The following is a 69,591-nucleotide window of genomic DNA, read 5'->3' as shown; positions in this document are numbered from 1 at the left end:
CCTGGTGGCATTGGCAGACACGCGGCAGCTGCAGCTCCTGCACTTCTGCCTCTTGCTGGGCATCTCCCTGGCTGCCCTCCTGGGCAACGGCCTCATCATCAGCGCCGTAGCCTGCGGCCACCACCTGCACACGCCCATGTTCTTCTTCCTGCTCAACCTGGCCCTCAGCGACCTGGGCATGATCTGCACCACTGTCCCCAAAGCCATGCACAATTCCCTCTGGGACACCAGCACCATCTCCTACTCAGCATGTGCTGCTCAGGTTTTCTTCTTTGCCTTTTTCATGTCACCAGAATTTGCACTTCTCACAGTCATGTGCTACGACCGCTACGTGTCCATCTGCAAACCCCTGCACTACAGGACCCTCCTGGGCAGCAGAGCTTGTGCCCACATGGCAGCAGCTGCCTGGGCCAGTGCCTTTCTCAATGCTCTGCTGCACACAGCCAATACATTTTCCCTGCCCCTGTGCCATGGCAATGCCCTGGGCCAGTTCTTCTGTGAAATCCCACACATCCTCAAGCTCTCCTGCTCACACTCCAAACTCAGGCAAGTTTGGCTCATTGTGCTAAGTGCTCTCCTATATTTTAGTTGTTTTGTGTTCATGGTTTTCTCCTATGTGCAGATCTTCAGGGCTGTGCTGAGGATCCCCTCTGAGCAGGGACGGCATAATGCCTTTTCCACCTGCCTCCCTCACCTGGCTGTGGTCTCTCTGTTTCTCAGCACTGGCTTTTTTGCCTACCTGAAGCCCCCCTCCATCTCCTCCCCATCCCTGGATATGTCACTGTCTGCTCTGTACTCAGTGGTGCCTCCAGCCCTGAACCCCCTCATCTACAGCCTGAGGAACCAGGAGCTCAAGGATGCCTTGGGAAAACTGGTGACTGCATCTTCAGAAGCAATAAATTCTCTTTTCTGCTACATAGCCTTCAGAATATAACTCTTTACAATCTCAGCCTTTTTCCCCCTATTTGTCTATTTTTTACTATGGTAACTTTTCCTATTGTTCTAGTATTTCCTACATAATACTGTAGGATTTCTCTTTGCATTTCTACATGAATATCTACCTTTCTTTTGAAACACAAAGGCTTGCAAGAGGCTTGTTTCCTTGGCATTTAAATAAAAAGAAGTGCCTGCCCTGACTTGTCTGTCCAAGCCATTTCCTCAGCCCTTCTCTGTCCCTGCAGGGGCAGTGCCTGTGAGCAGAGGTGGAGGGAAGAGACTCCCAGCACAGCAGCACAGCCAGGGACAATGGCCCTGGCTCTTCCCCCTCTGCTCTGCCCAGCTCCACCCTGTCCTTGCCAGCCCTGCTGTGGCTGTAAGGCCGGAGTGCTCTGGCAGCTTGGTCCCTGTCCTGCTGCGTGTCCCTGCTGTGGCCACAGGCAGGGCCAGGCCATGGGCACTGCTGGGACACAGCTGGGCTCCAGCACAGCAGCTCCATCAGCAAAGGGCATCTCCTGAGGGCAGGGCAGGGAGGCTTTGCTCTCCTCCAGAGCTGCTGTCAGCAATGTGCTCCAGGAATGCCCTGGCCCAGCAAAGCCCAGGGCCTGGGGCAGGGGGGAGTGTGCAGGGGGGGCTCACAGCAGTGTCCTGGCCCAGCCAGAGCTCCTGGCATGGACCTGAGGCAGCAGCAGAGCAGGGCCTGGGCTGTGTCTTTGTCCTGGGACAGCCTGGGAAGGTGCCCCAGGGCAATTGTCCCACAGCAGCCCCTGCAGCCACCATTGCCAGCACTGGCCTCTCCCCACCTGCAGGAGGTTGTTTGTCCCTGCATGGAGGGACACCAAGGGACCAGGCCAGCAGGCCATGTTTGCTCTGTGCTGAGGAGATCTCAGCAGTGCATGGTGTGTGTGTGGGGAGATGAACCCCAGTGAGCACAAACACCATCAGCAGCACCCGGGGGTGGCACAATTCCAGTGGCACAAACAGTGCCTTGAGGCCACTTCACTCTGAGAGTAACATCCTCTGGGAAAACACCTGAATTCTTTGCTGGGTTGTGGTTAGGACGGCATGGAGAGAAATATCCCAGGCAGGGAGGCTCCAGGAAAAATGCTCAGGGCAGCCATGGACTGCAGAGAGAGACATTGGATAGAGTGAGGGTCTGTGGGGAGAAATCACAGCTGCCTCCCTTCTGAACCACCCCGAGGACCTGGACAGGGCTGTGCTATGTTCTGGGCACTGACCTGGAACTGAGGGATGTGGAAAAGGCCTTTGGTGTCAGGGCTGTTGAGAAGGCTGGGCAGTGTCACTGTGGGACCTCTCTCAAACCCCTTGGAAAGGCCAGAGCCATCCCAGAGGGTCCTGGGCACTTGGGAAGGGCAGACATGGAACCAGTCTGCAAACAGGGCAGGAGGGGGACTGGGAGAGTCCCAGCCTGGTCAGGCTCAGCAGGGAAGGGGATGTGGCAAATCCTCCTGCAGCCATTCCAGGCACTGGCAGGACAGGGCAGGCACTGCAGAACTCACGTGGGAGGGAAAAGAAGGGGATGTTGTGTGCCCAGACTCCAGCCAGGCCTGGGACAGGGTCTGCTGTGGTCTCCTCAGAGCCAGACTGGAGAGAGCTGGGCTGAAGGAGTGGAACATGGGCTGGGTGGGAATTTGGCTGAACAATGAGGGTCAGATGTCATCCATGGTACAGAGTCCTCTTGGCAGCCACGCCCTGGTGACATCCCTCAGTGACCAGCCCTTGACCACCACTGTGGAATATTTCTATTGTCTCTAAAATGGCATGAAATGTACTTTCAATTCCTTTATGGATGCTGCGAAATTGCAGGGAGTCTGTGACTGAACTCATCTAGTTAATGCTGACTGCAATACATAATTGGGCAAGATGACAGAGTTGGGTAAATTTGTCTTGCCATCAGGTGCCAAGCAAGCCACAAGAAAGGACAAGAAAACCTATGCATCAGAAAAAAAGCAGTTCAATACAGAAAAACCCAAACCAAACAAAAAAAAACCCAAACCAAATTAAAAAAAAAAAAAAAAAGGCACGACAGACCCACAACAACACAAAAACCCCGCAAACAAACCAACCACAGAAAGAAAAGGGTACAAACGGAAGAAAAGCAAATCCTCAGGAAATCTCCCATCAGCAGAAAATGTTTTACTAACCTGTGGCAGGAGAGGATTCTGTATGTGTTGGTGCTGTTTTGAAAGAACCATGTCTTAGAAAAGAAATTAATCCCCTACCCCCCCTTGCCCCCCACTTCTCTCAGGTGATTGCTGATCATGGTGTGACATGGAGTGGAACATCCCTTGGGTCAGTCCAGCCCAGCTGTCCCATCCCTGTTCCCCAGGAACACTTGCCCACCCCAGACCCATCGGTTGGGGGGGTTGCAGACGCCTCATGCGGGGCAAGCACTGAGACAAGGACAGGAGAACAAAACAACATTTACTCTTGTCAAGGACAGTAGAACAGAACAGCACAGCCTTGGAGAAACTGATTGAGGATGTGCCTCTGGTAAACAGAAGCCACACAAAATGCAAGCAGGATGCCAGCTCAGCTCTGCAAGGCTGACAAAGCAGAAGTTATGCAGAACAATAATATTGCCCTTACTCAAAAGTGGGGGTCAAGAAACAGCCACCTAAAAAGGACACTGGATGTTGAAGACAGACCCCAAAGAACCATGTAAGGACTTGTGATAAGGGGTGCAACTATGTCAAATAAACTCAAAGGAAGTAGGGTTAGCTAAAGGATACATAATGAGTGTGTGTGATAAAAACCCTGTTCATTCAATGCTCAGTGCACTTGAATGGAGGAAGGATGGCCCAAGTGACCACCATGCTGTAATAAAGAATACCTACTTTCAAATACTCAAAACTGTTCAGGATTTTCTATCCAGTTGATTTCAGTATCAGTGGCGTCCTTGGCTCCATTATGCCCCACAGTTTCACAATGGCCCCTTGGTTCCATGAGGCCCTGCTGTAGAACAATGGACCCTTGGTTCCATTGGGTTCCGTACTGTCAAAATGGCCTCCTTGGTTCTGCACTGCCACAATGCTCTCCTTGGCTCCACGAGGCCTTGGTGTGTCACAACAGCCCCTTGGTTCCATCAACTGCCACAGTGTCACCCTGGTCTCTTGGATCTGCAGGGTCACAATGGACAATTGGTCCCAAGCAGCCCCGCTGTGTCACCATGAATATTTGGTTCCAGGGGGCCCCAGAGTGTCACAATGGCCCCTTGGTTCCATGAGGTTCCACAGCATCACCATGGTCTCCTTGGATCTGCAGTATCTCCATGGACCCTTGGTTCCATGTGTCCCTGCTATGTCACAGTGGTTCCTTGGTTCCATGAAGCCCCACTGCGTAATAATGGAATCTTGGTCCCATGAGGTTCTGTACTGTCACAATGGTCTCCTTGGTTCTGGACTGTAACAATGGACCCTTGGTTCCACAAGGTTCCATGATGTCACAATGGTCTCCTTGGCTCCATGAGGTTCCATGATGTCACAATGGTCTCCTTGGTTCCATGAGGCCTTGCTGTGTCACAATGGATCCATGGCTCCATGTGTCCCTGCTATGTCACAGTGGTTCCTTGGTTCCATGAAGCCCCACTGCGTAATAATGGAATCTTGGTCCCATGAGGTTCTGTACTGTCACAATGGTCTCCTTGGTTCTGGACTGTAACAATGGACCCTTGGTTCCACAAGGTTCCATGATGTCACAATGGTCTCCTTGGCTCCATGAGGTTCCATGATGTCACAATGGTCTCCTTGGTTCCATGAGGCCTTGCTGTGTCACAATGGATCCATGGCTCCATGAGCTTCCATGGTGTCACCATGGTCTCCTCAGATCCTCATTGTCACAATGGACAATTGGCTCCTTGGGCCCTGCTGTGTCACGATAAACCCTCAGTGCCATGAGGTTCTGTGGTGTCACAATGGTCTGCCTGGTTCAACGAGGCCCTGGAGTGTCACAATGGCTGCTTGGTTCCCTGAGCTTCCACAGCATCTACAATGGTCTCCTTGTTTCTGCAGTGTCATAATGGACCCTTGTTCCATGAGGTCCCTAAATGTCACTGGTCTCCTGGGTTCCATGTGGCCCTGCTGTGTCACCACGGCCCCTTGGTTCCATGAGTTTCTGTACTGTCAGCAATGGTTCCTTTGTTCCAATGAGGCCCTGCTGTGTCCCAATGGACCCTGGGTTCCATGAAGTTCTTCAGTGTCACAATGGCCCCTTGGATCCATGAGGTCCCACAGTGTCACCATGGTGTCCTTGGATCCACACTGCCATGATGGACCATTGTTGCAGCTGGAATAGCTGCTAATAAAGCCCAGGGTAGGGAAGCACAAAGGGCCTTTGCATGGGATCCACAGATGTTTGATTCAGCCATGCAGTGAGATGTTCAGGGTCACAAGGCAGGACTCCTGGGGGGAGTCCAGGTTTCTGTATCTCCAGAGGAAGGGGCTGATCAGGGCCATGGGGGCAGTACAAAGATGGGGGCCAATGGGGGAATGGGGAGGGAGTGGCTGAGGGACACAGAAGAAGGGGAAGGAGCCAATGGGGTCAAACAGCTTTTGAGGGAAGCTTCTTGTGTCTCCCTAACCCAGGGAATGCCTCTCAGGGTCTCCACAGCTGCAGAGTGTCACAATGGCCCCTTGGTTCTTTTGGGCTCCTCAGGATCCCAGTGGCCCCTTGGCTCCATGAGGCCCAGCTGTGTCACACTGGCCCCTTACTTCCACTGGGACCCACAGCGTCACAATTGTCCCCCCTTAGTTCCATGAGGCCCCACAATGTCACAATGGACCTTTGGTTCCATGAGTCCCACATTTTTCCATGAATCCTTAGTTCCATGGGGCCCTGTAGGGTCACAATGGTCCCTTGGATCTGTGGTGCCACACAGGGCCACAATTGCCCTTTGGCCCAACAGGGACTCATAGTGTCACAATGGACTCCTTGGTTCCATGGGGACACAAAGTGCCACAATGGCCCTTTGGTTTCACCAGGCCTCAAAGTGTGAAAATGGCCTCCATGGTTCCATGAGACCCTCCTGTGTCAAAATGGATTTTGGTTCCATGATGCCCCAGAGTGTCACAGTGGTCTCCTTGGTCCTGCACTTTAAGAATCCCCCCTTGGTCCCTCAGAGCCCCACAGTGTCACTATTGTGCCCTTGGTTCAATGAGGCCTTGCTGTGTCACAATGGCCCCCTTGGTTCCATGATGTCCCATAGCAGAGCAATGGTCTCCTCAGTTCCACAGTGTCAGAATGGCCCCTTTGTCCCATGGAGCCCCACAGTGTCACTGTGGTCCCCTTGATTCCACGAGGCCCTGCAGTGTCACAATGGCCCCTTGGTTCCAATGGGTTCTGAAGGGTCAGAATGTTCTCCATGGTTCCATGAGGCCCTGCAATCTCCCAATGGACCCTTAATTCCAAGGGCCCTGCAGTGTCACAAGGCTGCCTTAGTTCCACAAGGCCCTGCAGTGTCATGGTGGCCCCTTGGCTCCATGAGGCAAAGCAGAATCAGAATGGCCCCTTGGTTCCATGGAGCACCATGGTGTCACCATGGTCTCATTGGTTCCACAGTGTAACAATGGACCTTTGGTTCCATGAGGTTCCTCAGTATCTCAGTGGCCCCTTGGCTCCGTGTGGCCCTGCTGTGTCACAGTGCCAGGTGGTTCCATGAGGCCCCACAGTGTCCAAATGGTCTCCTTGGTTCTGGGAAGCCCCAGAGAGCCACAAGGGACCCTTGGTTCCAGGAGGCCTTGCTGTGTCACAATGGACTTTGGTTCCAGGAGCTTTCACACTGTCAACAATGGTCTGAGCACTGCAGTGTCACCATGGATCCTTTGTTCCATGAGGTTCCAGAGCAGAACATGATCCCCTTGATTCCAGAAGGTTCTGCAGTGTCACAATGGACCATTGGTTCCATGCAGCCCCACACTGTCACAATGACTCCATGGCTCCAGGAGCTTCCACACTGTCAGCAATGCTCTCCTTGGTTCCGTGAGGTCTTGCTCTGATACAATGGACTTTTGGTTGCATGGGGTTCCACTGCATCACAATGGACTCTTTGTTCCATGGGGTTCCAGAGTGTCACAGCTGACTCCTTGGTTCTGTCAGCCTCTGCTGTAACCAAATGTCCAAAATATCAGAATAGGACTCCATAACACTAATTTGGTGTTTGAGAAGGTATCATTTATTCAGGCCTAAGGTCCAACATGGGATAATTCCTTACCTTACAGGGACATGTAATTCTACCAGTGTGTTGCTTATATACAGTCACTAAATGCCAATTACAAATTACCCATTTCCATAAAACCCACCCCATGTTCCCAGATTCGCTCCTTGTTTTCTCTACCCCTGCACCCTTGAGCCAGATGTCTTCTTCTTCTCTTCCAAGCGTCCTTCTGGGAAAGCAGCCCCTGCATGCCTTGTTCCTGTGCTGAAAGTTCCCAGGCAGGGTAAAAATGGAATGAACCCTTTTGGTATCAGCCCCAGGCTTTGTGTGGGCAGGCAGAGGCAGGCAGCAGGCAGAGCTGTCAGCAAAGGAAGGGCCCAGCCAGGTGGGGCAGCCGGGGGATGCCGACAGCCTGCAGGGACAGAGGCGCAGGGCAGGGACACCGTAGGACAGCCTGGGCTGCACAGGGCACAGGCATGGGCAGCAGCTGCAAGACAGCCCTGCCAGAGCCAACTTGGGCAGCACTTTGGCCATGGCTGCTGGGCCTGGGCCTGAGGCAGGAGCAGGAGACAAGTGACCCTTGCAGGCCTGGGGCCTCATGGCCTCCTTGTCCCTGCTCAGCAGCCTGGCAGGGGCCGCCCCATGCTCCTGCCCTTGGCATTGCACATCCCCACATGCCAGTGCCCATCCCGGCAAGAGCCTTGAGCAAGGAGGGAGGGACAGGATCTGCCTGGCCAGGCCCTGGGGCTCAGGCCTTGGCCCTTGGCATTCCTCAAACACATCCAGCTTTGCTCAGCACCAGAGACACCTTGGCCTTGTTTGTCCCCAGCTGTCATCACTGCCTGCAGTGTTCTGTTCTAACTGGAACCTGGGGACACTTTCCCAGTCCTGTACCTCTGTGGGACCCATTAAAACTTTAAAAAACTTCAGAATTTCAATTTAAGTTTGAGTTCTTGAGATGTTTTTTGAAGACACTCTCAGGGACTGAGTCTGATGTAAACAACATCAATGCCCTGAGAGGGTCATTAAAGTTTTCCTATTCCAGTCATGGAGAAAGATTTCAAAGAACTTGTAAGAAATACACATTTCAAATTTCAAACGGTATATTTTATTTTATTTCTCTATAGAGCAGAGGTGATTGCAGCATTCTGTGATTGAGATTGACCCAGGGTCTCTCCTCAGCAGCTCTGGCCTGCTCACAGAAGCTGTGCCTGGAGCTCTGACCCAGTGTGGACAACCTTGCTCCACAGTGCCTAGCCCCGTCCTGTCTGTCCTCACTCCCCTGGCACCTGCTGTGCTTGGAGAGCTGGCTGCACCCAGCCTAAGAGGGGTTTTCACTTTTTGGGGTTTTTTTGATGCAATCTGAAACTCCTGAGTTTCCCCACTGAAAACAGACACACTGCTCAGGTGTGTGCCAGCCCCAGGTGCCACCAAAGCCACTGCAGAGCTGCCCTGGGCCAGCTGTGAGGGTGGATCATCAGCCCAAGCTGCACTGGGCCACTGCAAGGGGCTGTGGCCATGGGCACTGCCCTGACCCCACTGCTGGGTTTGGCTGCCATGGCCACCGTGTGAAATTAAACTGTCCTTGGAAACACTGGGGAGGACTGGGACATACTGGGGAACACTGGGAACGCTGTGGGAGACACTGGGACATACTGGGAGTGACACTGGTGAGGACTGGGACAACCTGGGGACACGAGGAATACTAAAGGGAGAATCTGGGTGGGCTGGGAGGGACTGTGGGGGTGCACTGAGACAGTCTGGGACATACTGGGAGATACTGGGACAAACAGGGGACAATGGGGCATCCTGTGGATGACATTGGGGGGAACTGGAAGGGACTGGGAATGAACTCAGGTGTATTGGGAGGGACTGGGCTGTAATGGGAGGGACTGGAGGGGCACTGGGGTTGTACTGATTTCAACTTAGGATGAAAGGGGCTTTACTGGGGTTATACTGGTCTGTACTGGGAGAGACTGAAAGAGGGTGAATGGGCCGGTCCCTCCTCCACCGCATGCCATTTGCTATGGCTCCTGCCAATCACCACCAGCAGCCAATCAGCACCAGGGATCTGGGCCTGAGGGCGGTGCTTAGGTGGACGCCATCTTTTCTTTTTGCCTACAACTCCCGTCATGCCCCACGGCCGAAAAAAGCCCAATTGCAGCCGGGACTACAACTCCCGTCATGCCCCGCGCTGCACTGAACCCCGGGATCTCCCCCCATCTGTCCCATAAGTGTCCCCCAGACCCTCCAGGATCCCTCAGTGCCCCCTCAGCACCCATTCAGGACCCCCCAAAAGCGTCCCCGGCCCCCCTCAGTGCTCCCAACCCCACAGATGCCCGGTACAGCCACTTCTGGGAATTCATCTCCCCTCATCCCCCGCGGCACCAGAGCCCCTCAGAACACAGTCCCGCGCCTAAAACTCCTGCCGTGCCCCGCGCCCTAAAGAGCCCGGTTAGAGCTCCCCGAGCTCCCCTCAAGGGCTCCGGAACCGTTTACGTTCCCACCGAGGACTTCAAGTCGCGGCTCAGATGCAAAAGTGTCCCCCAAGAGCCTTCCCGGACCCCCAAACATCGTGTTCCAACCACTTCCGGGACTACAGCTCCCATCATGCTCCGCGGCGGACGTCCAGCGCTATTCCAGCCGGGACTTCATCTCCCGTCATGCCCCGCGCCCCTCCGAGATCCATTGCAGCTGCGCCCAGAACTCCCGTGATGCTCCGCGGCCCTGGTGAACCGTATTAGACCCGCGCCTACAACTCCCATCACCCCCCGCGGCCCAGAGAGCCCTGTCAGAGCCCCCCCAAGGGCCTGCCCAGACCCTGAAGGGCCCCAAATTCCCCTCCCTGACCTCCAAGGGCCCCCCTGGACCCCCAAGTGCTGCCCCGGACCCCGAACTGTCCCTCAGAATCCCTGAGTGCCCCTCCAAGTGCCCACCCGGCTTCCCCAAGTGTCCTCCAGACCCTCAAGTTCTCTCTGAATTCCCTCCCCAGACCCAAAACTGCCCCAAATGTGCCCCAGAAATGTCTCCAGGGATCCCAAAGTGGCCCCCCTTTGACCCCATCAGAGGAAAAGATGATAAAAATTATGCCAAAAGTACTACAAATATTACTATTTACTATAAAGCAGAAGAAATACATAGCCAATAGAGATTAATTAATTGATGAAGAGAATTGTGTTCCTTAGAACCAATGCCCAATAATTTTCTTGGTTGCTAAAAATGTATCAATTTTTTAATATAAATATTAAAATTAGGCAACAAAAATATTGTCTAATACTATCATATATTAGAATAATATTATTATAATTTATTATTAATACAATTTTATTTATAAGGAAAAATGCTTAAATTTGTTTTTTCTATGTTTGGATGCCAGTCCCAGGTGGGCGTTCTCAGACATGCTGAGGCTGGGGGTGAGGAGCAGGTTGTCCAAACAGGCTCAGCCTGCAAGGGGCTCATTCTTCTCCCTGCCCAGACCTCCTGAGGAGACATTCAGCATCAAGATCTCCTGGGGAATGGTTCTGTCACCTCTTCTCTTAATTGAAAAGTAAAAAAATATTTCCTTGACTAAACCAAAAGCCATGATGTGCACTTTGGAATCTCCCTCCTGAAGAGAACTCCAAACTGACTCCAATCACTGCACAAGGCCTGGAGACTGGAAAACAATGGAAAGGAGAGAAAGAACTCCTGAGGGCTTTCTGTATTTTAATCAGCCCCATGGTGGATTCAGGGCTGAGTCCAGGAGCCTCAGGCATGGAGAGAAGGATGAAGAAGCTGCTCAAGGAGTCAGCAGCAAAACTCCAAGTGCCTTGGAGCATGGCTGGGCCCCAGTGAGGGCAGGGAGGGCCAAAGGCTGCCCAGGGCCTGATGAGAGCAGATCCTTGAGGCCAGGATTGCAGGGAGCCCAAGGCTCTGAGCAGGGAACTGCAATGCTGAGCAAGGCCTGGCTTGGCTGCAGGAAGCAGAAAGGCCAAGGCCTGAGCCCAGCCTGGGCCAGCAGGGCCTGTCCCTCACGGCTGCCTCGGGGCTCTTGGTGGGCCAGGGGGATGTGAGGGGCAGCAAGGACAAATGGCATCAACCTGCAGCCCCTGCCAGCCTCCCCAGGGAGGCCGAGGGAGAAGCAAAGTGCAGCCCCTGCCAGGAAAGTTCCTCCTGTGGGGCCTCCAGAGGCGCTGCCCGAGCCCAGGGGACAAAGGCCTTGCTGCCTGTGGCCCTGCCAGCCCTGCCCAGCCCTTGGCCATCTGTCCTGCAGGCTGTGGCCCCTGGGCGTGCTGCTCCTCTGCCCTGGCCGGCTGCACTCGCCCATCTCGCTGTCCCCCAGCATTTCTCACCCAGCATTTCTGTGCCCTCCCTGGGCTCCCTGCACCCAGCGCTGCCGGCTCCTGGCACACAGAGCCCGGCCATGGCCCAGCCTCACGCTGCCACACCTCCAGCACCAACATTCTGCCCTGCGAGGGACTTTGCTTTCTCCTCGGCTCCAGCCTGAACCTTCCAAGCTGCACCTTGGGGAGGTTTCCTGCAATTTCCACTGCCAAGGAAAGCTCTGTCTCCTGCTGGTCACAAACTGAGAAGGGCTGGTGGGAGATGTGGTGGTCAGAGGCTGTTTGGGGCATAGTGACCATGAAATTATTGACTTTTTAAACATTCTGTGAAAAAAGAGGCATCAACAAATCTTCTACACTGGAGTTACAGAGATCAGACTTTGTCCTGTTCAGGATTGATTTGGGGAGTACCAAATCAGGTACTGATTTTTTAAAGGGAAAAAGCCATTAAAAACAAAGGATTCCAGGATGGATGGACACCCTTCAAGAAAGAAATTTTGAAGGAGCAGGAACAGCCTGTCCCTCTGTGCCCAAAAGTGAGCTAGCAGGGAAAATGCCTGGCCTGGCCGGGCAGGGAGCATTTTCCAGAAACTCAAGGTTAAAATTAGGGTGCATGACCTCTGGATAGAGGAGCAGGAAACTCAGAACGTTTTTAAGGATGTTGTTAGATCATGCAGAAAGAAAATTAGAGAGGTGAAGCTCAATTCGGGCTGAACCTGGCCACTTCTGTGAAGGATAATAAAAATTATTTAGTAGATATATTAATGGCAAAAGGAGGGCTAAGGAGAACCTCCATCCCTTATTGGAGACATATGGTTACCAAAGATGAGGAAAAAGCTGAGCTGCTTAACAGCTTGTGTATCTCAATTTTCAACAATCAGACAGCTTGTCCTCAGGGCAAGTGTTCTCCTGAGCTGTAGATGAGCACAGGGAGCAGAACAGCCCCCCTGTAATCCAGGAGGAAGCAGCTGGGGACCTGCTGAGCCACTCAGATGCTCACAGGTGTCTCTGGGAGCAGATGGGATCCATCCCAGGGGGATGGGGGAGCTGTGGATGAGCTCCCCAAGCTGCTCTCCATCATTTACCATCAGCCCTGGCTCAGCAGGGAGGTCCCAGAGCACTGGAGGTGCCAATGTGAGCCCATCCCCAGGAAGGGCTGGAAGGAGGAGCTGGGGAACTCCAGGCCTGTCAGCCTGACCTGGGTGCCCGGCAAGGTTATGGAACAGATCACCCTGAGTGCCATCACAGGGCACCCACAGGATGGCCGAGGGATCAGAGCCAGCCAGCGTGGATTTCAATATCTGCACTGCTGATCTGCATGAGGGGACTGAGTCCAGCATCAGCCAATCTGCAGATGACACCAAGCTGGGTGTGAGTGTGGATCTGCTGGAGGGTAGGAGGGCTCTGCAGAGGGACCTGGACAGGCTGGATCCAGGGTCCAAATCCAACAAGGTGTGGTTGAACAAGACCAAGTGCTGGGTCCTTCACTTGGGCCACAACAACCCCTGCAGCGCTACAGGCTGGGGACAGAGTGGCTGGAGAGCGGCCAGGCAGAAAGGGACCTGGGGCACTGATGGACAGCAGGCTGGACATGAGGCAGCAGTGTGCCCAGGTGGGCAAGAAGGCCAATGGCTCCAGGCCTGCATCAGGAATGGTGTGGCCAGCAGGAGCAGGGCAGGGATTCTTGCCTGCACTCGGCACTGGTGAGGCCACACCTCGAGTGCTGTGTGCAGTTCTATGCCCCCAATTTAGGAAGGCCATGGAGGGGCTGGAGCATGTCCAGAGAAGGGCAACAAGGCTGGTGAGGGGTCTGGTGAGGAACACAAGTCCTGTGAGGAGCGGCTGAGGGAGCTGGGGTTGTTTATCCTGGAGAAGAGGAGGCTCAGGGAGACAAGGTGGTGTCAGGGCTCAGGTTGGACTTGATGATCTCCAAGGTTTTTTCCAACCTTGCTGATTCTGTGATTCTCTGGAACCACCCTTGGAGCAGTTGCAGGAGGAGCCCTGGGCCTCCTCTTCAGAAGCTCCAGCAGCCCAGGTCCCTCAGCTTCTCCTGGCAGCCCCAAAGCCCATCCTGTCAGTCCTGCAGAGCCTCTGCAGCCCCTCCTCACTGCCCAGAACAGGGAGCCCCAGAGGCAGAGACAGCAGCCCAGATGTGCCCCCCTGGCCTGGGGTGCCTGTGGCAGGGGAGCAGCAGCAGGCACTGCAGGAGCCTGCAGACAATTCCTGCAGCACTTGTAGGATGATCCTGCTGCCCAAGGGACGTTCCCATGGGGCCAAGTCAGGAACTGCAATGGGGAGTGGGGCCAGAGAGGAAAGGGCAAACAGGGATGGGCTGTTTGCAGGGGAGGGGACAGTGATGGGCAATAGGGAGAAATCTGGATCTGGGAAGAGGAAAAAAAGCAAAGGTGAAGCCAAGGAAATGCTCAGGGCAGTTTGGGGGTGGCTGCCAGGCAGCCCTGGCTCAGAGCAACAGCGTCTGCAGTGGCACAGGAAACTCCCAGCTGATGGGAACAAACTTTCTGGCTGAGTGCAGAGGCCAGGACAAAGCTGAGTGGTTTCCCTGGTGTCGCCCAGCCCTTGCTGGCCCCAGGGGCTGATGGCATTTGTGCTCCCTCAGGTTCATGTCCCCACAGCAACAGCATGGGGGTGCTGCCCCTGCTGTGTGCAATGCAAACAGGGGCTGCTGAGGCAGTGCTGCCGTGTCTGTGCCTGCAAGGATGGGGCACCTGTGTGAGCTGGGGGAGAGGCCAGGGCTGCAGAGGGGGGATGTTGTTGGCAGCTGCATGAGGACGCTCTGGGACGCTGCCCTGGGCTGTGCAGTGCACTGGGCATGGATCAGCCCCTGCTCTGCTGCTCCTTCCCGTCTGCCCCAGGGCCCTTGCAGAGCCCCAGCCATGCTGTTTGCCCCCAGCCTGCCCACGGCCAGCCTGGGGCTGCTCACGGGGCTTTCCTGTGCTGAGCATTGGCCTGGCCGTGTTCTTGAGAGAGCCTGGGCAAGGAGCCTGGAGCCCCCAGGCCCTGGGCTGAGGCGTCAGCGCTGCCCCAGCAGTGCCCATGGCCTGTCCCTGCTGCAGCCCCGGCACTGCCACCCCCAGGGCTGTGCCCGGCCCCGAGAGCACTCAGGCCCTGCAGTAACACCAGGGCCACCAGGGCAGCGGGGCAGGGCCACGGCAGCAGCACTGGCAACACCAAGTGCTGCTGCTGCTGCTGCTGCTGGGCACAGCTGCTGGGCCAGCACTGATCTGACCCCAGCTCTGCACACAGACATTGCTGCTGCAGCTCCAGAGAAGGCAACAAAGGGCATCTCTGGTGAAAGATCTCTGATGAGAGGATCTCTGCTAGGAGATCCTTTAGTTAATTTGAAGCCACCAAGGGCACAGCTCCTCATTGACACAGTCTGGGGCCACAGCAAATGTGGAAAGAAACAAAATGAGATATGGCACAAACAATTGCATTTCTTGTGAACAATATTAAAAAGAATGTTAAAGGAATGAAAAGAATTAATGAACCACCAATCCCAACAAGAACTATCAAAGTTGACTTTTATTACATTTGGCTTGCAGAAACTGGCCAGCAGTTTAATGATTCTGAAACCATCCACTCATCAGTCTCCAGACTGCAGCCTTGAGTTCCTGGTTCCTCAGGCTGTAGATGAGGGGGTTCAGGGCTGGAGGCACCACTGAGTACAGAATTGACACTGCCAGATCCAGGGATGGGGAGGAGATGGAGGGGGGCTTCAGTTGAGTAAATGTGCCAGTGCTGACAAACAGGGAAACCACAGCCAGGTGAGGGAGGCAGGTGGAAAAGGCTTTGTGCCGTCCCTGCTCAGAGGGGATCCTCAGCACGGCCCTCAAGATCTGCACATAGGAGAAAACAATGAACACAAAGCAGCTAAATACTAGACAGACGGAAAACACAAGAAGTCCAAGTTCCCTGAGTTTGGAGTGTGAGCAGGAGAGCTTGAGGATGTGTGGGATTTCACAGAAGAACTGGCGCAGGACATTTCCATGGCACAGGGGCAGGGAAAATGTATTGGCCGTGTGCAGCAGAGCATGGAGAAAGGCACTGGCCCAGGCAGCTGCTGCCATGTGGGCACAAGCTCTGCTGCCCAGGAGGGTCCCGTAGTGCAGGGGTTTGCAGATGGACACGTAGCGGTCGTAGCACATGACGGTCAGGAGGAAAAACTCTGCTGAAATGAAAAAGGCAAACAGAAATACCTGTGCAGCACATCCTGAGTAGGAGATGTTCCTGGTGTCCCAGAGGGAATTGTGCATGGCTTTGGGGACAGTGGTGCAGATCATGCCCAGGTCGCTGAGGGCCAGGTTGAGCAGGAAGAAGAACATGGGCGTGTGCAGGTGGTGGCCGCAGGCTACGGCGCTGATGATGAGGCCGTTGCCCAGGAGGGCAGCCAGGGAGATGCCCAGCAAGAGGCAGAAGTGCAGGAGCTGCAGCTGCCGCGTGTCTGCCAATGCCACCAGGAGGAAGTGCCTGATGGAGCTGCTGTTGGACATTCCTTCACTCTGGACATTTTGAGCTGTACAAAGACAACACGGACAATTTGGACAAAGTACCTTGAGTCAATCCTATGCTATTTTCTTACACAAGCAATTAAAATTGCTTCTCTTTCTTTGCGGAAATTTCATTTACCGTACTTTTTTTTTTTTTTTTTTTGAGTGTAAGTTTGGTTTGCTAAGTAACTTGTGCTTTTGAGAAGGGACAGACGTCCTCTTCTTAGCATTCTCTCAGCCTGAACACTGGGGAGCCCAGAGGGAAAACAGGGCTGCCGGTGCCCCACTGCAGTCAGGCCTGCTGGTCCCACACAGGTGCCCTATGCTCATTTTACCTCCCTCTAGTACAGGATGAAGAAATTTAAAACTGCATTTAAAAATAATGTGGCCTTTTGGAAGACTCCAGTTTCAAAATCAATCTCTCCAACTCTTCTCTTTCCCTGTGCAGCTGGACAAGGAGGGATGCCAAGGGTTGGTCTGGCTCTCTGCTGCCTGCAGTTGTTCCTGCTGGGAGCTGTTTCTCTCTATCCAAGCCTTGTCCCTGCCAGTGCTGCCAGAGCCCAGCCCAGCCCTGGGGGCTCAGCTCTGCCCTGCAGATCCCTCCCAGCACAGGGCACTGCCCAGGGGCATCTCCCTGGCAGCAGGGCCTTAAGGGCAGGCCAGACAAACAGAGATGCTGCAAGCCAAGGTGCTGCTGCTGCTGTCTATAGGGAGAGGAGGCTGAGGAGGCACTTTCTGAGGGAGATCTGAGGCCCATCTGCTGATGCCCAGGCTGACAGTGCAGGAGGCTCAGGGACACAGCCAAAGCTGGCAGCCCATTTCCCTTCCCTTTAGGAGAAAGCTGAGAGCAGCCCTGGCCATGCAGCACCATCTCCAGAGCAGGAGGAATCTGCCCTGATGGGGGTGGCTCCTTGCACCTGGAACTTCTCCCCTGCAGCGTCCATGGGGAGCTGCCAGGCAGGCTGAGAGCTGCCCCTGGCAGGTGGCACCTGCCCTGGGCTGGCCAAGAGCCCTGAGGGCTGCAGGAGCTGCTCTGCAGGACAGCCCTGGGCAGCCCTGGCTGCAGCCCCAGCTTCAGCCCCTGCAGCCGTCCCTGGCAGCAGGAGCCGTCCTGCCCTGTCCCTCTGACGGTGCCCAGGGCAGCCCCGCTCTGCACCACATCCTCCTCCTCCTCCTCCTCCTGCTCCTCCTGTGCCACAGAGAAACTGGGAGAGTCCTCCTGACACATCCCCAAGGCTCTGGGGTGTGCTGGCTTCAGGAGATCCCTCCAGGAGCACAGGGGACATTGCCCTGCACCCACACACTCACCATGCACAGGGCTGTGAAGATCTTTCCCCAGGTGAAGTCTCAGCTCAATGTCTTCCCAATCCTGATTGCCTTCAGCCTGTCTCTGCCTGGCTCCTGTCCCCTCAGTGCCTGCAGGCAGAGCCCTCAGCCCTGCTGGGCTGGGAGAGGAGCTGGCCCTGGGAAGAGCTGTTCCTTTAAAGCTCAGCAGCACAGACACAGCACAAGGACTTTAATGAGCCTCTTGGGGATTTGGTGTTGTTTACATCAGACTCAGTCCCTGAGAGAGTCTTCAAAAAACTTCTCAGGAACTCAAAGTTAAATTTAGACTCCAAATTTGCTGAAGTTTTAATGGGTCCCACTGAGGAACATGCCTGTAAAGTGTCCCCAGGTTCCAGTTAGAGCAAGAACACTGGAGGCAGTGATGTGATGTATTAAAAATATATGGATATTGATCTAGTACTGATAACCAACTGTGACAGACAAAGATTCTCTAACAGTTTAAAGTTAGAAAGTCTATGTTTATTGCTATGATGGGCAGCGTGCGGGATAGCAGGGAAAAGGAGGCCATGAGGCCCCAGGCCTGCAAGGGTCACTTGTCTCCTGCTCCTGCCTCAGGCCCAGGCCCAGCAGCCATGGCCAAAGTGCTGCCCAAGTTGGCTCTGGCAGGGCTGTCTTGCAGCTGCTGCCCATGCCTGTGCCCTGTGCAGCCCAGGCTGTCCTACGGTGTCCCTGCCCTGCGCCTCTGTCCCTGCAGGCTGTCGGCATCCCCCGACTGCCCCACCTGGCTGGGCCCTTCCTTTGCTGACAGCTCTGCCTGCTGCCTGCCTCTGCCTGCCCACACAAAGCCTGGGGATGACCCAGACTCCTTCTGGGGGATGTGTTGCACCACAGCCCTGCCCTGTGAGGGAAATTCCTTTCTCTTTTTTCCTCATCTTGTCTTCCCCAGGTTCCCATAGCTTTGATTTTTTTCTTTCTTGGGCTGTTCTCTAGCAGGTTAAAATGATCCACCCTTCAGTCCCTCCCAGGGCTCTCCTCTGCTGTCCTCAGTCTCCACCCCACTGGGTACAGAGCTCCTCTGTCCCTGTACAGTGCTCATGTGCTTGAGGCCATGGGTGCCTGGACAAGGAGGACGGTTCTTTTCTACAGGAAGGAAACCACAGAGCCCCAGGGTTTTGAAGGCAGATCAGAGGCAGTCACCTGAGGCCAAGGCAAGCCAGACCTGTCTGTCCTTGCAGCTTTTGTCTGGGAGAAGTTCTTGGGTAGAAGGAATTTGGGAGGCCAAATCCCAGTTTTGTCCATGGGCACCTAGATGAGAAGGACAGTTCTTTTCCATAGGAAGGAAAGTACAGAGCCCCAGTGTTTCACAAGCAGATGAGAGCTGGCCCTCAGGAAGCCAAGGGAACCTAGACAGTCCTGGCAACTTTTGTCTGAGAGCTGTCCTTGGATATAGGGAATTTTGGAGGCAGATTCCCAATTTTGGCTATGGACACCTAAAAGATGTTTTTTCCATGGAAAGAAAAGCTTGGCCCTCCAGTGTTTTGAAGACAGATGAGAGGTTGCTTTCAAGATGCCAAGGCCACCCAGAGCTGTCTGTTCTGGCAGGTTTCATATGGGACAATCTTTGGATTTAATCAAATATGGAGGTAGAATCCCAATTTTAGCCATGAAACCCTGGAGGAGGAGATTTCTTTCCCACAGGAAGGAAAGCACAGAACTCCAGGGCTTCAGGGGCAGATGAGAAGCAACCCTCAACATGCCAAGGTCAGCTGGACCAGTCAGGCCAAGCCACCAGAACTTTTCCATGTTCTTGGATCCCTGGAGCCCTGCAGTATCACAATTGTCCTTTGGTTCCATGAGGCCCTGTAGTATCACAACAGATTTTTGTTTCCATAAGGCCCAGCAATACCACAATGGTCTCCTTGGCTCTGCAGTGGTACAATGGCCCCTTGCTTCTGTTGCGCTCCCCAGCATCACAATGGACCCATGGTTCCGCAAGGCCTGGCTTTGTCACACTGGCCCCTTGGTGCCATGGGGACTCAGGGTGCCAGAATGTTCTCACTGCTTTCACAAGTCCCTGCAGTGTCACAAAGAGCTCCTTGGTTCCACAAGGCCCTGTAGAGCCCCTTGACTCAACAAGGCCTCAAAGTTCCATAATGGTCTCCAGGATTCCAGGAGGCCCTCCAGTGTCACAAGGCCACCTTGGCTCCATGAAGCCCTGAAGTACGGAGTTGGCTCTTGATCCCACTGGGCTCCTCACTGTCACATCAGTTCTTAGTTCCACCAAGCCCTGTAGTGTCACAATAGTCTCCTTGGTTCCACAGAGTCAGAATGTCCCCGTTGTCTCATGGAGCCCCACTATGATCCCCTTGATTCCATGAGGCCCTGCCATGCTACAATGAGCCCTTGGTTAAACGAGGCCTTGCAGTGTCACAATGGCCCCTTGGTTCCAGTGGGTCCTGAAGTGTCTGTTCCAGATTGCAAGGCGAGATGTATTCCATTACCATCTGTAGGGCAGATTACCTTTGTCAAGTGGGCAGTTTTCCTTATTCCTCTCTCTGAGTGACCACAGTCACTCCTCCCTTGAGAGGGGACATCTGTTGATACTGGGCTATTGAATGTCACTGCATGACTGATAAGAACTATAACATCCCATTGTGAGATGCTCCGCCCAGAGGGAGGAGCCAAGCATTCCTACCCGGATATAATCCGGAGATTCGGAAACACCAGCACAGCTTCTCCACTGGATTTCCCAGAGGAACAGCTGCCTCTTCCACTGGATCTACAGAGGAAGAATTCACTCTTTTCTACAGGACCCCCTGCTCCAACAGAACCACACCTGACACTCCAGGAGGGCTGCAGCCACAATTCCAATTGGACTGCTACATACATCCTGACCCACAGGGTGTCAGGTTGAGTTCTGACTCTGTCAGTGTTGTTTTAGTGCACTGCATTGTTTATTTTATCCTTTTATTTTTTCTTCCCTATTAAAGAACTGTTATTTCCTGCTCCCATATTTTTCTGCCTGAGATCTCCTTAATTTAAAATTTATAGCAGTTCAGAGGGGTGGGGAGGGTTTACATTCTCCATTTCAGGGGAGGCTCCTGCCTTCCTTAGCAGACTCCAGTCTTTCCGAACCAAGACAGGGGTGCTACGTGGACATGAGACAGCCGGTCCTGTCCCACTGGGTCCCAGCAGTGCCCCACAGCAGCCCTGCATCCACGTCAGGATGCTGGCCAAGAGGTCCTGGTAGCTGAGGCAGCTGATTTTAAGCTTATGCAGGTGCCTACAGGTCAAGGCCAAGGGTGTTCCCCCAGGATATAGCAGTCCTGAGGGCTCTCCCTCATTCAAAGAAATTGGCAGACAAATGCATTGTCTGCCAAAAGCCCTTTTATTGACTTGGCAGGAGGACAGGTGTCTGCACCCCACTAAAATCTTTCTCCACCATATATAAATTTCATTGGGTTGATGTAGGAATTGTATCAAAAATACCATCCATTTTTACACTGCTGAGGTGATTCAAAAGGCAGGGGATTAGAAATACATTGGGTCAGATTCCAAGACTTGAAGATGATGTCTGGGTGCTGGCCAGGAGCGCTCTCGATGCCCTAAAGCAGCACAGTCTTCCTCTTCCCTGCACTGGGCTGATTCCCTACTTGCCTTTAGTTCTTCTGGCAGACTATGTCTAAAGCTTTTGTCAAGTCACTCTCTTGTCAAGTTAGGCCAGCCAGGTTTTTCTTATGCTAACTGGTGCTAAGGACTTATGTCTGTCTGTGCTAAGCACTTGGTTACGAATGTGAATTGCTTGTGCTTACTTATGTCAAACCAAGGCCTTGTTCCATTGCCAAAGGTGCCTGAGGCCCCCTGCTCCTTGTGGCACCAGTTGCTTTCCTGTGGGATGTTCTGCCTCCCCGGAGAGCAAAGAGGGAGCTGGAGAAAGAGCTGGCCAGGCTGCTCTGGATCCTTTCCCAGCAGCCCTGGCTGAGTGGAGCAGTCCGAGCTGAGCGCAGAGGTGCCCATGGAACAGCCGTGCCCAGGAAGGCTCGGTGGGAAGGGTGATCCAGGAACCACAGGCCTGGCAGCCTGAGCTGCCACCGGGGAAGGCCTTGGAGCAGATCCTCCTGAGTGCCAGCCCACGGCACGTGCAGGGAGCCAGGGCGTCTGCTGGAGGCTGGGAAAGCTCTGCGGAGGGACAGGGACAGCTGGGGGTCCTGGTGGGGTGTTGAGGGCTTCTGTGTGGGAGTTTGGGGGTTGGTGTTGGTGGGTGTTGGAGAAGGCGTTGTCTGGAAGGTGAGAGGTCTAGGCTGGAATTTGAGTCAGTTTGAAGGCAGCATCTGTGCTTTGGCATAGCTTTGGTTACAGAGGGCAGAAAGAATATCTGTGACTCTTCCTGTTCATGGTCCTGATTCTCCTGCAGGGAACAAGAGGGGAGAGCTGTACTTTACTGGCCACTTAGATATCTGTACCAGGGGGAGGATTAGCCCTTTTGCCATCTACTCATTTGCTTGGGCTACTTTTGTAACACTGAGTGGACTTGGATTTCTTGAGAGCTTTTATTCCTTAAGAGAATTAGGATATCATCATCCCTTCATAAGAAACTGTTTGCAAACCAAAGAATGGCCTTTTTTTGCCTCTGTGTAGTGTTATGTTCTGTCAAGTGACTCTCAGTGGATGATTTTAAGGCAAATGATTTGCTGCTTTGAGATGGGAAGCAAAATTCCAACTCTTCACCTTCTCAGGCCATCCCAATGAATTTGGGAAGTTTGCAACTTTTTGGAACTACTTGAGTTGAGCAATGGGAAGTAAAACTTTCCTGAACTGAGGATTCTTAAATGCCAGGTTCTTCTGTGCCTTCGCCACTAAGGTGTTTTTGTGCCTAAGGAAATGACTTCAATGTGAAAATAATTTCAGCAATGGAAAATAATTTCAGCATTTCTGTCTCATAAGAGTCCAAGTGTTGCCAGGAGTTGCTCCAGGTGCTGCTGCCAACAGCCCCTGCAGGAAGGAGCACAGCCCCCAATGCACGTGGGCTTTGGCTCCCTGTGGCACAGAAGCCCCCCGGGGGCACAGGTCTCTGGGGCAGGAGATGGGCACCAGCGCTGCCAGGCCTCGGGGGGTGGCAGCTCTGCTTGGGCAGGGACTCTGCCACAGCTGCTGATGTCAGCGCTGCCCGGGCCCCAGGGCTCAGAGCAGCATTCGTGCCCTGGCCCACACGTTCCCTGTCCATGTCACAGCTGTGGGTTTAGGATGGCCACCAGCTGGGACGTGTCCCAAGGAGGCCATGCCAGCTTCTGTGGAAGGTACGGTGCCCTTCCCAGCGCGGCTGCATCGGCAGCCCTGGGGCTCCTTCTGCTACCCTGAGCCTGCGGAGCCGGGCAGCGTTTGCTGATGGTCTGAGCTGTTCCTAAAGACCCCGTTGGGCTGTCTTAGACACCTGGGGCCAGGGATTTCTTCCAACCTGAGCCACTTTGGGTGGGCTGGGGGTGGCCCCAGGACAGCGGGCAGAGCGTGCAGGGGCCCTTTGTGACACGGTTCAGCATGCTCACTGTGGCATGGAACGGGTGTCCAAGAGCCCTTTGTGACACATGGTGACACAGGAGCTGGCGATGAGAAGAGCACGCCACAGTGCTTGGAGCACACAACGGGACAGGAAGGGACAGAGTGGTGCCATGAGGAGCCCCCGCACAGCGCACTCGTTCCTGTCTGACCCGGAGCCTTTCCGAGGCGTTATTCCTGCAGCTGAGCTCGAGGGCAGAGCGTGGCACTTGGTGCCCCAGAGGCATCTCCCATCCCTGCCACCAGTGCCCTCGAGGCCCCACCACAATCCTTGACAGGAGTCTCCTGTCCTTGTGGCAGGAGCCCTGGAGACCAGAGTGCAGGACTTGCTGTCCTGTAGCCTTCCCCAGGCTTCTGTCTTGAAGGTGCCTTCCAGGCACAACTGCAGGACTTGCTGACTCGGAGCTTTTCCTAGGCATCTCTCCTGCAAGTAGCCACAAATCCAGCCACTAACATGGAGCAGAGACCCCTGAGAGCGCCCAAGGTGGCCTGGGGGGAAGACAAGGAAGAAGGCCCTGGAGCTGCCCCGGCACAGGAAACCAAAGAGGTGGTGCCGTTTGAGCTGCCGCAGGAGGGTGAGTGCCAGAGCTGGGCCACAGGCTTGGTGCCTGCAGCCAGCTTAGTGCCATCCCAGCCCATCCCATCCCATCCCATCCCATCCCATCCCATCCCATCCCATCCCATCCCATCCCATCCCATCGCCTGGGCCATGCCCATGGACAGGACGGAAGAGGGGCCGGGCAGACACCCCGCAAGGGCCGTGCTCCATCCCCTGGGGCATCCCGGGGCTCTCCCTGCAGGGCTGGGCCGTGTTCTCCGGCCTCTCCCGCAGCCCCTCAGCTCTGGCTGCGCTCGCTCTTTGCCAGGTGCAGCCCTGGAGCGCACACAAGAGCAGGAGCCCGCCCGTGGCCTCTTCCGCAGAACAGCGCAGGTACCTGCAGCCATCCCCACCTGGGCTGGGCCTGCTGGCACCGCGCTTGCAGCATTCCCTGCAACATCCCTGGCTTCTTGCCCTTCTCCTACAGCCGGTTTGCAAATTCATGAGGAGAATTCGGGAGGAAGAGACCAGCCCAAGGGGCCCTGGGCTCAGAGCCTATTCGCACATCTTCAAAACCAAGACCAGTGCTGCTCTGCTGGATATGCTGGTAGAGGAGGGCTTTTCCAACCCAAAGCAAGTAAGCAGCCTGTGGCCAGGCTTTGATCCTGCCAGGAATTGCTTGGCCTCCCAAGCCATGCCTGCTGGTCCCTGTAACTCTTGGAGGCCAAGGCAGCGTGGTAGCAAGGGAAGCACTTGTCTGGAGAAGCTGGGCACATTCCTCCCTCTGGCAGCTTTCCAAGTGTCCCCGTGCCTTCTCCAGGTGCCCGCCCTGGTCAGGTACATCCACCAGTGGCTCCTGGCCAATCAGTTTGCTGAGCACAGGCTGAACAGGAGCCTGCTGGATCTGACTGAAGCACAGCCCGCTGACGTAGTCGTGACGCTCCTGCGTGTGGCCCCGTCCTGTGACAGGTATGGGGCCCACCTGCCCAGAGGGCTCAGGGCTCCCCAGCCCATCAGCCTGTACAGCCTGGCCCAGGTGTCCGAGCAACAGAGAGTTCCAGGGCCCTCTGGCTGCTCCCTTTGCCAGCCCCTGCACGTCAGGCCTCGAGCCTGCTGCCATGCTCCCTCGCTGCCCCTCAGGGGCCTGTCCCCACAGGCCTGGGCTGCCTGGGTGCTGCTGGCCAGTGGCAGTGGGCAGAGGCAGAGCTGGCAGCCAGCTCAGGTCCCCACTGCTGCCCAGGCCCCGCTGCTGTGTCTGAGACCCCCCCCTGAGACAGAGTTCTAACCCCACAGAGCTGCTTTCACCATGTGGAAGAGCATCATGTGCTCGCCCAGGACTGCAGAGCCGGCGCTGCTGATCCTCCTGCATGTGCTGGGCAGCTGGCCCAAGCACAGCACGTGCACCTCCGACGGGGACAAAACGGGTGTCTTTGTCCTGGCTGTGAGTTTCTCTAACTGGCCTTTGCTGGCCCCAAGGCCGCCTCTCCAGCAGCTCTCCATCCTCCTTCCCCCACTGCATCTCCCTGCTGCAGGCGCTGGGCTGAAACCTGGCCCAGGGGCAGCTCCAGGCCCAGCAGGCCCCGTGCTCCCCTGCGTCTCTCCAGGCCTCTCCCTGCCAAGCTCGGGCCCTGCCACACGGACACCTGGGCACTGAGCGCTGTCTCGGGGGGGTTTGTCCTTTGCAGGCAACCGTGGTGATGTGGAAGATCCTCCAGGTGCCCTGTGTCCCACATATGGTGACGGTCTATTTCCCTCGCTTCTTCATACATCTGCTCTTCCAAGTGTTCCTCAGCACTCTGGATATGACAGAGGAGGTCGATGCCTTCTGGAAGGGATGCCAGGAGGAATACGGCCTTGCCACCAGCCCCAACAGGTGCTCCATCCCACTCCTCCTGTCCCTGCCATGTACCTGGCCAGGAGCCAGTACTCCCAGCGTCACCCGGCCTTTGCTGTGCACGCAGGTTTGCAGTGCGGACCCTGAAGTCCCTGCTCTGCCGAATGCAGCACGAGGATGTGGTGGTGGCAATTGAACGCAAACATGGCTGGGACACGCTGTTGTGTGCTGACACCCACCACTATGCCGTGGCTCTGCTGGCCAGGTGAGAGCCCCTTCTCCCCACAGCCTCTGACATTTGTGCTCCGGGCCCAGTGGTTGTGGGTCAGAGGGCCTTGTCACCGAGGGATGGCCAAGCAGACTGGAAAAGGCTGGCAGAGGAGGGTGCCCAGCAGGAGCTGCCTCCCAAATAGCCCAGGGCCCCTTGCAGGATGCTGGCGAAAGAGCAGAGCTCTGGCTGTCAGTCCTGGCAGAGCTTTGTCCCCCTGGCCCTCAGGCTTGGCTCCTTTTTCTCCTGCCAGGGAGATGTGCTGTGTCTCCATCCCCTTGTGCTCCCGCATCGCTCGCTACCTGCTGCGGCTGCTCAGCACACAGGAGCCACGCTGGGAGCTGCCCGGCCTGGCCTTCCTTGTGGAGGTGAGCCTGATGGCCAGCGCTGCCTGGCTCAGCTGCCTCCCAGCTCTCTGCCCTCTCACAGCCGCAGCTGCCTGGGACGGTGCCCACGCCCTGTGCTGCTGCCCGGGCCCAGGCCTGTGTGGCTCCGGGCTGCTGCTGGCCAGCTCCCCTGTCACTGCCCTGTGCCTTTCAGGTCCTCGAGTTCCTGGACTTGAGTCAACGTGGTGCTAACAGAGTCCTGCAAATCTTGTCGAGGCAGCTGCAGAGCGAGTGCAGAGAGAGGCGTCGCCTGGCACTCAGGGCCCTTCTCGAGCTCATTGAGGAGCCCTTCATGGTGAGAAAGGGGCAGCGGCTGAGGCTGAGCTGGGGAATGCAGTCGCTTGGGCTTGGCAGGGCTTTGGGCACTGGGGCAGCTGCTCCCAGCTCTCCTGCCTCCCAGTTCAGCTGCCCCAGTGCTTGGGGACAGGCCTTTGGCCTCTGGGCCCTGCGGCAGCAGGATGGCATTTCACAAACTTGTGTTCCGCACAGACCAAAAAAATGTGGAGCCTGACTGAAAGTCTTGTGCAGTTCCTGTGGGATGCAGATGGAGAGATAGTTTTCATGACAGTCTTGCTACTCAGCTTTATCATCTTGGACAACGACACGCTGATGCCCGGCCCCATCACACTGCAGCTGCTTGAGGCGCTCCTGCCCCTCTTTGACCACGTAAGGCTCACTGCCCCCAGCCACGGCCACTGGCTGCTGCCCGCACACTGTGTCCTGTGCATTTGCAGGCCTGCGCCAAGCTGAGCCCCGTGCAGCCGCAATGCTGAGCTCTTGTCTTCTTGCTTCCATACAGAACAATTGGCAGGTTCAGCTGATCTCCATCCTGCTCTTCCAAACGTTGGTGACTCTTCCACTGGAAAGGGAAAAAAAGGCCCTGAAGACACCCCTGCACCAGAGCCTGCTGCCCCTCTTCCTCCACTGCCATGATGGCAATCGGCTTGTGGCACAGGTGAGGACTCGTGGGCTGCTGCTCTCCCCCTGGCAGGGGGCTCGGCTGCCTCCTGGCCTGGTGCCTGCGGGGCTGCAGCCTCCTGCAGGCCTTGGCCCAGGGACCCGGGTCCTGCGCCCTGGGCTGTGGGGCCATCTCCGCGTCTCTGCTGCTCTCCAGGCTTCTGGGAAAACGCTGCTTTGTGTGGCCAAGTTCCTGAAGAGGAAGGATCTTGAAAGACTGGTGAAGAGCCAGATTCTGTGGAAGTTCAGCAAGTGCCTGGTAAGGAGGGCCTGGAAGCTGCAGGCTCAGCCCAGAGAAGCCCCCTGAGGGCGGTGCAGGCAGCGCCCGGCCCAGGGGCTGAGCCCGCGCCAAGCCTTCCCTCCTGCCGCTCTCTCCAGCTGGCAGAGGACAGCAGCAGAGCGGCCGAGCACCTGCACCGGGCCCTGCCCTACCTGCAGAGCCCACAGGAGTCCCTGCGAGCAGCAGCCATCAGGTTCATGGGTGAGCCATGAGCCCGGGCTCCCTCCCTGGCCCGGCCCGCCGCAGCTCGGCCCCAGCCCCGCCTGCTGCCCCGGCAGCGCCAGCCGGGCCCGGCGCCGTGGAGCCCTGGCTGGCCTGGGCATTGCTGCTGCCGCCCTCTGGCAGCCGTGCCCTGGGGCGGCAGCGTGCGCCAAGGGCCGGGCTGAGCCCTGCCGGGCCAGCAGCCCGTGTGGCCACAGCGCCGGCAGCGCCGCTGGCAGGGAGCTGTGCCGCTGGCGCTGTCACAGGCTCTGTGTTCACAGGGATGGCCGTGCGGCACCTGAGGGGGAAGAAGGAAGAGCTCCAGCTCATCTGCAATGGTGAGTGAGGCCAGCGGGGGCTGCTGGGGGAGCTGCAAGCCCTGCCCCGGCTGCCGAGGGCTCTGCTCCCTGTGCGCACCAGGGCCGGCGTGGGCAGAGCACACGGAGATTTCAGGGCCACCCGGGGCATTTGTGGCCAGCAGCTTTGGCCTCGTCCCATTGGTCCCTGCTCCCTCCTGGCCATGGCTAGAGACGGCTGCCATGGCCCTGCCAGGGGGCTCTCCTCGGCTCCCCGCAGATGCGGCATCTGACCATGGCTCTGTCCCCCTCTCTTTCAGCCCTTCAACACCTGACAGAGGACACCAGCAGTGCCGTGTCAGACGTGGCATTTGAAACATTGGATGTCCTCCAGGCACTGCAGAGTGAGCCATATTACGTCTTCCAGAGGCTGCAAGATCAGCTCCGCAGGGCATGGAGGACTCGGTCTTGTCTCTCGGCGCTCGGCTGGCTGTGCTGCTGCAGCTCTGCAGAGAGCTGATGCCAGAGGCTCTGTCTGCGGGGACCACCTGAGGCAGCGGGAATTTTCCATTTCTTTCAGATTGTTCTGCTCTTCTTTTTGGTTTTTCTTTAGTATATGAATATAGAGTTTGTTACAATACACAGACTCCCAGGAGCTTTCTTTTGCTACCCAGGCTCTGCAGGGCTTAGGGGAAGAGGGGGACAAGGGTGCCTGGGCTCGGCCAGCTGCCCAGGCATGCAGTGTTGCAGGGAAAATGGCCAGAAACCCCTTGGCCTTTGGTGGTTCTGCGGAAGCCTTTGTGCTGGTGACAGAGCGGCTGGGCAGGGGCCAGAGCTGCGGGGATCCCTGTGAGAGCGGTGCCTGGAGATGGCCACAAGCCCCGTGCCAGGCAGGAAGTGCCCTCTGTGTCCTCCTGCCCGTGTGCTGCTGGCTGGATTGCTGAGGGCTCCCGGGTGCCTCTGGATGGGGCTCCTCTGGAGCTGCTGTGGGGCTGCGGCGCTGCTGCCGGGCAGCTTGGCCGGGCTGGGGCAGCCCCTGAGGGGCTGGGGCCATGAACGGATGAGGGGCCGGGAAGCTCTCAAAGGTTTCAGCAGTGGGAAGGCATGAGGTGGATGTGTGAGGGAGTGGGTGGCTGTAATGTTGGCTGGTGGGGAATTGGGTTGGGGACAGAGAGAGTACTCACCCCGATGTTCATGTGGCAAACAGAGAGCATTTATTCTCAATCCCTTCCTTCTAAAGGGCCTTTTAAAAACCCAGTCTGGAGTCCCTGCGAGCAGCGGCCATCAGGTTCATGGGTGAGCCATGAGCCCAGGCTCGTGGCTCACCCCCAGTCAATTTCATTGCTCTGATCTCTATGCCTTGTTAGATTCTGGACAGTGAAATGCTGCAGCCCTGGGAGAGATGTGACTGGGCAAGGCCCCTGGCAGTCAAACCCGGGCTGGTACATTCACACAGCACGAGCCAGCCTGCCCTGTGACACACGGCAACAGAGTGCAAGGCACAGCTCCGAGTGCTCCCCAGGAACCTCAGCTCTGGGAGCACTGTGTGCCCCAAGCTCCAGGGGCTGCAGTGGGAGCCTGGCTGGGCTCTGCCCTGGGGCCATCCGGCAGGGACAGCTGGACACAGGGAGCATTCCCTTGCCACAAACAGCCAAGCCAGGGCTGCAGGGCAGCTGCTGCAGCCCGGACTGCACTGTTGTGTGCTGTGCTCTGGGGCTGGGGCTCCCTGCACAGGGCACTGGGCTGGTGTGCCACAGGAGACACAGAAGCTTCAGCTTCAGCCCAGGCTGTGCTGGATGTGCTCAGAGCTGGGTCCAAGCTTTCCTATCAATTCCCTGTTTTGGAGGAGAGCAGGAGAGCAGGACATGTGCCACCTCCTCAGCAGCTGCCAGAGCGGGATGCCCATGAGCCCGCTGCTGTCTCCCAGCACTGGGATTCCCCCCGTGGCCAGAGATGAGGATCCACCTTGAGAGAGCCCTTGTGGCATTGAGAGCTGATGGTCCCAGCTGATGTTCTGGCCCCTCCTGAAAGGGTGCTCCCCGCAGACCATCTGGTGCAGCAGGATGCCCAAGGACCAGATGGTAGCTGGCTTGCCATAGTACCAGCCAAAGTGGCTCCATTCTGGGGGGCTGTATGACCGTGTTCCTATGGAATACAGATGGAGTTCAGCAGGGGGATGCTGCTGCTCCCAGAGCCTGGCCCCAGCATCCCTGGGTGTGCGGGGGCTGCCCCAGTGGCACACGGGGTGACCACTGCCCTCTCACCAGCACCTGGGACTTGTGTACAGACTTGGGGTTGGGAAAGAAGCCACTGGTGCTGGAAGAGGGCAGTAGAAACCCTGGTAAGGCCTGACCGTAGCAAGGAAGAACCCACTCAGTGCTGGTGAAAAACCATGCTGTTATGAATTCGAACGAGGCCAGATTTTGAGAAGGAAATAGGCTCTCGTTTATCAAAACAAACTACAGAGGACAGGGAGTTTGAGATAAGCCCAAACTCCCACCCAACAACCCAAAGATAACAACATATCCCAAACACACTGGGTTCCCCCCCATACAGTACATCCCTCAGAAGGAGAAGAACCCCAACCCATCCAAACCCTCATTTTATAACCCCTCTCGGGTCCAGGATTGGTGGAGTTTGGATCCACACGTTGATTGGTCATTTTCCGGTGTTCTCATTGGTCCTTATCAATATTCATTCTGGACCAATCATTTTCTCAGGGCATCGAATGATTGGTAAAGTCCCCTGTCCAATCACCTCCAACCCCCCTTTGACTATCGCCCCCACAAAACCCTGGACCTTCCCTCCCCAGGACCCACAACAAACACCCATCAACTCACCCCAAAACAACAATTCCCAACCCAGCCCCAATGCAACACAAATTGAGCACCATTTAGAACAATGCCCTCATCCTCCCTGCCTTCATTGCCCCAAAAACATTATGAACCCAAAGCAAACCAGGTGAGTGGAGCAGTCCAAGCCCTTTCTCACCTGCACACCAAACTGGCTGGGGCTCAGGTTCTACCCCCCGTCTCTGCTACCCCACCCACGGGTGTTTTTGTTGGGCTGCCCCAGCCCCAGCCCCAGTCCTGGGCAAAGTCGTGGGCAAAAGCTGCCAGCAGGGCTGGAAGCTGGCTCCCCACTCAGCCGGGCTCAAAAGCAACTCAGCTGAAGACTCAGTGCCATGAAGGTCAGCAAAAGAGAGAATCCCTGCTGCCACACCCAGCTTGGGCTGTGAGATCTTGGGCCATGAGATTCCGGGACCAGGAGCACACCCCTGCATGGGCTCACCTGCAAAGTGAGTGTAGGCTGTCTCTTGCAGGCAGGTGCCACAGCCAAAGTCAATCAATTTGGCCTGCCCGGTGTGCAGGTCAAGCAGGATGTTCTCTGGTTTGATGTCCCTGTGCAGGACCCTGCAGCTGGTGCAGTGCTGCACAGGCTCCAGCACCTGGCAGAACAGCTCCCGCGCCACCTCCTCGGGCAGGAACCCCCGTGCCCCAATGAAACGCTGCAGGTCCTGACACCGCTCCGGGCGCTCCAGCACCATCAAGATGTTGTTGGGGAGCTCAAGCCACTCCAGCGGCTGGACCACACCAGGGAAGCCAGTGGACACCTTGGCCAGCAGCACGATCTCCAGGGGTGCGCTGGTGCCGTCGGGCTGCGGGAGGAGCACGATGCCCTCAGTGGGGCCGATGCCGTGCCGGGGCTCGGGGAGCCCTCAGCCAGCCCGGGATGCTCTGTGCCCTGTGCTGGACCCACGCCCGCTCTCCCTCGGGGCGTCCTGGCGGCTTCCACCCTTCCGGGGCTCGGCTCATCCCCGCCCAGCATGGCCCGGCTGCTGCCGCTGGCCCCGCTCACTCACCAGCTCGCCCCAGTGCCGGACGCGCTTCTGTGGCACCCTCTTGATGACCACCTGCAAGCCAAGGGCAGCAGCGGGCTCAGCTCGCCGCCTGCGCTACCCAGCCCCATCCTCCGCCCTCCTCCTCGTCTGCCCCCTCCTCCTGTGCCCGCCACCGGCCCCGCCGCTCACTGAGGTGCCATCCGAGAGCCGCGTGGCCGCGAAGACGCTGCCAAAGCCGCCGCGCCCCAGCAGCGAGCCCAGCCTGTCCTGCTCCTTCAGGCCCTGCTGCGCCTTCCCTGCCGGCGGGACGCGGCTGTCAGCGCTCGGCCCGGGGCCAGCAAGGGCCCCCGAGCGCCCCTCAAGCGCCCCGGGCCAGCCATGCCCAGGCGTTTGCTCCTGTGAACGGGACAGCGGCGTCTCGGGGCCGGAGGCTGCGCTGCCGAGCGGCGGAGCTCAGGCCGGGCAAGCCGCAGCGGAGGCGGCGGGATCGGCCGCGCCACCTGTGTCCTCCATGGGCCTCGGGAGGAGCCGGGGCCGGGGCCGGCGCCGGGCTCGAGCCAGGCCGAGCCAAAGGGAGGCGATGCCGCCCCAGCCCCAGGCACTGATGCCCGCCCAGGAGCGCCACCGCCAGCACGGCCAGAGCCGGCCGGAGGCAAGACCGCGGCGGGACGCCCGGGGCCGGGAACGGGGCAGCCCCACCCGGGGCCGGTGGCGGCGGGGGCCATGGCCCGGCCGAACATGGAGAGAGAGACTGGGAGAGGAAAGGACACCAGGAAAGGGAGAGCGGGACAGGGTGCGGGACTGCGGGAGAGGGAGAGGAGAAGCGAGAGGGAGTCGATAAAGTTGCTTCTTTCACTGCTTTCACTGCTGCTGCCGCTGCCGCTACTTTCGCTGCTGCCGCTGCAACTGAAGCTCTGGGGCCGTTTGTCCCCGTGTCCATTTGTCCGCTGCCCGCTCGCCCCCGCGCCGAGCCCCGCGCTCCCCAGGGGCAGCCCCTGAGCCTGTCCAAACACGGGAACTTTGCCATGTTCAGCCAAGACCCAGAGTCTGGACTCCTGCACAGCGGCACAGGAATCCCCTCAGTTGCTGCTGTGCATTGTCCCAGCTGAGGGTCAAACACTATCAGAGCGCATTCCCTGAATGCAGAATTTGTACCTGACCCAAGCACTGTACTTATCTCGCCAGCAGTGCTTTCCAAAAAAAATAAAAAAAAAAAAAAAAAGCAGAGGAAGGCAAACTGTGTATAGCTCATGGTATTTGACAGTGTCTAAAACATGCCAAGTCATGGATCTTAGAGGTTAGATCCATTTGGAATTAATTGGATGGAGAAATAATGCAAAGGGGAGCATAAAAATAAACAGAGAAAACATCTTGGTTTGTTTCTTTCTGTTTTCATTTCATTTCCTAAAAACTGTTTCAGTTCTTCCAGAATCTTGTCCACAGTCCTGTTTGGTCTTTCCAAGAACCTTTCCTGGAGAACCAGGTGCAGCTTCTGTCACAAGATGTGCCACCAACTGCAGCTTCTCTTGGCTTTTCACACCGTGCATGCAGCAGGACTCCTGCAGCAAAGCAGGACAAATGTTTGAAGAACTGTACAGCTTGTTCTTTCTTTTCCTTGTGGGCTGGGCAATTGTGCCATTGGTGAGGTTTTCATTGTTACTGTTCTACCCTAAGAAAACATGATGGGCTCCCAGGAATTGTTAGGGAATGCAAGCCTGACTGAATGCAGAGAAAGAATCTCCAGAGCCTGCAGCCAGAAATGGAGAGCTGTGTGATAATCATTCCAACATCCCCTGGGACATCTTGAAAGTGATGTAGAAGATGAAAATGGGCTGACATAGGGAGTTTGTTTCAGTGTTCAGTTCAGATGCTTCTACATCTCCTGCACTGATATAAAACAAGAGAACAATCAGTTCATGAAAGGCATCAGAACAAGCTGGACCTCTGAGGAGATGACTGAAAGAATGTGAAAAGGAGAAATGCAGGGAATGACTTAGTAAGCTTTGGCTGTACAAAGGATCATTTTTCCTAATAATTTCCAATCCATTCCCTCTGCTTTTGTCCTTCCTAACAAGGCCATTTTCATCCCAGATTCCCCATGAAATGGGAACCCTGAGTTGTGGAAGTGGCTGAAAGATGCCCTGTTCCTCTGCAGGGACACTGAGGCTGAGGCAGGAGCCTGAGCCCTCTCTGGGGCAGCCTCCTCCGAGCTGGAATTTGTGCTGTGCTGGGAGAGGAGGAGGAGGGGGCGAGCGCTGGCGCTGTGTGGCAGGAGCAGGAGGTTTGGGCCCCAGGACATTCCGTCTGCGCCGCTGCCCCGCAATGGGCGGCCGTGCCCGGGGCTCTGGGCCTGGCCCCGCGTGTGCTGAGCTCCCGACACTGTGGGAGCTCCCCGGGCTGGGCTCAGCTTCCCGCTGGGCCTGGGCAGCAGGCTGGGCTCCAGCTGGGACCAGCAGCAGCTGGAAATACCTCTGGGCATCTCCATTTGCTGCTGCTGCTCGGAAGAAACAATGGAGGGAGTCAAGAAGTTCTGGTTTCTCTTTCTCCTGGTGGATTCTTTCATTTGATTTGACATTCTTGAGGCAATTTCTGTGATGGCCTCTGTCAGTTGATTCTATTTCAGCAGCAGCAGCAGCAGGGCTGTGTTTGAGCACTGCAAATATGGCCTGTGTGGCTGCTTTAATTCTCTTTGACTTTGTGCTCAGGAACTTGAGAGCATTTCAAGATCTGCTAATCATGATGCCTATGACCAAAAGCCTGAGTTCACCTATTGCCGGCTGGGGGCCATGTACAAATCAGCAACAGGACGGGACTGCTGAGGAATGTGTCTCGAGCTGTTTATTTTCCAGCATCAGTCTCATTACATGGTTATGACAATGGGAAGATGCCTGCAGCTCGTGTCCTCAGCAGCAAAGAACTCAATGTTACAACTTACTTTAAAAGTTTTTTTACCAATCCCACAAAGCAAAAGCATATTGACGGTAGTTCCATCCAACCACTATAAGCACAGGTACCTTTGGTTAAAACAATGCTTGCTTATTTTGAGTACAATACCTGCTTTCAAGCCTTAAAACACAATGCACAGAGCTCAAGCTTAGAACTTCCTAATATCTCACTAGATATACTTTTCTGTAGCTTAGGGAGTTAGTCTACCAAGCATTAATACAAAAACCATTGTTCTATTTGTCCTTACTTTCTACTTCTATTATAACTTTTCTGCTGACAAATCTTATGGCTACCGCTTAGCTCTAATCACAGTTCTGCTGTCTCTGAGGTCTGCCTTTTGCAGCTTTCTCAAAACCCTCTGATTTTAAGGATTCCAAAATTCACTGTCACGAAAGCACTCTGGGTAGCGCTGATCGAAAAAGGCAATTGCAGTTTTACAGATAAATTTCAAGTGGCAAGCAGAAGAGGGGCAAGAGCAGCCATGATCTCCAATTCCCAAAGGCAAAGGCAGCAGCAGCCTCCTGCTGTCACCTCAGGGTGAGTAAAACAGTGCTGAAAACAGCGCTGGAACCCGATCCTTTCTTTCTCTGAGGGCTGGCTCAGGGCAGCACAGGCGGGGCCTGAGGAGTCAGGGCTGTGTGTGGGTGATTGTTGCTCTAGTCCAGAATTGAGCTGGAAAAAGCCCTTGGGAGCCGAGGCAGGAGCAGGTGGGAAGGGGCCGGCGCTGCTGCTGCTCCTGGCCGGGAGCCCCGGCTGGGCCGGGCCGGCGCCCCCTGCGCTGCGGCTGCTGCAGCTGCCAGAGCCGGGCGGGACTCGGGGACAGGGAAGGGACACGGGGGGACAGCAAAGGCCTGGCGGCTGCAGGGATGGTGGCGCTGGGGCCAGCGCCAGCACAGAGCTTCAGCCCGCAGTTAACGCCGAGGGAAACGCTGGGGAAAGGCTCCATTTCAGCCTTTCTGCACTCGTGGCTGTGAAGGGACCGAAATAAAAGGAGAACAAGCAGGGCCTGACCCCTTCTCCTCTGGGAGGAGCCCCAGGCCTGGGGCTGTGAGTGGCCATGAGGGGCTGTGAAGGGCTGAGAGGGGCCATGAGAGGCTGAGAGGGGCTGTGAGGGGCAGTGAGGGGCCATGAGGGGCTGTGAACTGTGATGTATTGTGAGGGGTCATGAGAGGCCATGAGGGGCTGTTGGGGACCCTGAGGGGTAAACGGTCTCTGAGAGGCTGTGGAAGGCCAGGCGCCTTATGGAACAAAGGATTCATTATGACACTCTGGAGACAAGAAGACTGTTGTTTGCATATGGAACCCTACGGAACTAAAAATCCATTGTGACATTCTGGGGCCTCATGGAACCATGGAGACCATTAGGACACTTCTGGACCCACTGGAACCAAGGGGCCATTGTGACACTGCAGGGCCTCGTTTAACCAAGGGCTCATTGTAGCACGGCAGGGCCTCATGGAATCAAGGGGATCGTAGTGGGGCTCCATGAGACCACGGGGACATTTTAACTCTGTGGAACCAAGAAGACCATTGTGACACTACAGGGCTGCATGGAACTAAGAACTGATGTGACAGTGAGGGGCCCAATGGAATCAAGAGGCCATTCCGTACTTCAGGGCCTCATGGAACCAAGGAGCCCTTGTGACACTGCAGGGCCTCATGGAATCCTGGAGACCATTATGGCACTTTGAGGCCTTGTTGAGTCAAGGGGCTCTGCAGGGCCTTGTGGAACCAAGGAGCTCTTTGTGACACTACAGGGACTTGAGAAAGCAATGAGAACATTCTGGCACCTTGAGTCCCCATGGCACCAAGGGGCCAGTGTGACACTATAGGTCCTCATGAAAGCAAGGGGCCAGTGTGACACAGCCAGGCTTTGTGGAACCAAGGCTCCATTGTGATCCTGGAGAGCCCAATAGAACCAAGGGTCCATTGTGCCATTGTGCATTTCCATGGAACCAAGGGAACCACTTTGACACTGCAAGACCTCATGGAAGCAAGGTGCCATTGTGCCGCTGCAGAGCCAAGGAGACCATTGTGGTATTGCTAGGCCTTATGGAAACAAAGATCTCTTGTCATACTACGGGTCCTCATGGAACCAAGAGAACATTGTGATGCTGCAGGGCCCCAGGGATCCAAGAACATGGAACAGTTCTGGTTGGCTTGGCCTGACTGGTCCAGCTGACCTTGGCATGTTGCGGGTTGCTTCTCATCTAGCCCTGGAGTTCTGTGCTTTTCTTCCTGTGGGTAAGAACTCTCTTTTTTCCTCCAGGGGTTCATGGCTGAAACTGGGATTCTACCTCCATATTTGATTAAATCTACAGATTATCCCATATGATACCTGCCAGAACAGACAGCTCTGGATCGCCTTGACATGTTGGGGGCCACCTCTCATCTGTCCTCAAAACAATGGGGGGGAGGGTGGGTGTGCTTTTCTTTTCATGGAAAAGAACACCTTTCAATGCAGGTGTCCATAACCAAAATTGGGAATCTGCCTCCAAAATTCCTTATATCCAAGGACAGCTCCCAGAAAAACGCTGCCAAGACCAACAGGTCTGGCTGGCCTTGGCCTCCTTGGGGCTGCCTCTAATCAGCCTTTGCAACACTGGGGCTCTGCCCTTTCCTTCCTGTGGAGAAGAACTGTCATTCTGGTCCAAGCACTCATGGCTGAAATGGAAGTCCACCTCCAAAACTCCACAATAATCCAAGGGTTGCTTTCAGAAAAAAGCTGCAAGGACAGACAGGTCTGGCTTGCCTTGGCCTCTGGTGACTGCCTCTGATCTGCCTTCAAATCCCTGGGGCTCTGTGTATTCCTCCCTACAGAAAAGAACCGTCCTTCTTGTCCAGGCAGCCATGGCCTCAAGCACATCAGCACTGTACAGGGACAGAGGAGCTGTGTGCTCAGTGGGGTGGAGACTGAGGACAGCAGAGGAGAGCCCTGGGAGGGACTGAAGGGTGGTTTCAGAGATGGTGGATGTGTTTAATGTAGTAGAGAACAGCCAGAGAGAACCAAAAAATCGATGCCAAGGGCAGCTGGTGAGGCCCAGACTAGACACAAGGAGACAGGAATTTCCCTCCCAGGGCAGGGCTGTAGTGCAACACATCCCCAGAAGGAGTCTGGGTCAGTCCAAGGCTTTGTGTGGGCAGGCAGAGGCAGGCAGGAGGCAGAGCTGTCAGCAAAGGAAGGGCCCAGCCAGGTGGGGCAGCCCGGGGATGAGTTTTACAACATGGCTTCTGTGGTCCGAGACCTGTTCCACATTGCCAAAAGATGGCTGCAGCCTTGGGGATATTTAGTTGGCCAACACCCATGTCAATCACTGTAACATAAGGTGACCAGGTGATATTCACATCAGACCTCTGTCATTAGTTTGGTTCCACTGAAGGACAGAAGCTTATTCTGTATTATCTTCATTTTGACAGTAAGAGCAGTGATACTGGAGTCTTCTGTAGCAGGGGACATGGTATACCATATGGAACATGTGGACCATGGTAAAAGATGCTAAATAAATAAATAAAATACATTAAATTTAAAAACACATTTATAAATAAATAAATAAAAACATTCCCAGATGTTCCAGGAGCACCTCAGCCTCATGGTCTGGGAAGAAAACTTATCACCATCAGTCAGCAGAGTGGCTCTCCAGATGGCTTTGCAGAATGGCTGGTATTAGTGCTTAGTGTTACAGGGTTAATATTGGGGTGCAAGGAAGCAGCATTTTTGAATTTCACTGGACTTCATATGGAATGTTAGGGGAAGAACCAAAGAAGGAAAAGGGAGGGATCAAGGTGGTTTGGAGAGAAATAGACATAGGAAAATAGAGGAAGAATACAATAAGTGGGGTCAGTCATGCTGACAGATGCTGACAAATGCTGATCAGTGTGCTTGCAAGGCCAAGCCTGCACTGTTCCATAGTGCCCTGTTTCCTCATTAGACTCAATGTGTATTTTCTGACTGCTCTGCAGAGCCAGTGGGATCTGGTGGAGTCAGATGAGAAACCTTTTTGCACTCTTGTCTGTGTGTATGAACATGTCTGTATGAGGCAGCTGAAAAGTTGAGTGTCCAAAGGCCAGCTATGGGGTGGTCCATATGGTGTTGATAAAGGCACCCTTTATCAAGGTATACCATGATAACTTATCCTTTGGGGCTCAGTAATCTAAAGATTTATAGAATGGCTGACGGATAGGCCTTAGTTACCCTTAATCACCCCTTTTTTCCTCTAAAAATACAAGTGACATCAGATTAGTTATAATTTTACACACAAATTTGTTAAAAAAGAAGCACCATAAGGCTGCAGGACAAAGTCACTTCCCAGTTGTCCTCTTCAGTTATGTTTCAAGCTTCCAGAACAATAGTTATATTGCAAAACGCATGGATTCTAACTTGGCCCCTTCCTGGACTGCTACGGTCATGATTTCCAATGCCTAAAATTATTCCCAATTATTTTTACCTTTGTATTAGATATTACATAATAATAATAAGAAGGACACCCTTCTATTCAGAAAGGTCAGTTTCATAATAATGAAAACAACCAAAGGATAGTATACGGACTTATGATCCTATATTTTCAGAAAAAAGGGATGAGAATGTATGTTTTGGTGTTCTGTAGCCATCCATGTGGACAACATTCCAATCTGCCAAGGTATGTGTCCAAAAGGTAAAGGGGGACCTGTTCCCAAAGCCTACAGGGATAGAGGCGCAGGGCAGGGACACCGTAGGACAGCCTGGGCTGCACAGGGCACAGGCATGGGCAGCAGCTGCAAGACAGCCCTGCCAGAGCCAACTTGGGCAGCACTTTGGCCATGGCTGCTGGGCCTGGGCCTGAGGCAGGAGCAGGAGACAAGTGAGCCTTGCAGGCCTGGGGCCTCATGGCCTCCTTGTCCCTGCTCAGCAGCCTGGCAGGGGCCGCCCCATGCTCCTGCCCTTGGCATTGCACATCCCCACATGCCAGTGCCCATCCCGGCAAGAGCCCTGAGCAAGGAGGGAGGGACAGGATCTGCCTGGCCAGGCCCTGGGGCTAAGGCCTTGGCCCTTGGCATTCCTCAAACACATCCAGCTTTGCTCAGCACCAGAGACACCTTGGCCTTGTTTGTCCCCAGCTGTCATCACTGCCTCCAGTGTTCTGCTCTAACTGGAACCTGGGGACACTTTCTCAGTTCTGCTGTTCAGTGGGACCTGTTAAAACTTGAAGAAACTTCAGAGTTTCAATTTAATTTTGAGTTCTTGAGAAGTTTTTTGAAGACTCTCTCAGGGACTGAGTCTCATGTAAACAACCCCAAATCCCCAAGAGGCTCATTAAAGTCCTTGTGCTGTGTCTGTGCTGCTGAGCTTTAAAGGAACAGCTCTTCCAGGGCCAGCTCTTCTCCCAGCCCAGCAGGGCTGAGGGCTCTGCCTGCAGGCACTGAGGAGACAGGAGCCAGGCAGAGACAGGCTGAAGGCAATCAGGATTGGGAAGACATTGAGCTGAGACTTCACCTGGGGAAAGATCTTCACAGCCCTGTGCATGGTGAGTGTGTGGGTGCAGGGCAATGTCCCCTGTGCTCCTGGAGGGATCTCCTGAAGCCAGCACACCCCAGAGCCTGGGGCATGTGTCAGGAGGACTCTCCCAGTTTCTCTGTGGCACAGGAGGAGCAGGAGGAGGAGGAGGAGGAGGATGTGCTGCAGAGCGGGGCTGCCCTGGGCACCGTCAGAGGGACAGGGCAGGACGGCTCCTGCTGCCAGGGACGGCTGCAGGGGCTGAAGCTGGGGCTGCAGCCAGGGCTGCCCAGGGCTGTCCTGCAGAGCAGCTCCTGCAGCCCTCAGGGCTCTTGGCCAGCCCAGGGCATGTGCCACCTGCCAGGGGCAGCTCTCAGCCTGCCTGGCAGCTCCCCGTGGACGCTGCAGGGGAGAAGTTCCAGGTGCAAGGAGCCACCCCCATCAGGGCAGATTCCTCCTGCTCTGGAGATGGTGCTGCATGGCCAGGGCTGCTCTCAGCTTTCTCCTAAAGGGAAGGGAAATGGGCTGCCAGCTTTGGCTGTGTCCCTGAGCCTCCTGCACTGTCAGCCTGGGCATCAGCAGATGGGCCTCAGATCTCCCTCAGAAAGTGCCTCCTCAGCCTCCTCTCCCTACAGACAGCAGCAGCAGCACCTTGGCTTGCAGCATCTCTGTTTGTCTGGCCTGCCCTTAAGGCCCTGCTGCCAGGGAGATGCCCCTGGGCAGTGCCCTGTGCTGGGAGGGGTCTGCAGGGCAGAGCTGAGCCCCCAGGGCTGGGCTGGGCTCTGGCAGCACTGGCAGGGACAAGGCTTGGATAGAGAGAAACAGCTCCCTGTAGGCACAACTCCAGGCAGCAGAGAGCCAGACCAACCCTTGGCATCCCTCCATGTTCAGCTGCACTGGGAAAGAAAGAAGGACTTAGAGAAATCAACTTTAAAGCGGGAGTCTTTAAAAACTCCACTTTATTTTTCAAGCTCGTTTTATGTTTGATCACCCTGAATTAGAGGGAAGTGAAATATGCAAAGGGCACCTGTGTGGGGACCAGCAGCTCTGACTGCACTGGAACACAGGGAGCCCTGTTTTCCTTCTGGGCTTCCCTGGGGTTCAGCCTGAGAGCAATGCTGAAGATGAATCAGTAACTCAGGAGCAGAAACCCAAGCTCAAATATAAAAAGGCTGAGTGAGATTTCCCCACAGGTAGAGAAGTAATTTTGAGGGAATTCCTAAAATAACTCCATAGGATTGACTCAAAGAGCTTCTGAATGTCTTGTTTCAACAGTCCACCATGCCCAGAGTGAAGGAATGTCCAACAGCAGCTCCATCAGGCACTTCCTCCTGCTGGCATTGGCAGACACGCGGCAGCTGCAGCTCCTGCACTTCTGCCTCTTGCTGGGCATCTCCCTGGCTGCCCTCCTGGACAACGGCCTCATCATCAGCGCCGTAGCCTGCGGCCACCACCTGCACACGCCCATGTTCTTCTTCCTGCTCAACCTGGCCCTCAGCGACCTGGGCTCCATCTGCACCACTGTCCCCAAAGCCATGCACAATTCCCTCTGGGACACCAGCACCATCTCCTACTCAGGATGTGCTGCACAGGTGTTTCTGTTTGCCTTTTTCATTTCAGCAGAGTATTTTCTCCTGACCATCATGTGCTACGACCGCTACGTGTCCATCTGCAAACCCCTGCACTACGGGACCCTCCTGGGCAGCAGAGCTTGTGCCCACATGGCAGCAGCTGCCTGGGCCAGTGGCTTTCTCTATGCTCTGCTGCACACAGCCAATGCATTTTCCCTGCCCCTGTGCCATGGCAATGCCCTGGGCCAGTTCTTCTGTGAAATCCCACACATCCTCAAGCTCTCCTGCTCACACTCCAACTTCAGAAAAATTGGGATTTCATTGCTTGGTGTCTGTTTAGGATTTGGCTGTTTTGTGTTCATTGTTTTCTCCTATGTGCAGATCTTCAGGGCTGTGCTGAGGATCCCCTGTGAGCAGGGACGGCACAAAGCCTTTTCCACCTGCCTCCCTCACCTGGCTGTGGTCTCCCTCTTCCTCAGCACCTCATTTTTTGCCTACCTGAAACCCCCCTCCATCTCTTCCCCATCCCTGGATCTGGCAGTGTCGGTTCTGTACTCGGTGGTGCCTCCAGCCCTGAACCCCCTCATCTACAGCCTGAGGAACCAGGAGCTCAAGGCTGCAGTGTGGAGACTGATGACTGGACAGTTTCAGAAATATTAAACTGCTGACCAGTTTCTGTAAGTCACTTGTAATAAATTTTGTCTTTGATTATACTTGGATTTGGTATTTGATTTGTTCTTTTCTTTCCTTTGTCTTAGTCTTTTAATCTTGTCGACAAAAATGTCATTGTTTGTGTCATATTTCATTTGTTTTTCTCCACCTTTGCTGTGGCCTCAGACTGTGTCCATGAGGACTGTTGCCTTCTTGTGAAGGCCGCGATGACCTGGTTTCAGAGTCCAGCACTTTGATCTCCTTCGTGGGATCCCTTGTGGCCAGTAACGGATGCTGACACCAATGTGGTGGACGGTTAAAAGGCCGTTTATTGAGGGGTCTTAAGGGTATTTATGGACTAAGGAGTCTCTCTACGTCAGACAGGGGTTTGGCTATACTTTCTAGGGTTAGTGTGGAGTGGAAAGTTACTGGCATGCATAGGTTAGGGGGGCTACACGTCTGGCTACATTCCAAGGGTGATCCTTATCTATGGGGAGGGGGGTAGAAGGATTCCTGTAATTTTCCGTTACAGCCTGAAATCTTCCGAGCGCCTGTCCCTGGCCTACCACACTTCCCCCCACTCTTTCACAAATGAACGAGGTAGTCTTATACATAGGCACTAAAATGAGGTAGGAAGTTGAGATCTGACTAGGGAAAAGGGTTTTGGGAAACCTGAGTAAGCTTCTGCCAGGCAAGTCTCTCGTGACTGGCAGCGTCCCCTGTTGAATTCACAGGAATTGTGGCTGTCCCACGAACAGGATGCTAGCCCGTTCTAGGCGGGCCTGAACGAATGAGACTAGCTTGTTCAGCAGGCATGGCCCGAAGGTAATAGCTAAAAGCAGCATTGCCAATGGACCTATTATGGTAGAAATTAGGGTGGTTAGCCATGGTGATTGATTGAACCAGGATTCGAACCAGCCCTGTTGGGCTTCCCTGTCTTTCTGTCTCTGAGCCAGTCTGTTTCGGAGTTCTGCCATGGAGTCTCTAACGACTCCTGTGTGGTCAGCATAGAAACAGCATTCCTCTTTCAAGGCAGCACACAGGCCCCCTTGCTGCATGAGCAGGAGATCCAGTCCTCGTCTGTTCTGCAGGACCACTTCTGAGAGTGAAGAAACTGACTTTTCTAGAAAGGAAATGGATTTCTCGATCCTCTGCAGGTCCTCATCGATGGTCATCTGCAGCTGGGACAGTCCTTGGTGTTGAGTTGCTAGGGCTGAGACACCTGTTGCCGTTCCAGCCGCCCCTAGGCCGAGCAGCATTGCGATAGTTATACCTGTTAATATTTCTCTCTTGTGGAGCCGGTTGTTATCTTCGAGAAGGTGGTACACCTCTTCGTCTGAGTGGTACAGGATCCTAGGGATGATCAGAACTTGAACACAAAAGTCGTTAGAGTTATCGAATTTGGCAAGAGACACACAGGGACTCACTCCAGATCTCTGGCAAACCCACATCCCAGATGTGGATGGGACTACCCACTTATTCTTCTTCCTGTCGGGCTCAACTACTTCGGTGCAGATGTCGCCTTTCCGCTTAGCTAGGGTTGCATTGCCGAAGCATCTGCCCTGACCTGTGACTTGACTCAGGGTAATTCCTTTGCGGGGTGTGTCCCATCTGCACTGGCGAGGGGCATCGGCTGTGGAATAGCTGAAGGGGGTATCTAAAGCGACTCCTTCGTAAAAGGGGGGTTTAACATCGTAGCAAAGCCAGCAGGAGTCGGTTAGGTTAGGGTTAGATTCATTCAGGGATAGAAAGGTAGCTTCTAACATGCGAAGGATTGGGTTCGAGCCTGACCTGGCTGAGCGGCCTATCTGGAAGGCTTCCTCATCGCCAGTCGGGACGTCGGTGACCCTTGTGGGTAGGGCTTTGGGGTAGGTCATGTTTCTCCCTTTCTGTGTGCTTTTGATCACTTTGTTGGGCCCAACTGCTCTGGGTGCTGACGGTGGGAGTCTGGTAATTCGCACATTCACCCACTTTCCTGACCCTTGAAGGACTACTGTCCATGCTTTGCCCACGGCCCAGCTAGGGTGATTCGGCTGTAAAACTGTCATGTTATAGTGGGTGCACTTCCGGAATTTGGGGACTTTATGTTGGTTCCGATAGAAACTTCCCTGGAGGAAGATGGGTGTTTTGCAGCCTGCGGGTGCCCAGGTGAACTGTAGGAATCTGTCGGGCTCTTGTGGGTCCCACCCAGGTCCTGACGGCCTGGCGTCTGTAACTATTGTTTCGCAGCCCCAGTGTCCACAATATCCCCACCCTGGGCGATTGCAATAACTTTTTCCTGGGTTTGAGGCTGGGCACCAGTAGGATAGGTACATGTGCGTGGCGTGTGAAGAATGGGGGTCTACCTTTTGTTGTTCTGGAAACAGGTCGGTGATGTGAAGCACGAAGGATGGGGCGTTCGGCGTGGTGATGACTCTGAGCATCTTGTCACCAGCAACATGTTGCATGACCCACCTGAAGGGCTGATGAGGGTAGTAGTCTGGGCTGGCTTGCCCTCCGGTGACAAGCCCCAATAACATGATCACGCAGAAACACCGTGTTTGCTTGGGTCCCGCCCGTGTGGGTCTCTCAGGTGCTGTCCGGCGGCTCGGTGGACTGTCACTTTCCTCTGGGAGGGGAACGTACGCATCCCGGGGACGGCCAATAAGCATGTCCTGTAAATAGAAACTCACAATTCTCATAGCAGCGCCTGGACTGGATCCATGGGTCGAATCATCTTGTTCACTTCTCTCAGGTCGTGGGCGAGACGATAACCCTCTCCGGACCTTTTGGGGATTACAAACACAGGGGTGTTCCATGGACTGGTGGAGGGTTCTATGTGACCCTTTTGCAGTTCACGGTTAACCAGTTCCAGCAAAGCTGCCACTCGAGGCTCTGACAAAGGCCACTGCTCCCTCCAAATAGGATCTGATGATTTCCAAGTCAATTTGATCGGCAGCTGAGGGTGTACAGCAGTGGCCCCTATGATAAATTTGTAATCTTGACTCCTAGCATAGCAAGGACGTCCCTTCCTATTAGTGGCGGAGAGTTTTGCAAAATGTAGGGGTAAATTGCTACTGTCTGTTCTGGTCCCTTGTTTGTGTGAAGTGTTATAGCCACCAGCTGGGTGCTTTTCCACGCCCGGGTTTGTCTCCCCACCCCGTTCACTGGGGGGACTTCCTTAAACCGCCAATGTCTGGGCCAATGCAGCTGAGGGAGAATCGTGCAGTCTGATCCCGTGTCTACCCAAAACTGAAGTCCTACAACGTGGGGGTCCTGACTGCCATAGAGGCGGCATGTCCCCCTCACCCTCAGGGGTTCCTTCCCTATTTTCATGGCCAGGGCCACCCAGGGGTCCCGGTTTGGGGCGTCCCCTGCTGGTCCTGTAGCGCTTGTGTGGCTTGTGATGATGGGGGGTGTGAGGGTATGGTTGGTGGTACTGCATAGCTCTGCCATTGTATCGCTGGCGGGGGTGCGATACTGACCGCCTCCTGTGGGAGCATAGGGTATGAGGATCCCCTGCCCCACTGTGGGTTGGCATAGATGGGCCGTCTCGCATCCATAGCGGGAGGGGGCTGAATATGGCCCGCACGCCCCCCCCCGTCCCGTTTCCCCGGGGCCGGGATCTACAGTCCCTAGCGAGGTGACCTTTCTTCCCACAGTTCCAGCAGGCCCCTCTGGGACACTGTTGGGGCGAGGGTGTTGCCTGGGGAAGCTGTGTCAGCTGAGAGCAGTTTGCCGCGACATGACCTGACTGACCACATCTGAAGCAGGCCATCACACTGGTTAGGGTGTGCACGGTTGCCTGAAGTGGGGCCAACTGCTCTTCCCTCACAACATGCTTAATCATGTCAGCCAGGCTGGCCCCGGCTGGTAGGGAATGCAATATATCTTTGGTTACGGTGTTACATTGTTGCCGGAGACAGTCGGTTATCACCGGGCCTTTTGCGACAGCGGGTAAATTAGAAGAGTCCACCGCAGCCTGAAGGCGGTCAACAAATTGTGTAAAACCTTCACTCTCCCCCTGTTTGATGGTCGACCATGGTGTCGGTCTGGCCACCACCCTGGATGCGGCACGTATGGCTTCTCTGGCCGCCCGGGAAGTCGCCCTGACTTCCTCGATCCGAAGCTGTGCAGCTTGTTGCTGGGGTGTGGCTACTTCGTCGTGCTTCCCCAACAACCTAGATAAACTCGACCCGTGGAGTGGCTGCCCTTCCCCCGCCATCTGAGCGAGCATGGTTGCACATTGGTCCGTCCATTCCTGTTTAAATATTATCAAACCCGCCCCATCAAAAAGCATATGGCTTATTTGCACTATATCGAAAGGGAGTAAATCATCATTGCTAAAAAGACCATCCACGAGAGTGGAAACCACCCCTGAGTTAATTCCTTTTTCTGAGATAGCTTTTACTATTGTCTGAACGTCTTTGGAATTAACGGGAGTATACGTTCTTTGCTGGTTCCCCTGGGGTCCTGTGATTCTCACTGGGAAGGCATGCACCGATGCTGCGGGTGCCCATTCCGCGCATTCGATTTTGATTTTACCCCAGTCAGTGAGTTCGTATTGGGGCTAGTTCCCGGTTGTGTTAAAAGTTTTAATTGGTTTCATCCGAAACCGCATTGATTCTGTTTTCTCTGCTTCCGAGTCGCTGCTGGACTCGGTGGGCTCCGCAGAGCGATCTGGGGAGCTGTGGCTCCCTTCAGAGTCGGAAGTCGACTGCCAATGAACTTCCGGTCTCTGCTGCCATTTTGTCCGGCTACGGCCCCGCTCCTCCCCTCGGGGGCAGTGCTGATGTTGCTGGCGGTGCCGCCCCCTGGGCTCGCCCTGCCTCCCGCAGGGAGGGATCTCTCCCATATATGGTGGCATCAGTGGGCGCGGCTCCCGAGTGAGTGCCCGCCCTCTGTCGCACCCCCACGCATGCGCGTCTGCTGGGATCCACGGCTCTCGGCCGTGCATGGGCTCAGCGCTGGTTTCCCGCGCATGCGTGTTCGCGGCTGGCCGCGGTTCTGGGTTCGTCCCGCCGTGGACCGGCGGGCTCCACCCCTCTCCCCAGCCACCCGCGCCATATTCAAACGGGTAGGGCGGCGGATCCCCTCCGCCGCTCGCCCGCACGCCAGCCCTCTCGATATTTCGAGCCTCTGCCGCCAGCCCCTCCCAAAAGGACCGTGCGAGTCCCTCCGCTTCTTGCGCTAAGTCGGCTAGCGGCGGGGAAGGGTTGGGCGAGGGGTCCGCGGGCACCCCGGGGGGCTCCGGAGGTGGTCTGGGCCCCGGCGGGTCCCCCGAAGGGGTCAGGGGGTCCCCCGGGGGCTCCGAGAGCTCCGGGGGCTTTGGGCTGAAGGAGGGATGGGATGCGCCCGGCCCCCCCGTCTCCCCGCTCTCAATCGAGTCGCCACCAGGGGGGTTTCGCGTTATCGCCCCCTCCCCCAGCTGCGGCGCGATTAACAAACAGGAGCGCGCAGCATTCCACGTCTCCCGTTCTTCTAATGCTTTGCGTAGGGCTGCTTCTGCCTTCCCCCACGCTTTCAGGCTTTTGCTGCTGCCTGTGGCTTTTGCGTCCTCTGCTAGCGCGACAGTACATTTCTGCCACACCCCAGGGTGTAATATATCTATGGGTCGAGAAATGACCCCAATCTCTAGGAGTCTCGTCAATGCGAGATTAAAATTCCTGAGCTCACATTTGATTCCCCATTGCATATGTATCAAACTTACGACCTTCGCTATCGCTTCCATACGAATCGCGGGTCTCTGGGGCATCCCCCTTCTTCGCTATGGCCGTTCCGGCGTTGAGTGCTGTCCCCTGGCCAGGAGTACTCCCGTCGCCCGGACTCGTCCCTTCGTCCCGATCCCGGGTTTTGGCACCACTATGTTGCCTTCTTGTGAAGGCCACGGCGACCTGGTTTCAGGGTCCGGCACTTCGATCTCCTTTGTGGGATCCCTTGTGGCCAATAACGGACGCTGACACCAATGTGGTGGACGGTTAAAGGCCTTTATTGAGGGGTCTTAAGGGTATTTATGGACTAAGGGGTCTCTCTACGTCAGACAGGGGTTTGGCTATACTTTCTAAGGTTAGTATGGAGTGGAAAGTTACTGGCATGCATAGGTTAGGGGGGCTACACATCTGGCTACATTCCAAGGGTGATCCTTATCTATGGGGAGGGGGGTAGAAGGATTCCTGTAACTTTCCGTTACAACCCGAAATCTTCCGAGCGCCTGTCCCTGGCCTACCACAGGGACCAGTAGCAGTGATCCTACCCCTATTTTCTTCTCTGATTCTATTTAGACATCTTTAATTACAGGAACCTTGAAGGGTTCTCCTTTTGCCCCAATAACCTGTACTGTGGAACAGGTTATTACATCCCGGGGACAAAGATTGAACTGTTGATCTCTCGGCCCCTGTATCTACAAGGAAGGTTATGGGGGTTTGCTGGGGACCCACCTTAAGTTTTACCAAGGGCTCCGATGACATTTGGGTCCCCAGTAGATAGAGCCCTTGATCCCCCTAATCCTCTTTGAACATTTTCTCATCCCTAAACCTCTTTTGGCATTCACTCTTCATTTGTCCATTTCCACCACAATAGTAGCACACTGTTCCTTCTCTCCCTCCAGTTGGGGGTCCTCCTAAATCCCGGGGACCTCTCCTCGTGCCATTTCTTTCTCGTGGTGGAGGGTTGTTTCGCTGTGCCTCCCTGACTGCCGCCACCATCATACGAACTTGTCTTTTGTGTGCCTCATCCTCCCATCTAACATATACCTTCTGAGCCTCCCTGAGCAATTCATCAAGTCCTCTGCTCTGCCAATCCTCTAACTTTTCTAATTTCTTTCAAACATCCTCCCATGATTTGGCTACAAACTGTGTTTTAAGGAGCGCGTGCCCCATTGGCGTCTCTGGGTCCACCCCTGAGTATAACTGAAAACTCTTCCTTAATCTTTCCAACCATTCAGTGGGGGTCTCATCTTTTCCTTGGCACTCTTTGAATGCCTTGCTTATATTTTGTCCCCGGGGCACAGCCTCTCGTATGCCCTGGATTATGATGGTTCTTAAGTCCTGCATATGACCACGATGGTTGGGGTCATGATTGTTCCATCTGGGATTTTGCAAGGGCCATTTCACATCAGCCGCGGGACCTTGAACATGTTGGGTGTCCCAAATCCTCATTCCTGCCCTTCTAATCATCCCTCTCTCCTCTGTTGTAAATAGGATGCCTAGAATGGATTGCATCTCCACCCAAGTATATATGTTTGGCCCTAGGAACTGATCCACTCTTTCTGCTACTCCTATAGGGTCTTCTAATAATTTTCCCATCTCTTTCTTAAACTCACAGGCATCTCCCAAGTTCAAGGGGACAGTGACAAACCCCATCCCAGCTTGAGGTCCTCCTAATGCTATTTCCCTGAGAGGGAACAACCCACTGCTCTCTCCTTCCTCAATTACTGTCCTCATCTGACTCCGAGTACGCCCCCTGCAATGTGGGGAGTCCGTGACCTGCTGTCTATTAGGGGCCGATGCCAGGGGTGCGTTTGGGGGGGTTCAGGGGGAGCTGGTGGTATATACGGGGGAGGATAAATAGGAACATATTCCTCCGGTCGAGACTTTTTCTCTTTGTCTTCCTCCCCTTGACTTCCCTTAAGGGGGAACAGCCTAGCTGTTTGCTCATTACTTCCTACCAACCATAATTTAGCATATGCACTCTCCTCCGGGTTCACCGGCTCTTTAGAATTCACATAAATGTTCAGGGCTTGACAGGCCCAATCCTCGAAGGATCCGAAAACGGGCCAGTATATACTTCCTGAATCCAGATTCTTACCTCCCCATACTACCATGCAATAATTTATCATTTTTGCCTTATCCTTCCCCTTTCTGGAGGGAAAGTCATCCCAACACTTGATCATTAATCCTAACGGACAGTCCTTAGGTGTTGGGGGTAACTGGGGACCCTCCCCCATGGGATCAGAAGGCTTGCTCTTCTTCTGCCCCATCTTCCAAGGCACCTCCACACACACACACACACACACACAAAACCCCTCGGTCGTGGCTCGCTCCCTCGCGGGCTACGAGAACCGCACTACTAGAGGGTCCCTCTCACGTCATCCGCAGGTGGACGTCTCATTCACCGTGCCCTGGGATCGCAACCCCAACCGAGCGGTTCACCTCGTATACCCACGCGTCCTGTGTTGTCGCTCGGATCTTCGTGCACAAAGTTTACAGGGTTACCAGTGTTTTCCTTGCTTATTCCCGAATTTAGGTTCATCAGTCCAGATGAGGGGTCAAGTGAGAAGGCCAGGGCCCCCAGGTGGTGGGGCGCCCCCCCAGGATTTTCGAACCAACCTCGTTTTCTGGATCTGAGTCACGGCACCAAATTGTGATACATGAATTCACTGGATTTAAGGATCATACAATTATAATTTTATTATTATTATTATGCAGGCAAGAATAAACAAAGTTCAGCGCTGGGCAGCCGGGAGTCTCCGCTCCTCTAGGCTTGCACCATTCCTATCCCCAAGGTTCGCCTTTTATTGCCTTCTTCTCCCATGTTCAGGGATGACGTGGTCTGTCTTTTGCGCTTGCTCGTTCAGTTGCTAGGGGTCTTTTTCTGCCTTCTGGTGGTCGAGGGATGAAGGCTCCAAGTCTTCCCCTTTAACCGCTGAGTGAACTTTTCTTTATAAGGCATATCTATACATGGAATTTTCAGAACATTATACGATTCCTGCAAGCCTAAGCAATTCTTGTGAGTTTAGGGATTGTTGTTACAGCTCTCCTCTGTGAGCTCTAGGTGTGCTTTTCTTTACCATGGAATTCCCAAAGCACTATACGATTCCTGCAAGCCAAGCAACCATATGTGGCTACACATTAAAGAATCAAACGGTATTAGCTATTAAGTTATTGCTTTATATTGTATAATTATTTAGCTATTGATTTAATTAATAAACGAACATATTGCTACTTATTACAGCTCTGTCCCTCCCTCTTTCAGCCCTTCAACACCTGACAGAGGACACCAGCAGTGCCGTGTCAGACGTGGCACTTGCAACATTGCATGTCCTCCAGGCACTGCCGAGTGAGCCATATTCCGTCTTCCAGAGGCTGCAAGATCAGCTCCGCAGGGCATGGAGGACTCGGCCTGGTCTCTCGGCGCTCGGCTGGCTGCGCTGCTGCAGCTCTGCAGAGAGCTGATGCCAGAGGCTCTGTCTGCTGGGACCACCTGAGCCAGGGGGAATTTTCCATTTCTTTCAGATTGTTCTTTTCTTCCTTTTGTTTTTTCTTTAGTATATGAATATAGAGTTTGTTATAATACACAGACTCCCAGGAGCTTTCTTTTGCTACCCAGGCTCTGCAGGGCTTAGGGGAAGAGGGGGATAAGGGTGCCTGGGCTTGGCCAGCTGCCCAGGCATGCAGTGTTGCAGGGAAAATGGCCAGAAACCCCTTGGCCTTTGGTGGTTGTGGGGAAGCTTTTGTGCTGGTGACAGAGCGGCTGGGCAGGGGCCAGAGCTGCGGGGATCCCTGTGAGAGCGGTGCCTGGAGATGGCCACAAGCCCTGTGCCAGGCAGGAAGCGCCCTCTGTGTCCTCCTGCCCGTGTGCTGCTGGCTGGATTGCTGAGGGCTCCCGGGTGCCTCTGGATGGGGCTCCTCTGGAGCTGCTTTGGGGCTGCGGCGCTGCTGCCGGGCAGCTTGGCCGGGCTGGGGCAGCCCCTGAGGGGCTGGGGCGCTGGCAAGCCCTGAGCAATGGGGCTGTCAGAGGCCACAAGCAGCCCCCTGGCAGCCGCCTTCTTCCTGCCACAGTTGACTTGCAAGAGGGATCCTGGGCGCTGTGCAACTAACAGCATCGGTGTTGTTGGAAAGCCAAACGCAGGGAAATCTCAGACCTTTGGTCTTGTCAGCAAAGCTTAGAATCAAACACAGCATTTGATCGGAGACCTTGCAAAGGGCTTCCAAACTTAGGTGCTAGAAGCCAGCATGTGGATTTTTAGTTGATTACAGCAGAGACACGGGGAGGAAACTTGAAGTGGAGGAAAGTTGAGAGTTTTAGGGCTGAAGATCTAGAAAAAATCCAAGTAGTTCCAATGGGAAACAAGAAGCTTAGGATGCAGTGCTGTAGGTTTGTGTGTCCTAACATGATTGGCTAAGGAAGCTTCCACTGTAGCCTGAGTCCAGAAGAGGAAATATTGAAGCATTGGCTCCAAAACAGAAATATCCTTGTTGGCAGTGTCTTCTTGGCCAAGAAATCCTTCAAAGCTCTTGGAACTACAAGTCTTGCGGCCTTGTGAGCCATGCAGTGGAGATGTGAGCCAAAGTCACCCTTCCTGGCTATGGAGAAGAGAAGAAAAAGCAATGGCATCATCTAAAAAACTCAGAGGTCCGCTCTCTAGCTCCTTCCAAACTCTTTCAAATCCCCCAAAGTGGCATTTAGCTCCAGATAGATGACAAGGACTCTTAGTGCTGGCTCTTGGACTCCAGAGCAGCTGCTTTAGGATCTTTCCCATACGGCTGTGTAGTTGTGTGCCAGAAATGGATCATTTGAAGAAACTTTCCCAAGTGACTTGCATGGAGGTTTGTTTGAAGGGTGTTTGAGGAGAAAGGCTCCCAGCAGAGGTCTGGCCTTTGGCCTAGCTGTGTCCCCTGCTGATTGTCAAGTGTGCCATCAGCTGCAGGGCTTTCTGGGCTAAAAATATCATCAAGTCACTTGGACTTGCTCTTTGTGGCCTCTAAGAGCTGGACCCAATTTTGGGGCAAATTTGGAGAGCTCATCTACGGGTGGATGGAGCAGCTAGGATTTTCCCAATTGCTGGCAATGGTTCTCCAGGTCCCTGGTGTAAAACGGGGCTCCCCAGCAACTGCGGATCTGCAAGATGATAAACAATTGCCTTGCTCTGAAGAGAGAGGCGTCTGCTAATGAAGGCAGAAGGCTTCTCTGAAATGGAAAATGAACATGCCCTCCCTTCAAATGATTCTAATTTAGAAATTCAAATGTTCTCAGGGAAAGATATGGGGATAGGAGTGAGCCTGCAGAGCCGGGCAGGGTTTGCTGATGGTCTGAGCCCTTGCTAAAGATCCTGTGCGGGCTGTCTTAGACACTTGGGGCCAGGAATTCCTTCCAAGCTGGGCTACTTTGGCTGGGCTGGGGGCGGCCCCAGGGCAGAAGGCAGTGTGTGCAAGGGCCCTGGCTGGCACGCTGCAGCACCGTCACCGTGCCATGGAACGGAACCCGGTGTCCAAGGCCCCTTTGTGACACGTGGGAAATAGAAGCTTGCCCGGCTGCTGGGAACAGGCCACGGGGCAGAACAGGACAGAGCGGTGCCGTCAGGAGCCCCCGCACAGCGCACTCGTTCCTGTCTGACCCACAGCCTTTCCCAGGCGTTATTCCTGCAGCTGAGCTCGAGGCCAGGCCACAGGACTTGGTGACCCGTGGCCTTGCCAAGGCTTCTCTTCTGCAGGTGCTCTCGAGGGCAGAGGGTGGCACTTGGTGCCCCAGAGGCATCTCCCATCCCTGCCACCAGTGCCCTTGAGGCCCGACCACAATCCTTGACAGGAGTCTCCTGTCCTTGTGGCAGGAGCCCTGGAGACCAGAGTGCAGGACTTGCTGTCCTGTAGCCTTCCCCAGGCTTCTGTCTTGAAGGTGCCTTCCAGGCACAACTGCAGGACTTGCTGACTCGCAGCTTTTCCCAGGCATCTCTCCTGCAAGTAGCCACAAATCCAGTCACTAACATGGAGCAGAGACCCCTGAGAGCAACCAAGGTGGCCTGGGGGGTAGAAGAGGAGGAAGAAGGCCCTGCAGCTGCCCCAGCACAGGAAACCAAAGAGGTGGTGCCGTTTGAGCTGCCGCAGGAGGGTGAGTGCCAGAGCTGGGCCACAGGCTTGGTGCCTGCAGCCAGCTTGGCATCTTTGCATCCCATCCCATCCCATCCCATCCCATCCCATCCCATCCCATCCCATCCCATCCCATCCCCTGGGCCATGCCCATGGACAGGACGGAAGAGGGGCTTGGCAGACACCCCGCAGGGGCCGTGCTCCATCCCCTAGGGCATCCCGGGGCTCTCCCTGCCTGGGGAGCGCAGGGCTGGGCCGTGTTCTCCGGCCTCTCCCGCAGCCCCTCAGCTCTGGCTGCGCTCGCTCTTTGCCAGGTGCAGCCCTGGAGCGCACACAAGAGCAGGAGCCCGCCCGTGGCCTCTTCCGCAGAACAGCGCAGGTACCTGCAGCCATCCCCACCTGGGCTGGGCCTGCTGGCACCACGCTTGCAGCATTCCCTGCAACATCCCTGGCTTCTTGCCCTTCTCCTACAGCTGGTTTGCAAATTCATCAAGAAAATCCGGGCAGAAGAGACCAGCCCCATGGGCACTGGGCTCAGAGCTTATTTGCACATCTTCAAAACCAAGACCAGTGCTGCTCTGCTGGATATGCTGGTAGAGGAGGGCTTTTCCAACCCAAAGCAAGTAAGCAGCCTGTGGCCAGGCTTTGATCCTGCCAGGAATTGCTTGCTCTCCCAAGCCATGCCTGCTGCTCACTGGAACTCTTGGAGGCCATGGCACCATGGTGGCAAGGGAAGCATTTGTCTGGAGAAGCTGGGCACATTCCTCCCTCTGGCCGCTTTCCAAGTGTCCCCGTGCCTTCTCCAGGTGCCCGCCCTGGTCAGGTACATCCACCAGTGGCTCCTGGCCAATCAGTTTGCTGAGCACAGGCTGAACAGGAGCCTGCTGGATCTGACAGAAGCACAGCCCGCTGACGTAGTCGTGACGCTCCTGCGTGTGGCCCCGTCCTGTGACAGGTATGGGGCCCACCTGCCCAGAGGGCTCAGGGCTCCCCAGCCCATCAGCCTGTACAGCCTGGCCCAGGTGTCCGAGCAACAGAGAGTTCCAGGGCCCTCTGGCTGCTCCCTTTGCCAGCCCTGGCACATCAGGCCTCGAGCCTGCTGCCATGCTCCCTCGCTGCCCCTCAGGGGCCTGTCCCCACAGGCCTGGGCTGCCTGGCTGCTGCTGGCCAGTGGCAGTGGGCAGAGGCAGAGCTGGCAGCCAGCTCAGGTCCCCACTACTGCCCAGGCCCCCGTGCTGTGTCTGAGACCCCCCTGAGACAGAGCTCGAACCCCACAGAGCTGCTTTCACCATGTGGAAGAGCATCATGTGCTCGCCCAGGACTGCAGAGCCGGCGCTGCTGATCCTCCTGCATGTGCTGGGCAGTTGGCCCAAGCACAGCACGTGCACCTCCGATGGGGACAAAAGGGGTGTCTTTGTCCTGGCTGTGAGTTTCTCTAACTGGCCTTTGCTGGCCCCAAGGCCGCCTCTCCAGCAGCTCTCCATCCTCCTTCCCCCACTGCATCTCCCTGCCGCAGGCACTGGCCTGAAACCTGGCCCAGGGGCAGCTCCAGGCCCAGCAGGCCCCGTGCTCCCCTGCCAAGGTCTCTCCGGGCCTCTCCCTGCCAAGCTCGAGCCCTGCCACACGGACACCTGGGCACTGAGCGCTGTCTCGGGGACTTTGTCCTTTGCAGGCAACCGTGGTGATGTGGAAGATCCTCCAGGTGCCCTGTGTCCCACATATGGTGATGGTCTATTTCCCCCGCCTCTTTGTGCATCTGCTCTCCCAAGTGTTCTTCAGCACTCTGGATATGCCAGAGGAGGTCGATGCCTTCTGGAAGGGATGCCAGGAGGAATACGGCCTTGCCACCAGCCCCAACAGGTGCTCCATCCCACTCCTCCTGTCCCTGCCATGTCCCTGGCCAGGAGCCAGTGCTCCCAGCGTCACCTGGCCTTTGCTGTGCACGCAGGTTTGCAGTGCGGACCCTGAAGTGCCTGCTCTGCCGCATGCAGCACCAGGATGTGGTGGTGGCAATGGAAGGCAATTGTGGCTGGGACACGCTGCTGTGTGCTGACACCCACCACTATGCCGTGGGTCTGCTGGCCAGGTGAGAACCCCTTCTCCCCACAGCCTCTGACATTTGTGCTCCGGGCCCAGGGAGCTCCACACAGTCCCTGTGGTTGTGGCTCAGAGGGCCTTGTCATTGAGGGATGGCCAAGCAGACTGGAAAAGGCTGGCAGAGGAGGGTGCCCAGCAGGAGCTGCCTCCCAAATAGCCCAGGGCCCCTTGCAGGATGCTGGCGAAAGAGCAGAGCTCTGTGCGTCAGTCCTGGCAGAGCTTTGTCCCCCTGGCCCACAGGCTTGGCTCCTTTTTCTCCTGCCAGGGAGATGTGCTGTGTCTCCATCCCCTTGTGCTCCCGCATCGCTCGCTACCTGCTGCGGCTTCTCAGCACACAGGAGCCACGCTGGGAGCTGCCCGGCCTGGCCTTCCTTGTGGAGGTGAGCCTGATGGCCAGCGCTGCCTGGCTCAGCTGCCTCCCAGCTCTTTGCCCTCTTGCAGCCGCAGCTGCCTGGGACGGTGCCCGCGCCCTGTGCTGCTGCCTGGGCCCAGGCCTGTGCGGCTCCGGGCTGCTGCCGGCCGGCTCCCCTGTCACTGGCCTGTGCCTTTCAGGTCCTCGAGTTCCTGGACTTGAGTCAACGTGGTGCTAACAGAGTCCTGCCAATCTTGTCGAGGCAGCTGCAGAGCGAGTGTAGAGAGAGGCGTCGCCTGGCGCTCAGGGCCCTTCTCGAGCTCATTGAGGAGCCCTTCATGGTGAGAAAGGGGCAGCGGCTGAGGCTGAGCTGGGGAATGCAGTCGCTTGGGCTTGGCAGGGCTTTGGGCGCTGGGGCAGCTGCTCCCAGCTCTCCCGCCTCCCAGTTCAGCTGCCCCAGTGCTTGGGGACAGGCCTTTGGCCTCTGGGCCCTGCGGCAGCAGGATGGCATTTCACAAACTTGTCTTCTGCACAGACCAAAAAAATGTGGAGCCTGACTGAAAGTCTTGTGCAGTTCCTGTGGGATGCAGATGGAGAGATAGTTTTCATGACAGTCATGCTACTCAGCTTTATCATCTTGGACAACGACACGCTGATGCCCGGCCCCATCACACTGCAGCTGCTTGAGGCGCTCCTGCCACTCTTTGACCACGTAAGGCTCACTGCCCCCAGCCACGGCCACTGGCTGCTGCCCGCACACTGTGTCCTGTGCATTTGCAGGCCTGCGCCAAGCTGAGCCCCGTGCAGCCGCAATGCTGAGCTCTTGTCTTCTTGCTTCCATACAGAACAATTGGCAGGTTCAGCTGATCTCCATCCTGCTCTTCCGAACGTTGGTGACTCTTCCACAGGAAAGGGAAAAAAAGGCCCTGAAGACACCCCTGCGCCAGAGCCTGCTGCCCCTCTTCTTCCACTGCCATGATGGCAATCGGCTTGTGGCACAGGTGAGGACTCGTGGGCTGCTGCTCTCCCCCTGGCAGGGGGCTCGGCTGCCTCCTGGCCTGGTTCCTGCGGGGCTGCAGCCTCCTGCAGGCCTTGGCCCAGGGACCCGGGTCCTGCGCCCTGGGCTCTGGGGCCAACTCCGCGTCTCTGCTGCTCTCCAGGCTTCTGGGAAAACGCTGCTTTGTGTGGCCAAGTTCCTGAAGAGGAAGGATCTTGAAAGACTGGTGAAGAGCCAGAATCTGTGGAAGTTCAGCGAGTGCCTGGTAAGGAGGGCGTGGAAGCCCCAGGCTCAGCCCAGAGAAGCCCCCTGAGGGCGGTGCAGGCAGTGCCCGGCCCAGGGGCTGAGCCCGTGCCAAGCCTTCCCTCCTGCCGCTCTCTCCAGCTGGCAGAGGACAGCAGCAGAGCGGCCGAGCACCTGCACCGGGCCCTGCCCTACCTGCAGAGCCCACAGGAGTCCCTGTGAGCGGCAGCCATCAGGTTCACGGGTGAGCCACGAGCCCGGGCTCCCTCCCCGGCCCGGCCCGCCGCAGCTCGGCCCCAGCCCCGCCTGCTGCCCCGGCAGCGCCAGACGGGCCCGGCGCCGTGGAGCCCCGCCTGGCCTGGGCATTGCTGCTGCCGCCCTCAGGCAGCCGTGCCCTGGGGCGGCAGCGTGCGCCAAGGGCCCGGGCTGAGCCCCTCCGGGCCAGCAGCCCGTGTGGCCACAGCGCCGGCAGCGCCGCTGGCAGGGAGCTGTGCCGCTGGCGCCCTCACAGGCTCTGTGTTCACAGGGATGGCCGCGTGGCACCTGAGGGGGAAGAAGGAAGAGCTCCAGCTCATCTGCAACGGTGAGTGAGGCCAGCGGGGGCTGCCGGGGGAGTTGCAAGCCCTGCCCCGGCTGCCGAGGGCTCTGCTCCCTGTGCGCACCAGGACCGGCGTGGGCAGAGCACACAGAGATTTCAGGGCCACCCGGGGCATTTGTGGCCAGCAGCTTCGGGCTCGTCCCGTTGGTGCCTGCTCCCTCCTGGCCATGACTAGAGCCGGCTGCCATGGCCCTGCCAGGGCGCTCTCCTCGGCTCCCCGCAGATGCGGCATCTGACCATGGCTCTGTCCCTCTCTCTTTCAGCCCTTCAACACCTGACAGAGGACACCAGCAGTGCCGTGTCAGACGTGGCACTTGCAACATTGCATGTCCTCCAGGCACTGCAGAGTGAGCCATATTCCGTCTTCCAGAGGCTGCAAGATCAGCTCTGCAGGGCATGGACGACTCGGCCTCGTCTCTCAGCGCTCGGCTGGCTGCGCTGCTGCAGCTCTGCAGAGAGCTGATGCCAGAGGCTCTGTCTGCTGGGACCACCTGAGCCAGGGGGAATTTTCCATTTCTTTCAGATTGTTCTTTTCTTCCTTTTGTTTTTTCTTTAGTATATGAATATAGAGTTTGTTACAATACACATACTCCCAGAAGCTTTCTTTTGCTACCCAGGCTCTGCAGGGCTTAGGGGAAGAGGGGGACAAGGGTGCCTGGGCTCGGCCAGCTGCCCAGGCGTGCAGTGTTGCAGGGAAAATGGCCAGAAGCCCCTTGGCCTTTGGTGGTTCTGCGGAAGCTTTTGTGCTGGTGACAGAGCGGCTGGGCAGGGCCCGGAGCTGCGGGGATCCCTGTGAGAGCGGTGCCTGGAGATGGCCACAAGCCCTGTGCCAGGCAGGAAGCGCCCTCTGTGTCCTCCTGCCCGTGTGCTGCTGGCTGGATTGCTGAGGGCTCCCGGGTGCCTCTGGATGGGGCTCCTCTGGAGCTGCTGTGGGGCTGCGGCGCTGCTGCCGGGCAGCTTGGCCGGGCTGGGGCAGCCCCTGAGGGGCTGGGGCCATGAAGGGATGAGGGGCTTGGAAGCCCTGACAGGACATGGCAGTGGGAAGGCACGAGGGGGATGTGTGAGGGAGTGGGTGGCTGTAACATTGGCTGGAGGGGGAGTGGGTTGGAGACACTCACCCTGATATTCATGTGGCAAACAGAGAGCATTTATTCTCAAGCCCTTTCTTCTAAAGGCCCTTTGAAAAACCCAGTGTGGATATTGCCATTGCTGTGATCTCTATGCCTTGTCAGATTCTGGCCAGTGAAATGCTGCAGCCCTGGGAGAGATGTGACTGGGCGAGGCCCCTGGCAGTCAAACCAGGGCTGGTGCATTCACACAGCCCGAGCCAGCCTGCACTGTGACACACGGCAACAGAGTGCAAGGCACAGCTCCGGGTGCTCCCCAGGAACCTCAGCTCTGGGAGCACTGTCTGCCCCAAGCTCCAGGGGCTGCAGTGGGAGCCTGGCTGGGCTCTGCCCTGGGGCAATCCTGCAGGGACAGCTGGACACAGGGAGCATTCCCTTGCCACAAACAGCCAAGCCAGGGCTGCAGGGCAGCTGCTGCAGCCCGGACTGCACTGTTGTGTGCTGTGCTCTGGGGCTGGGGCTCCCCGCACAGGGCACTGGGCTGGTGTGCCACAGGAGACAGAGAAGCTTCAGCTTCAGCCTAATTGAGGTGGGTGCGTGGACTGGGAAGAGTGGGGAGGCTCAAGGGGATGCACAGAGCTCCTCCTGCTGCAAGGACGAGGAAAAGGGAGAGGGAGCTCAGCAGTGAGGAGAGCTGAGGGCTGGAGAGCAGCTCTGAATGACACTAAAATCCCACTGGACCTCTGAGACATTGCTGCTCCTCAGCCAGTGACAGGATGAGTCCCTAAACCTGGGGCTCTGCCTTCCTCATGGTGAGGGGCACCAAGGAAGGCAACAGTGTGATGGACACTGCAATGGGCTGGGAACTCACTGGGGAAAAGAGGGAGCAGTTGGGAAGTAAAAGGCAGGTGGAGGAGAGAACTGTTCAGAGAAGGGCTGAGCTACAACTTGAGCAAGATGAAAAATGTCATTTGGGGGTCATCCCAGATTGATTTCATTTCAGATGTTACTGAACAAGTTTATTTTCTGGGGGGTGTCATGTTTTCCCTTGGAGCTGTACACTCTGCAAACTTGAGCTGTGCTGCCAAAATGCTCAAGCAAGTCTGTGCTGCAGGTCACACCATTTCTTCTTTGGCTGATTCTGGCCCAGGGCTGAGCTCCAGCAGAGCCCTGGCAGAGCCCAGAGCAGCCTCAGCAGCCGCAGAGCCCAGCTGCAAGGAGAGAAAGCAGAAACCGCCCGTCAGCTGAAGGCTCCTGTGCCCTTGTCCCAGCCGCCCGCGGTGCCCAGGCCATGCTGGCCGTGCTCAGAGCGGTGCCCAGAGCTGCCCATCCCTGCGGCCTTTGGCACAGAGCAGGAGGGCAGGACATGTGCCCAGCCTGCAGCCAGCCAGGGCATATCCAGCCCTCAGCAGCTGCCCAGAGCAGGATGCTCCTGTGCTCGCTGCCATCTCCCAAAAGCTCTGATCCCACCCTGCCAAGCACACAGGGACCCACCTCACGCCCTCCCCCGCTGGAAGAAAAGCTGCTCCCAAACGATGTCCTCAGCCTTCTCCAAGGGCACGGCCCATCCACGCTGCAGCTGCTCCCAAGCACTTCCCCATCCACACTGGAGCCCACCTGGAACGCTTCCTCTAGGAAAACATACAACAAATTATTGAAAATAAATTACAGACAAAGGGGCAAACAAGAAAAAAGATAAAAAATCTTATCTCTGCCAGGGGCTTGAGGAAGGCCCAACCCCTGCATGCCAGGGAAAAACCCACCCACGGGTGAGGGAAGCCCAGGCTTTCTCCCTTCCCCCTGCACTGCCCCCCACAGTAACGGTAACCCCAAAGCAAACAAGGGCAGTGGAGCAGCCCAAGCCCTTCCTTGCCTGCACAGCAAAGCAGCCCCTGCACAGCTTCTGGAGTCCCACCTCTGCTCCCAGCATGGGGCTTTGTTTGTGTCGGGCTGGCTGCCCCAGCCCCAGCCCCAGCCCGGGGCACGGTGGGTGCTGGGGGCTGTTGGCAGGGCCAGGAGCCCACTCCCATTTTGTACCCACCCCAGCCCATGCCACAGCCCTGCCAAAAGCAGCTGGGCAGCGGCTGAAGGATCAGCTGCACCCGCCCCAGCAAAGGGGGAACCTTTGGTTCCTGGCCAGGCTGTGCAATGCCCAAATCTGGGAGCATCCCCCTGCGTCTGGACTCATCTGCAAATTCCCTGTGGAGCCTGGCTTTGAAGAAGGTGCCCCAATCAAAGTCCATCTTGTTCAGCTGGCCAGTGGCCAGGTCCAGGAAGAGGTTGTCATCCTTGATGTCATCCTCGCTGTCTCCAGCAGCAGCAGCCCCACCTGGTACAGCTTCTCCAGGGGCTCCTTCTCCTTCCCTGGGCTGAGACCAGGCTCTCAGGGTTCTGCCCAGGGCCCCAGCTGTCAGGGAACCAGGAGAAGCAAAACCAGCTCAGATGGCAGCCACCAGTGCTGGGCAGAGCAGCTCAGCTCCAGCACAAGGGCTGTGTGTTCCCATCTGATGAGCCCTGGGCAGTGACACGGGCAGGACAAAAAAGTCTGGGTTCCTTTGCTACTCATTGCCCAGGCATGTGTGGAACTGTAACTCACCAGGGCCCTGCATCAAAGTGTGCCTGTGGCTCTCTCCCTTCTTCTAGGGCAGATGAATATCCTGCATCCAAGGATGACAGAGCAGCTCTTCCAATGAGGGCCTTTCCAAGTCCAGCATGGATAAACACCACCTGATCAGATCTTGGCACTCTGGGCACAGAAACCAGAAACCGCCGGGCAGTTGGAGAAGGCTCCTGTTGGCTTTGCCCCAGTATTCCTGTCCCCACGCCTTGCTGGATGTGCTCAGAGCTGGGCCTAAACTCTCCCATAAATTCCCTGTTTTTGAGGAGAGCAGGAGAGCAGGACATGTGCCACCTCCTCAGCAGCTGCCAGAGCGGGATGCCCATGAGCCCGCTGCTGTCTCCCAGCACTAGGATTCCCCCCGTGGCCAGAGATGAGGATCCACCTTGAGAGAGCCCTTGTGGCAGCGAGAGCTGATGGTCCCAGCTGATGTTCTGGCCCCTCCTGAAAGGGTGCTCCCCGCAGACCATCTGGTGCAGCAGGATGCCCAGGGACCAGATGGTAGCTGGCTTGCCATAGTACCAGCCAAAGTGGCTCCATTCCGGGGGGCTGTATGACCGTGTTCCTATGGAATACAGATGGAGTTCAGCAGGGGGATGCTGCTGCTCCCAGAGCCTGGCCCCAGCATCCCTGGGCGTGCAGGGGCTGCCCCAGTGGCACACGGGGTGACCTACTGCATTCTGACCAGCACCTGGGACTTGTGCACAGACTTGGGGTTGGAAGAGAAGCCACTGGTGCTGGAAGAGGGCTGTGGAAACCCAGGCAAGGCCCAACCATAACAAGGAAAAACCCACTCAGTGCTGGTGAAAAACCATGCTGTTATGAATTCAAATGAGGCCAGATTTTGAGAAGGAAATAGGTTCTCATTTATCAAAACAAACTACAGAGGACAGGGAGTTTGAGATAAGCCCAAACTCCCACGCAACAACCCAAAGATAACAACATGTCCCAAACACACTGGGTTCCCCCCCATACAGTACATCCCTCAGAAGGAGAAGAACCCCAACCCATCCAAACCCTCATTTTATAACCCCTCTCGGGTCCAGGATTGGTGGGGTCTGGATCCGCACGTTGATTGGTCATTTTCCGGTGTTCTCATTGGTCCTTATCGATATTCATTCTGGACCAATCATTTTCTCAGGGCGTCGAATGATTGGTCAAGTCCCCTGTCCAATCACCTCCCGCCCCCCTTCGACTATCGCCCCCACCAAACCCTGGACCTCCCCTCCCCAGGTCCCACAACAAACACCCATCAACTCACCCCAAAACAACAATTCCCAACGCAGCCCCAGTGCAACACAAATTGAACACCATTTATAACAATGCCCTCATCCTCCCTGCCTTCATTGCCCCAAAAACATTATGAACCCAAAGCAAACCAGGTGAGTGGAGCAGTCCAAGCCCTTTCTCACCTGCACACCAAACTGGCTGGGGCTCAGGTTCTACCCCCCCTCTCTGCTACCCCACCCACGGGTGTTTTTGTTGGGCTGTCCCAGCCCCAGCCCCAGTCCTGGGCAAAGTGGTGGGCAAAAGCTGCCAGCAGGGCTGGAAGCTGGCTCCCCACTCAGCCCTGCTCAAAAGCAACTCCGCTGAAATCTCAGTACCATGAAGGGCAGCAAAAGAGAGAATCCCTGCTGCCACACCCAGCTTGGGCTGTGAGATCTTGGGCCATGAGATTCCGGGACCAGGAGCACACCCCTGCATGGGCTCACCTGCAAAGTGAGTGTAGGCTGTCTCTGCAGGTAGGTGCCACAGCCAAAGTCGATCAATTTGGCCTGCCCAGTGTGCAGGTCAAGCAGGATGTTCTCTGGTTTGATGTCCCTGTGCAGGACCCTGCAGCTGGTGCAGTGCCGCACGGCCTCCAGCACCTGGCGGAACAGCTCCCGCGCCACCTCCTCGGGCAGGAAGCCCCGTGCCCCAATGAAACGCTGCAGGTCCTGACACTGCTCCAGGCACTCCAGCACCATCAAGATGTCGTTGGGGAGCTCAAGGCACTCCAGCAGCTGGACCACACCAGGGAAGCCAGTGGACACCTTGGCCAGCAGCACGATCTCCAGCAGGGCCCTGCTGCTGTCGGGCTGCGGGAGGAGCACGATGCCGTCAGTGGGGCTGATGCCGTGCCGGGGCTCGGGGAGCCCTCAGCCAGCCTGGGATGCTCTGTGCCCTGTGCTGGCCCCACGCCTGCTCTCCCTTGGGGCATCCTGGTAGCTTCCACCCTGCCGGGGCTCAGGTCATCCCCGCCTGGCACGGCCCAGCTGCTGCCGCTGGCCCCGCTCACTCACCAGCTCGCCCCAGTGCCGGACGCGCTTCCGTGGCACCCTTTTGATGGCCACCTGCAAGCCAAGGGCAGCAGCGGGCTCAGCTCGCCGCCCGCCCTGCCCAGACCCATCCTCCGGCCTCCTCCTCCTCCTTGTCCGCCCCCTCCTCCTGTGCCCGCCGCTGGCCCCGCCACTCACCGGGGCGCTGTCCTAGAGCCGCGTGGCCGCGAAGACGCTGCCGAAGCCGCCGCGCCCCAGCAGCGAGCCCAGCCTGTCCTGCTCTTTCAGGCCCTGCTGCGCCTTCCCTGTCGGCGGGACGCAGCTGTCAGCGCTCGGCCCGGGGCCAGCAAGGGCCCTCGAGCGCCCCTCAAGCACCCCGGGCCAGCCATTCCCAGGCGTTCGCTCCCGGGAACGGGACAGCGGCGGCTCGGGGCCGGCGGCCACGCTGCCGAGCAGCAGAGCTCGGGCTGGGCAAGCTGCAGTGGCCGCCTGTGCCCTCTGTGGGGCCCCGGAGGAGCCGGGGCCGGGGCCGGGCTCGGGCCAGTGGAGCCAAAGGGAGGCGATGCCCCCCCAGCCCCAGGCTCTGATGCCCACCCAGCAGCGCCAGCGCCAGCACGGCCAGAGCCGGCCGGAGGCGAGACCGCGGCGGGACACCCGGGGCCGGGCACGGGGCAGCCCCGCCCGGGGCTGGGGGTGGGCCGGGGGCATGGGGAGAGAGAGACTGGGAGAGGAGGGTCACTGGGAAAGGGAGAGCGGGACAGGGTACGGGACTGCAGGAGAGGGAGAGGAGAAGCGAGAGGGAGTCAACAAAGTCGCTTCTTTCGCTGCTTTCGCTGCTGCTGCCGCTGCTGCCGCTGCAACTGAAGCTCTGGGGCCGTTTGTCCCTGTGTCCGTTTGTCCGCTGCCCGCTCGCCCCCGCACCGAGCCCCGCGCTCCCCTGGGGCAGCCCCTGAGCCTGTCCAAACACGGGAACTTTGCCCTGTTCAGCCAAGACCCAGAGTCTGGACTCCTGCACAGCGGCACAGGAATCCCCTCAGTCGCTGCTGTGCATTGTCCCAGCTGAGGGTCAAACACTATTGGAGTGCATTCCCTGAATGCAGAATTTGTTCTTGACCCAAGCACTGCACTTATCTCGCCAGCAGTGCTTTCCAAAAAAAATAATAAAAAAAAAAAGCAGAGGAAGGCAAACTGTGTATAGCTCATGGTATTTGACAGTGTCTAAAACATGCCAAGTCATGGATCTTAGAGGTGAGATCCATTTGGAATTAATGGGATGGAGAAATAATGCAAAGGGGAGCATAAAAATAAACAGAGAAAACATCTTGGTTTGTTTCTTTCTGTTTTCATTTCATTTCCTAAAAACTGTTTCAGTTCTTCCAGAATCTTGTCCACAGTCCTGTTTGCTCTTTCCAAGAACCTTTCCTGGAGAACCAGGTGCAGCTTCTGTCACAAGATGTGCCACCAACTGCAGCTTCTCTTGGCTTTCCACACCATGCGTGCAGCAGGACTCCTGCAGCAAAGCAGGACAAATGTTTGAAGAACTGTACAGCTTGTTCTTTCTTTTCCTTGTGGGCTGGGCAATTGTGCCATTGGTGAGGTTTTCATTGTTACTGTTCTACCCTAAGAAAACATGATGGGCTCCCAGGAATTGTTAGGGAATGCAAGCCTGACTGAATGCAGAGAAAGAATCTCCAGAGCCTGCAGCCAGAAATGGAGAGCTGTGTGATAATCATTCCAACATCCCCTGGGACATCTTGAAAGTGATGTAGAAGATGAAAATGGGCTGACATAGGGAGTTTGTTTCAGTGTTCAGTTCAGGTGCTTCTACATCTCCTGCACTGATATAAAACAAGAAAACAATCAGTTCATGAAAGGCATCAGAACAAGCTGGACCTCTGAGGAGATGACTGAAAGAATGTGAAAAGGAGAAATGCAGGGAATGACTTAGTAAGCTTTGGCTGTACAAAGGATCATTTTTCCTAATAATTTCCAATCCATTCCCTCTGCTTTTGTCCTTCCTAACAAGGCCATTTTCATCCCAGATTCCCCATGAAATGGGAACCCTGAGCTTGTGGAAGTGTCTGAAAGATGCCCTGTTCCTCTGCAGGGACACTGAGGCTGAGGCAGGAGCCTGAGCCCTCTCTGGGGCAGCCTCCTCCGAGCTGGAATTTGTGCTGTGCTGGGAGAGGAGGAGGAGGGGGAGAGCGCTGGCGCTGTGTGGCAGGAGCAGGAGGTTTGGGCCGCAGGACATTCCGTCTGCGCCGCTGCCCCGCAATGGGCGGCCGTGCCCGGGGCTCTGGGCCTGGCCCCGCGTGTGCTGAGCTCCCGACACTGCGGGAGCTCCCCGGGCTGGGCTCAGCTTCCCGCTGGGCCTGGGCAGCAGGCTGGGCTCCAGCTGGGACCAGCAGCAGCTGGAAATACCTCTGGGCATCTCCATTTGCTGCTGCTGCTGCTCAGAAGAGACAATGAAGTGAGCCGAGAAGTTCTGGTTTCTCTTTCTCCTGGTGGATTCTTTCATTTGATTTGACATTCTTGAGGCAATTTCTGTGATGGCCTCTGTCAGTTGATTCTATTTCAGCAGCAGCAGCAGCAGGGCTGTGTTTGAGCACTGCAAATGTGGCCTGTGCGGCTGCTTTAATTCTCTTTGACTTTGTGCTCAGGAACTTGAGAGCATTTCAAGATCTGCTAATCATGATGCCTGTGACCAAAAGCCTGAGTTCACCTATTGCTGGCTGGGGGCTATGTACAAATCACCAACAGGACGAGACTGCTGAGGAACGTGTCTCGAGCTGTTTATTTTCCAGCATCAGTCTCATTACATGGTTATGACAATGGGAAGATGCCAGCAGCTCGTGTCCTCAGCAGCAAAGAACTCAATGTTACAACTTACTTTAAAAGTTTTTTTACCAATCCCACAAAGCAAAAGCATATTGACGGTAGTTCCATCCAACCACTATAAGCACAGGTACCTTTGGTTAAAACAATGCTTGCTTATTTTGAGTACAATACCTGCTTTCAAGCCTTAAAACACAATGCACAGAGCTCAAGCTAAGAACTTCCTAATATCTCACTAGATATACTTCTCTGTAGCTTAGGGAGTTAGTCTACCAAGCGTTAATACAAAAACCATTGTTCTATTTGTCCTTACTTTCTACTTCTATTATAACTTTTCTGCTGACAAATCTTATGGCTACCGCTTAGCTCTAATCACAGTTCTGCTGTCTCTAAAGTCTGCCTTTTGCAGCTTTCTCAAAACCCTCTGATTTTAAGGATTCCAAAATTCACTGTCACAAAAGCACTCTGGGTAGCGCTGATCGAAAAAGGCAATTGCAGTTTTACAGATAAATTTCAAGTGGCAAGCAGAAGAGGGGCAAGAGCAGCCATGATCTCCAATTCCCAAAGGCAAAGGCAGCAGCAGCCTCCTGCTGTCACCTCAGGGTGAGTAAAACAGTGCTGAAAACAGCGCTGGAACCCGATCCTTTCTTTCTCTGAGGGCTGGCTCAGGGCAGCACAGGCGGGCCCTGAGGAGTCAGGGCTGTGTGTGGGTGATTGCTTCTCTAGTCCAGAATTGAGCTGGAAAAAGCCCTTGGGAGCCGAGGCAGGAGCAGGTGGGAAGGGGCCGGCGCTGCTGCTGCTCCTGGCCGGGAGCCCCGGCTGGGCCGGGCTGGCGCCCCTGCGCTGCGGCTGCTGCTGCTGCCAGAGCCGGGCGGGACTCGGGGACAGGGAAGGGACACGGGGGGACAGCAAAGGCCTGGCGGCTGCAGGGATGGTGGCGCTCGGGCCAGCGCCAGCACAGAGCTTCAGCCCGCAGTTAACCCCGAGGGAAACGCTGGGGAAAGGCTCCATTTCAGCCTTTCTGCACTCGTGGCTGTGAAGGGACCGAAATAAAAGGAGAACAAGCAGGGCCTGACCCCTTCTCCTCTGGGAGGAGCCCCAGGCCTGGGGCTGTGAGTGGCCATGAGGGGCTGTGAAGGGCTGTGACAGGCCTTGAGAGGCTGAGAGGGGCTGTGAGGGGCAGTGAGGGGCCATGAGGGGATGTGAACTGTGATGTATTGTGAGGGTCATGAGAGGCCATGAGGGGCTGTTGGGGACCCTGAGGGGTAAACGGTCTCTGAGAGGCTGTGAGAGGCCAGGCACCTTATGGAACAAAGGATTCATTATGACACTCTGGAGACAAGAAGACTGTTGTTTGCATATGGAACCCTATGGAACCAAAAGTCCATTGTGACATTCTGGGACCTCATGGAACCATGGAGACCATTAGGACACTTCTGGACCCACTGGAACCAAGGGGCCATTGTGACACTGCAAGGCCTCGTTTAACCAAGGGCTCATTGTAGCATGGCAGGGCCTCATGGAATCAAGGGGATCGTAATGGGGCTCCATGAGACCACGGGGACATTTTAACTCTGTGCAACCAAGGAGACCATTGTGACACTACAGGGCTGCATGGAACTAAGAACTGATGTGACTGTGAGGGGCCCAGTGGAATCAAGAGGCCATTCCATATTTCAGGGCCTCATGGAACCAAGGAGCCCTTGTGACACTGCAGGGCCTCATGGAATCCTGGAGACCATTATGGCACCTTTAGGCTTTGTTGAATCAAGGGGCTCTGCAGGGCCTTGTGGAACCAAGGAGCTCTTTGTGACACTACAGGGACTTGAGAAAGCAATGAGAACATTCTGGCACCCTGAGTCCCCATGGCACCAAGGGGCCAGTGTGACACTATAGGTCCTCATGAAAGCAAGGGGCCAGTGTGACACAGCCAGGCTTTGTGGAACCAAGGCTCCATTGTGATCCTGGGGAGCCCAATAGAACCAAGGCTCCATTGTGCCATTGTGCATTTCCATGGAACCAAGGGAACCATTTTGACACTGCAAGACCTCATGGAACCAAGGGGCCATTGTGCCGCTGCAGAGCCAAGGAGACCATTGTGGTATTGCTAGGCCTTATGGAAACAAAGATCTCTTGTGATACTACGGGGTCTCATGACACCAAGAGGCCATTGTGATGCTGCTGGGCCCCAGGGATCCAAGAACATGGGAAAGTTCTGGTTGGCTTGGCTTAACTGGTCCAGCTGACCTTGGCATGTTGAGGGTTGCTTCTCATCTAGCCCTGGAGTCCTGTGGTTTCCTTCCTGTGCGAAAGAACTCTCCTTTTCCTCCGGAGGTTCACAGCTGAAATTGGGATTCTACCTCCATATTTGATTAAATCCACAGATTATCCCATATGAAACCTGCCAGCACAGATAGCTCTGGATGGCCTTGGCATGTTGGGGGCCACCTCTCATCTGTCCTCAAAACAATGTGGGGGGGAGGGTGGGTGTGCTTTTCTTTCCATACAAAAGAACATCTTTCAATGCAGGTGTCCATAACCAAAATTGGGAATCTGCCTCCAAAATTCCTTATATCCAAGGATAGCTCCCAGACAAAAGCTGCCATACAAACAGGTTCTGTCTGGCCTTGGCCTCCCTTGGGCTGCCTCTAATCAGCCTTTGAAACACTGGGGCTCTGCCCTTTCCTTCCTGTGGAGAAGAACTGTGATTCTGGTCCAGGCACTCAT

The 69,591-nt window shown here is 55.9% G+C and overlaps 2 protein-coding genes and 1 pseudogene across 2 annotated transcripts; 1 reads left to right on the top strand and 2 right to left on the bottom strand.

Annotated features, from left to right (window-relative positions):
- Nucleotides 1–12,595: 12,595 nt before the first annotated feature.
- Nucleotides 12,596–16,009, bottom strand: LOC139603713 (olfactory receptor 14A16-like; the record flags this gene model as incomplete). The annotated part of the gene is made up of 2 exons (XM_071454608.1): nt 15,025–16,009; nt 12,596–12,623 (listed from the first exon to the last, which is right to left on the bottom strand). Coding segments are annotated over exons 1-2 (945 nt in total), but the record flags the coding sequence as incomplete, so codon positions are not given.
- A 13,306-nt stretch (nt 16,010–29,315) lies between these two features.
- LOC139603644 (serine/threonine-protein kinase pim-3-like) lies at nt 29,316–32,119 on the bottom strand (annotated as a pseudogene).
- An 8,974-nt stretch (nt 32,120–41,093) lies between these two features.
- LOC139603643 (olfactory receptor 14C36-like) lies at nt 41,094–42,026 on the top strand. Its single transcript, XM_071454534.1, has one exon. The coding sequence runs from the start codon at nt 41,094–41,096 to the stop codon at nt 42,024–42,026; it is 933 nt and encodes a 310-aa protein (XP_071310635.1).
- Nucleotides 42,027–69,591: the final 27,565 nt, after the last annotated feature.

This window comes from Agelaius tricolor, unplaced genomic scaffold, assembly GCF_023055355.1.
Source record: "Agelaius tricolor isolate 1412-34295 unplaced genomic scaffold, bAgeTri1.0.p SCAF_40, whole genome shotgun sequence".
NCBI classification, from domain to species: Eukaryota; Metazoa; Chordata; class Aves; order Passeriformes; family Icteridae; genus Agelaius; species Agelaius tricolor.
This window is presented reverse-complemented; position numbering and strand designations above follow the sequence as displayed.

Coding starts and splice junctions, on each gene's coding strand:
- LOC139603643 (XM_071454534.1), top strand. CDS start 41,094: ATGTCCAACAGCAGCTCCATCAGGCACTTCCTCCTGCTGGCATTGGCA.